Raw genomic sequence first — 60,948 nt, forward strand, 5'->3', positions numbered from 1 at the left:
TCTGCCTGTCTATCTGAATGTCTGTCTCTGTTAGTCTGCCTGTCTCTCTGAATGTCTGTCTCTCTGTATGTCTGTCTCTGTCTGTTAGTCTGCCTGTCTCTCTGAATGTCGGTCTCTGTCTCTCTGTCTCTGTCTGTTAGTCTGCCTGTCTCTCTGAATGTCTGTCTCTGTCTCTCTGAATGTCTGTCTCTCTGTATGTCTGTCTCTGTCTGTTAGTCTGCCTGTCTCTCTGAATGTCGGTCTCTGTCTCTCTGTCTCTGTCTGTTAGTCTGCCTGTCTCTCTGAATGTCGGTCTCCGTCTCTCTGTATGTCTGTCTCTGTCTGTTAGTCTGCCTGTCTCTCTGAATGTCGGTCTCTGTCTCTCTGTCTCTGTCTGTTAGTCTGCCTGTCTCTCTGAATGTCGGTCTCTGTCTCTCTGTCTCTGTCTGTTAGTCTGCCTGTCTCTCTGAATGTCTGTCTCTGTCTCTCTGAATGTCGGTCTCCGTCTCTCTGTATGTCTGTCTCTGTCTGTTAGTCTGCCTGTCTCTCTGAATGTCGGTCTCTGTCTCTGTATGTCTATGTCTATGTCTATGTCTCTGTCTGTCTCCCTGCCCACCTTGCCTGTTCTGCCAGTTTATAAGGTACCCTAAGGCCGCGCCCACAGCTCATCCACACTCTCATTGGCCGGCAGGCTCTGGCTGCTTTGCATACGGTGTCACCATCAAGATCTACGAGGAAGTTGTCAGGTGCGGGAACCGGCGGCCAACGCGGAAGCTGCGACCTGTGGGTGTTTAGGTGGCGCAGACCCCCTTCACGGGTGGGCCATGGCTCGTGGGCTGCGTGGCTCGCTGTCCGTGATTGTTTGCTTATGGATACCTGTGATTATCGGTGATGGAAAAGCCCTCAGAGTCCTCCGGAACCGGGAGACCAACTGCTCCCAGACAGTGAGTACCGTGGGGACGGTGTAAAGGTACAGCTCTTGGCTGAGAGTTGTGGGAGTTCTCTCTCCGGTAGTTATTTGGGGATAGATGCCCAGTAACAGGGTCCCAGTAACTTGGGCTCAGTATCCAGCAATTTGCCTCAGTAGCAAAAAGGCAACCCTGTCTGAAGAAGTAACTGCCCCAGTATCCCTGCCCCCATTACAGCCAAGGATGCCCCCAGTACCCCCACCGCCACTATAGGGCCAAATAGCCCAATAGGTAAGGTAGGGGTAACCACCTCCCAGCAGAAGTGGTAGAGGGTAATACAGTGAGGGTATTAAGACGAGAACAACGACTGATTAAGGTTTGCGTCTTTACAGCAGGAAGAACGGGGAGTATAGACGGGGGCCGAATGGGGGCCGATCTGCCAGCAGATTCTGTTTTTCTTTAAAGTAGTGTCAGAAAGTGAAAGTGGGTCCTTGCTCTATACCGCCTATCCCATGCATGATAAGACTCCCTCGCTGCATTAGCCTCTAACACTCCTGCTGGGAGGCTTTTCTACGCATCTACCACCCACTCAGTAAAGTAACACTTCCTTACGTCACACTTCTAGGTTTAGAACGTTTCTATGAATGTGTTACCAGAAAATCACTAAATACAATCATTTACAGTGATTTACCTGAGTTTTTGGGTGGCCGTTCTGTTTTATTGAAGTAGTTTTAGGTTATATTTAGAAACAAAATGCATGTTTATGAGCTATTAGCCTGTAACGTGTTTGTGATATAATAAGAATACACGTATATGGTTACATGCTTTGTTCCGTGTGTTAGAACGACACGTGGGTGGGGAAAAACTTTGTTTAGACACGTATGACCTTGTATGACCTTGTGTTTGCTAAACATCTCAGGAACTGTTTTTTCTTTTTGTTGCAGGGGATCGCATGTACGATACACGAAAGTAAGTGTCTGATTTTTAGGAACCCACTGCATTCACCAAGTGGTATGGTCCAGGGCAGAGCTGGCCCTAGGCGTTGTGGCGCCCTGTGCGGACTACTCCTCCGGCGCCCCCCCTCACTACCCCCCCTCTCTGCCCCTTCAAACTACCCCTCCCATCTGCCCCTTCAAACTACACCCCTCCTCTGCCCCTTCAAACTACACCCCCCCTCTGCCCCTTCAAACTACACCCCCCCTCTGCCCCTTCAAACTACACCCCCTCTGCCCCTTCAAACTACACCCCCCCTCTGCCTCTTCAAACTACACCCCCCCTCTGCCCCTTCAAACTACACCCCCCCTCTGCCCCTTCAAACTACCCCCCCTTCAAACTACCCCCCCCTTAAACTACCCCCCCCCCCACTTACCTTGTTGCCGGAGTCCTGCGGTGAGAGCGGGAGGCATCCATCTTCTCGCTCTGCCGCAGTGTCGGCATTTCATGTTGAGCGCCAGAATAGAACTTCACGAGCAACCGCTCGGCGCCCCTGCCCGGGACTTAGATTAAAGCATCGGGGGTTTTTTTGTTTTTTTTTAAACTTTATTTAACATGAATGATGTTAAATAAAGTTTAAAAAAAAACCCGATGTTTCAAGTTAAGTCCCGGGCAGGCGCCCCTGCTACCATGGCGCCCTGTTCGGTCGCACAGGTCGCACACCCCTAAGGCCGGCCCTGGGTCCAGGCTGAGATGACAATTCAAAAGCGTGTATTATTTTGACCTATTTTGCTGGGTACTGGGAAGTTCTCAGACAATTTTATGGGCCCTATTGCCTTCAGCAAATAGTATGGTCCAGGCTTAGATGACCATAATGAGATGACCTACTGCATATATGAAGAGCAAATAGTATGTTCCAGGCTAAGATGACAAACCAAGATCTAGTATTTTTATGACTTAGTTTGCTCCGTTCTGAAACGTTTTTTCCGGATAGTTCTATATGATCCAGTGCCTTCACAAGTGGTATGGTCCAAGGTGACGTGGTGCATCGACAGCTAGTATTATTCATAGCCAGCTTGCTGGGTTCTGATAGGTTCTTCCCAGGGAATTCTATATGATCTACTGTTTTCACCAAGTAGTATGGTCCAAGCTGAGATGACAATTCAAAAGCTTGTATTATTCCGACCTAGTTTGCTGGGTTCTGATATGATCTTTCCGGGCAATTTTACCGGACCCATTGCCTAAACCAAGTGGTATGGTCCAGGCTAAATGGTGCATCAAGAGCTAGTATTATTCTGACCTAATTTCCTGGGTTCTGAGACTTTTTTCTCAGGCAATTCCACCGGACCTCACAACTTGGCTGCCGGCTGTGTGTTGGAAGTGTGTGTCCTCGTCCGCTCAAACCATGTATCGTCTACAGGTAGCTGCATGGACTTCAGTTGGCTACGGCCTTATGATTGGACCCCGTCTGCTCCTTCAAGCCTGGAGGTGAAGCCAGTGTTGGGTATGAACGACCGTGGACAAAGCGTACCGGTTCTGGAGATTAATTGGACATTATCAGCCGACTGTGAGTAACAAGTAGCTGTCCCTGGGCCCGTGCGTGTAAAGGTTAAAGCTGCTGTTCCACCGACTCTGCTGAATTCAATGCCTTAAAAATAAATGCAGAGTTGGAAAAAAGGGAATTTTTTAGGGAATGTTCAATTGCCATGTGACACGAAAGTAGGCCCTGATAGGCTGTTATCTTGAAAAATTAAATGTTCATCAATGTTTGAGAATTAATGGGGGGGGGATGTAAAAAATGTTATATTTGAATGTACTCTAGACAGTATATTTTTATAATAACCATTAAATCTCTTGGGAGATGTTTCTATCATAATGCAGTCAGATAAAGAGCTGTTAAATAACAAGTAATTATGGAGCAGCCAAAATTAATATTAATGTATATTTTATGAAAAATGATATAATTATCTAAAATTCATATACTTGAGAGGAATATATTTGGGAAGCGACAGCCGATTTGTTTAATGAACGTTTGGCTCTGTTAGAGATCTGACGCTCTTACGGTTCTGCTGATTAAAATAATATTTACTTTGTCGCAAGAGCGGAAGGCAAGAGAAGCGTTATCTGCATGCGCGCTGAGTTAAAGGGACACTCTGTCCAATGCATACGGTAGCTGCATGGTCCCTTTAAATTGTCCCACCTATGCATCCCCCCCCCCCCCCCCGGGCCTATTTTCCATGCAGGAGAGATATTAACCACCGATCAGCTCCATCGCTGACTTGGCTATGCCTATCAAAGGGAGCGCTTTCCTTCCACTGATTGGCTGCTTGAAGCAGCCAATCATTGGTGTAAGATATACGGATGCAGAGAGGTCTCTAAACAATGCATATGAACGTGCTTACAAAGTATCGCTTGTTTAGAGCGCTCCCTGAGACCCCTCAACTGTCTCTTTAGAAGGAACCCAGGTCTTGTATTTTAATGTGTCTAGTGAATGTATTTTGACCTGGAGACCTGATTGGCCGATGCAGCTCCTCAAGAGGAACATCCTAAAGAGATGTTATTTTGGTTACATTTACCATTTATTCCCGATTGGCCGTAACGTCCGGACAAGGCTCTCTCTCTCTCAGAGAGGTTTTATTTTGTTACCTGACTTTGTTCCTATCGCGTTCTAAAGATTAATGGATCGTGAAATGCGCCGCCACGAACGTTCGGGGTCTTGTCTTTTACAGCCAGCATACGGAATCTCCAGGGCGTCGAGGTCTCGGTCATACAGATCAGCACCAGCCAACAAACCTGTGTCCAGTTTCACTTCTTAGAACAATTCCCCAAACAAGTCAACTTTGAGAATAAGCCGGTAAGCAAAACGCGATGGGGAAGGGAAGCACGTGGGGGGCTAGACGGGATTGGGAAATGATACGATGCCGGCCATGGGGGAGGTTGATGGGGCTGTAGAGAAGACACCCAAGGAATTAGGGAGACGCAGCAGAGGACTATAATGACCGGGTCGAGGTTGGAGTAGTATTGGGGAGCGTGGAGAGGGGGTTCTGTGCTTTAGAAGTTGGTGGCAGATTTGGGAGCGTTTATAGGTCTTCTGGAAAGCAGTGAGTTGGGTTCTAGAGTCGGAAAGACTTTTGTTGGGGGCAGGGAGAAGCATCTAAGGGGTGTGGGGGGGATACGCCGGCAGAGCATGGGTTGCACCAGATTTGCTCGACGCGTTTGAGGAGCACTGAGGGTCACGGCTGTCAGTGGGGTTATTTGCAGCCATGAAACCCGCTCGTCTCTCTCCCGTCCAGTGGCGATTCTCCTTCAAAGACTTTGAGGTGGAACACAGCCAGACGTACCTCGTGTCGGTTCAGAACCTTCCCAGACTGAGCAACGCCAACAGCTTAGCGAAGGCCGTCACCATTCCAAGTAAGCGTCACAAAACTTAAACATCCAAGGACCCCCTCCTTTGCCTTGTGTTACGTTTGTGTAAATACGATCAGTGATGGCATTGGTGCTCAGGAACATAGAACCTGACAGCAGATCGGCCCCATCCGGCCCCCGTCTAGTCGCCTGTTTCTCCTGCTGTAAAGACTCAAACCTTAATCAGTCGTTGGTCTCGTCTTAGATTCAGGAGCCGTATGTCTAACCCATGCATGTTTAATACCCTCACTGTATTAACCTCTACATCCTCTACTAGGAGGCATTTCCACGTATCTACCACCCTCCTAATAAAATAAAACAAAACCTCCTTACGTTTCGAATAAGCCTCTGAACAACACCCCACATTGTGACTCTGTTCTCTCTCTAGGCTGCAGTAACCAGACTCTGATGACCGATTCCTGTTGTCAACATGGTAAGTCTTACGGTAACCTCACTGTATTTTTTCTTCACAACGTTTGTAGAGGAAAACATCTCTGGGGGTTATATTACTGTATACAGCGCTGGGGGGGTTATTACTGTATACAGCGCTGGGGGGGTTATTACTGTATACAGCGCTGGGGGGTTATTACTGTATACAGCGCTGGGGGGGTTAATACTGTATACAGCGCTGGGGGTTATATTACTGTATACAGCGCTGGGGGGTTATATTACTGTATACAGCGCTGGGGGTTATATTACTGTATACAGCGCTGGGGGGTTATATTACTGTATACAGCGCTGGGGGTTATATTACTGTATACAGCGCTGGGGGTTATATTACTGTATACAGCGCTGGGGGTTATATTACTGTATACAGCGCTGGGGGTTATATTACTGTATACAGTGCTGGGGGGTTATATTACTGTATACAGCACTGGGGGTTATATTACTGTATACAGCGCTGGGGGGTTATATTACTATATACAGCGCTGGGGGGTTATATTACTGTATACAGCGCTGGGGGTTTATTACTGTATACAGCGCTGGGGGTTATTACTGTATACAGCGCTGGGGGTTATATTACTGTATACAGTGCTGGGGGTTATATTACAGTATACAGCGCTGGGGGTTATATTACTGTATACAGCACTGGGGGTTATATTACTGTATACAGCGCTGGGGGTTATATTACTGTATACAGCGCTGGGGGGTTATATTACTGTATACAGGGCTGGGGGTTATATTACTGTATACAGCGCTGGGGGTTATATTACTGTATACAGCGCTGGGGGTTATATTACTGTATACAGCACTGGGGGGTTATATTACTATATACAGCGCTGGGGGTTATATTACTGCATACAGCGCTGGGGGATATTACTGTATACAGCGCTGGGGGGTTATATTACTGTATACAGCACTGGGGGGTTATATTACTGTATACAGTGCTGGGGGTTATATTACTGCATACAGCGCTGGGGGATATTACTGTATACAGCGCTGGGGGGTTATATTACTGTATACAGCACTGGGGGGTTATATTACTGTATACAGTGCTGGGGGTTATATTACTGTATACAGCACTGGGGGGTTATATTACTGTATACAGCGCTGAGGGTTATGCTTGGGGACAAAAATATGTTTTCAGGCTGATCCTGGGGTCAGGACATTACAGCGGCTGCTCCTATAACTTTATTTAGTGGATCAAATTATATATATATATATTATAAATTCTAATACATCTAATGGGAGAAGAAATGGGTTATTCGGAAGAAACCATTCCATGGCAAATGTTCTCTCTTTTTATATTTATATATTCTAGGGTATTGTTGGAAGCCGAATATCAGCATAGAAAGAATTGGTGACGAATTACTGGTCAGTTTTGATCCGTGGGACGAGGCCGACTTCTATCGCATACAAGTAAAGAATATCAAAATCTCGAGGCTTAACAGAAATATGGAGATAAAACCGGTATGTAGCGAATTATTGACGTTTCATGGTTTTAGCTTCACCAGAATCCACTAATTGCAGTAAAACCATTTGTATGGATCTTTGGCCGATTTAAAAAAATATATATATATATTTCAGAAATCCAGCGCAGACGGGGTTAATGTTGTAAATGACTATTTATCACTCCCATCACTCCTGGGTTCCAATGGCCCTTTATCACTCCCATCACTCCTGGGTTCCAATGGCCCTTTATCACTCCCATCACTCCTATGCTCCAATGGCCCTTTATCACTCCCATCACTCCTATGCTCCAATGGCACGTTGTGTTCGCTGATCCAAGTTTAAGTTTAATTGATGGTCAGAAAACCCTTTTGTAATTACGTTACAGCTAGAAATGCCCTCGCTTTCCATGAAAACAGCTGAGTGACCCCAAACTTTTGAACCTTAGTGTATGTGGCAGGATGGGGCAGCTAATTAATGTCATGTTCTCCGGTCCTTACAGGTAAATAACGCTCTGCGGCTGAACGCGTCGTGTTTTGTCACCGGGATCAGCCCTCTCTGCTGGTTTCGTGTTCAGGTGAGATGTCCCGCAGACCGTGTACAGATTAAAGTGACCGCTCGGTAGGGGGTCCCGGTATACGAGAGACACTCGAGTCTCGATAGACAGCTGCTGCTCGGCTGTCTCCTGCATAGGCATCGAGAACACGAATGTCAGCTGCTATCATGCCGGGTCCGATGCCGTGACTTTTTGACACTCATTCCTGACGCTAAATATTAACATTTCTCTGGTTTCTCGTCATTTCCAGCTTTGGGCTGTCACACCGTTCTGTTCCTCCGACTGCATCAGAAAGGATTTCGCGTTAGATTGTCCACCAGCCCTGGAGACCACCACTCCACCGCCCGGTGAGTCAGTGATCCATACTCAGTACCAAGTCACACACACATATATATATATATATATATATATATATATACTCCCCCTACATTGGCACAGAAGGACAGACCTTAAAGCGGATCTGCCTCCGATTTGCGTTTTATTAGCACATCATTTTTGTTAATAAATAATTATTCTGGAACTAGTCTTGGCGTAATGAGATATTTAAAGTTGCTCCTAAATCTCAGAATTCTGAGAACTTATTTATTTTTTAAAAAAATCTATATTTTATAGTTCAGAATATTTAATGAAAAAAAGGAAATAGTGCAATATAAAATGAGCTATATATATATATATATATATATAATTTCTGTTCTGTGGAGCTGCATGATTATTCCTCCCCAATAAGACACTTTTCCTATTTGATGCAAGCCGTCATGCTGTTTTTAACTCTATGTATTGGTATTTTTAGGTGAAAATTCCAAGTTAACCCTTTTCTGTTGTTTTTCTTTTTGTCCACAGGGCCGACAAGACGCGCGCGCATATGGGCCTCTGTAGCAGCCGCCATTATTCTGGCTTTCATTGCGCCTGCCCTGTTATGCTGCGTACGCCGTAAGTGTCAGCGCATATTCAGGTGTTTTGGCCGCGGTACTCTAACGTACTGAGACATGGCCATTTTTTTGTCTTTTATCATCCTGAGGGCCACGTCGGGGCCCCCAGTTTGTGGACTATTCCTTTAGAGCTAACATAGGACAACCAGGGCCGGCCGAAGACTTAACGCCGCCTGGGGCGAAGTTTAAAATGCCGCCCCCCCCCGCCGACGCCGGGGGGGGGGCAGCATTATCTAACCCCCCCCCCCCACACCGGTACTTACCCTTAAACAGTCCTGCGGCGAGTCTCCCTGTGCTGCCACGGTGCCGGCTTGTAATGCTGAGCGCCGGAAATTCACGTCACTTCCGGCGCTCTGCATTACAAGCTGGCACCGAGACCGAACAGGGAAACTCGCCGCAGAGGAGAGAGAGAGGGGCGCCGAGCGGGTAAGCGAAAACCACTCGGTGCCCCTCTCTCTCTCCTCCGCTTCAAAAAAAACCCCCCAAAAAAACCGCTTGGGGCGGCAAAGTGCCGCCCCTTCTGAAGTGCCGCCTGGGGCAATTGCCCCAGTCGGCTCCATTGTAGGGCCGGCCCTGAGGACAACAGTTCCCATGATCCCCTGCTAGACCATGCTGAGCCAAATGCCTTCTGGGGTTCATAGGAGTTGTAGTACGTTATGAACTCGTCCCTATGCAAAGTGAATGTTTCACATGGAAAAGGTCTATACAGCAGGAAACTAATGCCATAGCAACTACTAAAATATATATATATATACATACTTACTGTATACTATATTATACAATGAAAATATTTAATAATGTAGGAGTTACCTATGCATGATGGAGGCAAAGCTTACAGAAGTTGTGTGTTCAGTATATATATATATATATATGTGTGTGTTTGTGTGTATATATATCTATATATATTATATATTAAATATATAATATATTAATATATATATATACCGTATATAACGTCTAATATGAATTAAGCAGCTTTCAAATATGCATTTAACGTATCTGTTATTCTCTTTCCCCTATAGGACAAGAACCTGACAAAAGTAAGTTTATGATTTACAAAAACATCGTCACTGAAATCAATCTGTTTGGCGTTTTTAAGAATTGAATCCTATCGGCTTGCTCCTTCACGGAGGTTCCCCAGCATTCCGCCTTAGAACGTGGGAAGTTGAGGACTGAACCTGGTTGCAGTCCCTCGGTGTGGTTAACCCTCTGATGAAGGGGTCCTGGGGTACATGGGGGGGGGCTTGAGAGAGTGAAAGACGTGGTGTGACGGTTCCTTTAAGATGCAAGGTTCCATAGAATTGTTCACCAGCATTAGATGTATCATATGTTCAAAAATAAGCTATACAGCAATACAATGCATTAATCTATACATAGTTGGGTTTTTTTTTAATAATATTACATACCGGCCATGAACTTCGTAGAATTTGACGGCAGATAAGAACCGTTCGGCTCATCTAGTCATTAAGCCGGGATGAAGAAACCCTTCTGTTTTGTGCTCCAGTTATAAAAATGATGCGGGGACCTGATGCATGCTGGGATACTTTGGGTTCTAAAATGAAGAAATGGGAAACGTAAGGATCGTTTCTGCTCGTTTTTTATTTTTTTTTATCGCTTGTTCTCATGTAACTGCCCTTACTGTCAGGGAGGAAAGCAATGAGGCGCAAGGTTTGGGGTCGGGAAGGCTGGGAGTTCATCTGATTGTTTCTCTTATGTTTGCAGGTGACAACGAGAAAGAAACCGCCGCCATCTTGCCCGTAGTGAAGAAAGTGTGGCTGGTGTACTCTGCGGATAGTAGTCTCTACGTGAACGTGGTGATCAAGCTGGCAGACTTTCTGAAGGTCGCTTGGGGCATGGAGGTCATCCTGGACCAGCAGCACCTCAGCGACATCGGGGTGGCCGGGGCTTTGACCTGGCTAAGCCGTCAGAAGGCAGACATTGAGAAAACGAAGGGCACGATCCTCGTTCTTTGCTCGCGAGGAGCGCAGGAGAAATGGAGAGCCATGCAAACGAGGGAAAAGCCACGAGTGACACTAAGACAGGACAGAGAGAACCTCCTGGGAGACCTCTTTACGGCTGCCCTCTCCCTTATCGTCCCTGATTTCCAGAAAGGTTTGCACTACGAGCGATACGTCGTGGCGTATTTCGATCAGCTGAGTAATTCCGGCGACGTCCCTTCGTTATTTAATATTTGCCCCCTGTATAACTTAACGCAAGACCTTCAAGACGTGTTCTTTCGAATCCAGAGGCAGGAGAGGCATCAACCGTCGGTAGAATTTTCGGCGCCCCAAGAACTGGCCCCTGGCTACGAAAGCCTGAAAAAAGCTGTGTCGAGGTGCAAGACCTGGCAAGAAAAACACTTGGATTGGTTTGAGAACGAGTGCTCGATGAAACCCGCAGAAGATCGGCGGGATGAGTATGAAGAAGAGACTGAAGAAAGTCTTACTCGGAGGGTGAATCCCGTCATCAGCTATTGTGAAGGTCCCGTTACCATGGTAATCCCTAAAATCAACGAACCTCACCGTTCCGAAACGGTAAAACCCATGATTGTTGATGGACCTCTAAGCGTCCAGGTGCAGACTGTCCTATGTAGGGATGGGGCGTCCTTACAAACGGTGCATCCTTTGTCGGATCCGTGGGACGCGCTTATACAGCAACAGCGACCGCTCTTTGAGGAGAGAGGCCTCGTAGGCGACCGGAACGGATTCATCATCCGGGATCCGACCCCTTACTTACAACAAGACTTTTCCGAGGAGGCTCTGGAGGAGGCGTCCGTACGGCTTTTTGAGACGTTCCAGCGGAACTCTGTAGACCTCGTCGAGATGTCCTTCCGGAACGAACCGTCCGTAGAGGTGCCAAATAAACCGCTAGAGCACTCTGACGAAGGATACTTGTCGTGGAACTCAGCCGAGAAGACGGGAGCCTCACAGAAGGCGCCACTCATGCTGGCCCAACAGAACTAAAGGGAAATGGGTCGACGGCCTGAGCCGTTCCATATATTAATATTAAACTGTTAATATTATTATCTGTTTCATGGAAATCTGTACCGAATCTATGTGTAATATTTGAATGATTTCTTTAATTACCGGTAATACTAATTACCGTATTGGCTCGGATATAGGCCGCCCCCGTATATAGGCCGCACCCTAAAAGTTTGGTGCTTTTTTAAAGAAAAAGTTTTTTTCTTTAAAAAAAGCACCAAAAAAACATGCCGCCACTCTGTCTCCCCCCCCCCCCGAGATATGCTGCCACTCTGCCCCCCCCCGACTTACCAGAGGAGACTCCCGGGTGTCTTGCGGGGCTGGCGGGGGACATCTACGCAATACGCGTATACAACTTCCGGTGCCGGCACATCAGCTGAGTGCCGGCACCGGAAGTTGTGTACGCGTATTGCGTAGATGTCCCCCGCCAGCCCCGCAAGACACCCGGGAGTCTCCTCTGGTAAGTCTTGGGGGCAGAGGTAAAGCTTAGACAACCTCCCGTGCCAGCACAACCCCCCACCCCCCGACCCCCTAGAAAGTGCTGGCAGGGGAGGCTGTCTGAGCGTATCGGGGAGAAGGATGCAGGTCCCCTGCACCGCTGTGGGGGATCTGTATCCTAACCCTGCCCGGCGCCCGGGACTGCATGCGTCGGGCGCTAGACCCCGAATATAGGCCGAACCCCCACTTTAAAGACTTAAAGTGGGGCCTATATTCGAGCCAATACGGTATGTAATATACCTTACATATAGTTGCTGTAACACTCAATATGATTTTATACATCTTAGGTACGATAGAATTTCTTAAATATCAAGTTTATAGAGAAGATTAAAAAAAAATACCTACAAGCAAAGGGGGTACATTTACTAAACTTGTCAATATCAATTTGGTTTGTAACTGATGCATTGACAATTAATTTTCTTAAAAAAGCCCAAACAATTGTTTCTATTTAAGTTTGTATATATCATAATTTGATAATATAATAATGTGATTTGTTTTCTTTAATTATTGATAAATCAAACAACATGCGGATTAAAATGTATTATTATATATATTATTATTTATCAAGTATTCCAAATGGATAAACATTTAGAAAATTGGGTTTTCAGTGGTATCTGGCGTATAAGTCTCTAGAATAACGACAGATTCTCTCCCGGCAAAGACTTCCAAAGGCAAAAAAGAGATCAAGTTTTTATTTGATTTCAACCAAAAGAGCCACATTTTCACAGAATGTCCAAAAAGAAAGCAAAAAACAGGTTCTGGGGTGGAAAACAGGTTTTTAAGTCATTTTACAGTATATCACATACACATGCACTTGCATTAACACAGAATTGAAATAGTTGCAATAGAGTGTTGTGCCCTCACTCCTTCAGACGCAAGTTATTACAAAATAAGGGTTGTGCGCCGTGGATTTTAAAACCTGAAGTACAGCCCTTGGTTGGTGTAAACCTGGTTAATAAGCTGCAAGCCGATTGGCCCCGACATTCACTGGTAGTGCATTGAATTGTCCAGGTGGACAGCCCTTTAACGGAAGAACGTCCTTGGTGGAAAAGTCAATTGACGAACCCGCTAAATCCTTGATCACAAGAAACAGTAAGTTCAAGCTTTGTGACGTATATTACCGTACCAACCAACCAACCGCTTACTCCAGAACTGTTCTAATGAAAGTTCTCACTGCTGATTTCCATCTAAATTCCTGATCTAGGAACGTCCTTGGAAGTTCGGTAAATAATAATACAGCCCTTAGTCTGCCTGGTTCTACGCATAATGAGTTAAATACCATCAAAAAAAGCAATAGAATGGAAAGAACTGATCTAGAATCTGTCTCGGCTCCTTAAGATGGACTATCGGAACAACGAGGTCACCGTCCCCACCGGCAGAGGTTACCAGGTAGATATCTTGAGTCCCAATGGTTCTGTCTTGGCTTTTAAGTACCAAATCAGACATCTGACCTTAGCCTGGATCTAAGACTGTGCTAACTGGCCGGGTTCTAGAGCTACAATTGGAAGTCTAGTCTAGAACGGGTACGAAAGCACTAAGAGCGGACAGTAGTGGAATCGCAGGTTGTGATCTGTTATAAAGTATCCTTTTGTGAAAGTCTCGAATAAAAAACATTAGCACCAAAGACACAGATATCGATTCCTACGCCGCGCTTTGGAATGTGAACGGATTGACTCCGACCCGAGGCTGAGGTAGACGGTAGGTTAAAAAAATCTCCGCTGCGACTTTACGGAGAAGTAAAAAAAAAAAAAAACTACATGATTCCACCATTAACCCCTTAAGGACAATAGGCAGTCCCTAAAACCATTGAAAACAATGCATTTTGCTTTGTCATTAAGGGGTTAAAACGGAAGGGTTTATTTTATTCTCTCTTTTTTTTTTATTTATTTTTTTTGAGTTCTGAGAATCTTGAATACTTTTCATTAAAAATGCATTTGAGTGAAATCCTTTTATTTATTTTTTTACTTTTCTTGACCTACTTTATTCGTTTACTAAACCGAAAAACTATTCTATGCATTATTTTTTTTTAAAAATCTTACGTCCAGGTCTGAATCCAATCAGAGGTCAATTTGTCCATTAATATCTTAAGGGAAATGTTTTAATGAGCGTTCACTAAGATTTTTTGTTAAAAACATTAAAAATCATGGTTTACTGAGAGTTTCAGGGGTTTTTAGCCTGATATCTGGGTCTCCGGGGGGGGGGGGGCAGATTCTACTGCATTTTAATTGATATCTGAGTATCACAATTGGTACTTTTCTTTACAGCTGAAAGCCCTGCTTGAATACAGATGACTTCAGTTAGAATATCTTTATCTCGTGACAAGTTAAAGGTTTTTAGAACCACCATTAATGAGTCACTACAGTATAGTCTTACTCTTTATGATGGGACATTAAAGAGTTAATATTTAGTGTTGGCTCATTTAGAACTTTAATGAATTATTATTATTATTTCTCACAGCCAAGCTGCTTCGATTTAATAAACAGGGACATATAATAAAAATTATATAATAAGGTCCTGATAATGTTAAAAAAATTATCAGAGAATTAATGCAGAAAAAAAATAACCAAAAAGAAACTGGGACTTATCAGTACAAATGTACGTCGCTACGGTGTATGATGGCGCTATATAAAACAATAAATAATGATAGAAGTCAGTAAGACTCGTGATTCGCTGGTGGCTGATCCCTGACAGTCTGTTCATTTGCTAAACATAGGAGCTTGAATAAGTTGTGATACTTTTTAGTAAGGATGTATGGAATCCAGTAAGCTTTTAAGACCTCAGAGGTCCTTTCCTTGGATGTGTATGACGCCTTTCTATAGTTGACAGTTCCCGTTCTGATTGGCTGGCCCATCGGTCTCCGTTAGTACGGAATATTCCGTGGTGCGTTCCAGCATCTGGCTGACTCCTGGGTTGATGAAGCCGATGACACGGAGTGTCTGGGAATGGTTTCTGTATTGTTAGACAGTAATTAAATTGTGATTAAACAGCAGAAGGTTGCGTATTTTACACACACACACACACACACACATATATATATATATATATATATAATAAATAATATATAATTAGGGTTACTGATAATGTCTGAAGTCTAGAAGTTATCAATAATTTAGAGAAATAAAGTTCATTGTATCGATGGCCCCCTTCTCTCGAAGCGCTGGTATGAGAATATCCTACAATTAATTCCACTACACTCGCAGCTCTTGGTTGTTGGCGCTGCCAGCTTCCCACGCACACTCTGCCCAAAGAATCACTCGCACGTTTATCCCGAGCCAGTGGCAGCGCCAGCTTCCCACAAACACCCGACTCTTTGTGAAAGGTCCTCTATCGCCTGTGGGTCTGTGCCAAGGACACACGCAATGTCCATCCATTAATAACTAACTATACTGGACACGTACACTCGGAACATCTATGCCCAGAGTCCATCCATCCCATACTACTAGATAGAGCCCCTCGTCTGGGTTTATTCATTAAATAAATTAGGTTGGTTGATACAGTGATTATTGCCCCCCTGTGATATTATACTTACTTTGCCCCCCCGATAAAGTATTCCGCAGTTAGAATCCTCGGGAGACTTGCCATAATGATCCGTTGTCCTCTGTGGTGAATTTTGATGACCTGACCCTGCTTAAACCGTAGCCTAGAATGTTTATTTTTTTTTATATATATATATATATTGGGAACCTTCATGGAGATCCATCATCTGCTCAAAGTTTTATACTGGCATCTTGGACGTCCTATCTCGAGGTATTGCAGTTATAAACTATCTTTAAAGATGGAAATAAACAATTACATTGTTACTCTGGGTCGAGGAACCCAACATCTCGTCTCATCTGCTACAGACACAGGCAAAGGTAAATAAGTAGCTATGTTGACTGTCCACTGAAGCTTCAAGCCTTTGTTTTTGGATCTTGTGGAATATCCTTCTGGAGTTATGTCCATATCAATGATCTGGTGTAGAACAGGGCTTGACAAAGCCACGGCTCCTGCATTTTGAGATCTGGCTACTAAACTTTTTGTCTGGGGTTTGTCCTTCTGGCTCCGAAGATTCACGTAAATGTGTCCAGCCCTGGTGTAGAAGGATGTGAACAGGTTTCATGCAACCACATATTTAAACAAGACCAAAACATGTCAAAAGGGATGAGAAGGGAGTAGGCAAACTTAGTTTTGAGATGTCACAGCAAGGGTGTTGACATAGGCATGGGGCCCCATGTCATTCTCGGACACGCAATGGCTAAACTGCCCAGGGGGTCGGTCAGCGTGGCCAGGACGTGGCACTCGAAGGAGGCAGCAAAGTTCCAACACTTCTAGCCATCGACAGATTAAGAAAAATACATTCTTCAACATGAAGACCGATATTGGTTGAAGGGCTGGACCCAACATCAAGAAGCAGCGCACGGCTAGGAGTGGACCATCTACCAGAGATCCAGAAAGAAGTCGGAGGAAGAGGCGACAGCAGCCAACGGGGACTCCAGAGTCCAGTTCAGACAACCACAGCACAGGGGAAACCAAAGCCACAAAGTATACGGCGAGCAGTAGGTAGCGGAAAAGCGGGGTGAGGGGAAGATTTCCTTCCAGCATGGACTCCAGTAGGGCGTAACTGTCAAGTAGATCCAGACAGGAAGCCAAGAAGCAGCCGGTGGCCCTCTGCTGCAGCCATCCTCGGGGGTCCACGCTGAGTGAGCGCACAAGTGCCCAAAGCAGAGGCACCGAAAGCGAGACGGTGAGTCTAAACCCTGTGCTACCCAAAGGTACTTCTGCTTCGATCTGATCGACAATGGAAGTACAAAGTATCAGAGCCACTTTTGGGGTGAAGGCAATGGAGTAAATAAGCCAGGCCAGGTGGCTGTACGCAAACTGCCCTTTCTTATGGAGCTGCACGAGACCATATCCGGTGGAATTAATGGGCCCTTGGCTGGATGTCTGACCTTTGCTGTTCTTGAAATAAAAGATTCCCCAGCCAGCTACCACGACCAGGTCGGTGGCTATCCAGGAACACCAGTAAAGGTCAGTGCCGGCAATCAAGTACAGGTCCAGCAAAGCCCCCTGCGCCACCAGGAGAGTCACGGACAAGGCTTTATAGCAGACCCGGAGCGCGGAAGGCGGCCCTCTTTTCTGTAGCCTCCCCGAGCCCCCGTGAGTAAACTCTCCGGCCGTCATCCCCAGGGCTGAAGATGAGGATGTGGCTGGGGATGGGGGGCAAGAGGGAGCCACGGGTATTGGAGAGAGTGGAGGGGGCAGGATGGCGGAAGGGTTATACAAGGATGAAGGAAAATGGGAGGCAAAATGCCAATCAATGTTATGACCAACAGGGACGCGCTTAAATGGAGGCGACTGCTAGAACTGGGTAACTACTGGGGTAAGGCAATGAAAAATGTCAACACAGTCAGTATGAGATAGAGCCCTTGGGGCGGTGGGAAAGAGGTCAACAAACATGAACTGGTATTAATAGTTATTATTATAACAACAAGGGGTAATGACAGTGTATTTAAGGTATGGAAATGCAGAAGTATATAGGTAGTAAGAGAGGCGATAGGGGTAAATTTACAGGTGTGATGTAGGATAATGGAGGGAACCAAACCCAAATGAATGGCAAGCTAAGTACATAGGGGTCGGACGAGTGATTGGGGTGGACAGGTGTAGGGAATGAAAGGGGATAATATCTGAGAGGGCTCCGAACTTACATGGATAACATGCAAGAAGTCACGGTCCGGCAGGTAATTTGGAAGGATGGGTAATGTCTCGGGGGTGACAAGTAAGGTTTCAGAGCCTATGAGTGGGGTAAAAACAGACAACGGCCCTGATAAGGGCAGGAGTACAGAATGTATGAGGGGTATGCACTGACCTGGGGTTCAGATGACGTCAGGGGGTCCATGGAGGTGTGACAGCCCTGAAGATGGACCGATGGAGGAGCAGGTGTGACAGCCCTGGAGATGGAGAAGGACTGATGGAGGAGGAGGTGTGACAGCCCTGGAGATGGAGAAGGACCGATGAAGGAGGAGGTGTGACAGCCCTGGAGATGGAGAAGGACTGATGGAGGAGGAGGTGTGACAGCCCTGGAGATGGAGAAGGACTGATGGAGGAGGAGGTGTGACAGCCCTGGAGATGGAGAAGGACCGATGGAGGAGGAGGTGTGACAGCCCGGCTGACAACTGGAAACATAGGCGACATCCAAGAGGGACTGACAGCCCTTGGGGGGGGGGGGTAGGTGTCCGGGGTCCAGGGGCAGCTCTCAGTCCCCGGGTCCTCTCTCTGCTCTGCCTGATGATGGGGGCTGCTGCTGCGGCCAGATGGGCTGAGAGCACCGCCTGTAAGAGATGGAGAGAGAAGGGGGGGGGGAGAAATGGGAGGGCATCAGCAATAGAGGTGGGAGAGAGGAGGATGTGGCTTAGGCATCTGGAGCTCAGTGTACTGTACCCTATATCCAGCATGCATTCAGCAAACAGCCCATGCATGTTAATGTATATCCATGTTAATTTATATATAGGCACACAAGGTATATACATGTGAATCCATAGACTCAGTGACCCCACACATTAATTAACATAAGAGAAAAGGACATATGCATGTGAATTTATGAGCAAAGACACAGGATCATATACATGTTAATTCATATACAGGCACACTGGTTAACGAACACGCTAATTCATACGCACATCCCTATGCAGCGCCGTAGTATTTATAACAGGTTAATATATATATATATATATATATATATATTTTGTGATCCTGCACCCACACAGGGTACCGAACAGCACGGTCCTCTAGGGTATTAACGCCACATCTCAGTTAGGTAATCAACCATGAAGATATTTACAGGATTACAAAGTACACAAATTCCCTACAAACAAAAAAAGCCCTGCTCGTCTGAGCGCTTACTAACATATAACTCCCTCACTACTTAGGGTCTAAACTAAAACAAACCATAATCCCACCAACCTTTTTGATCGTCTCTTTTGTGCATAGCCAGCCCTGCTGCTTCCAAACAAACTCTCTCTTTCCCTCTGTCCAACAGGTCAGGCTTTATTGCAGTCGGTGCAGCTAATTACCTGCAGCTGACCGGTGCATTGGAGTCAGCTTAACCTCCCGGCCTGGATCCTGTGTCAGACCAGGTGGAGCACCCCGCACCTTGTTACAATATATATATATATATACATATATGTATATATATATATATATATATATATATATATATATATGTATATATATATATATATGTATATATATATATATGCCATTGCCCATACAGGTCAGACTGGGTAATATGCAAGCATTAGATATACAGTTGCTTAACAGGCATTATAGCTCATGTGTATAATGTATATGCTGGGGACGGGTTTATATATGAGTACATAGGTTATATAGGTGACAGGTTATATATACAATAACAAATAAGCACTTAAGATATTGTATATAGCCTGCAGGACTGTATATACAGGATATATATATATATATAACAGGTGATATGGTAACAGAAATATTTCCTGTACGGCGACAAGATTGCCACCTTCACAGGATTATGAACAGAGAAAATTGAGTCTTTAGATGAAGGTGATCGCTTGCATTGGCCAACATAGAAAAAAGATGGAGATGCATACGTTTTTGGGACCTCAGAGGTCTCTTCTTCAACATTTTCTGTCTCACAAATGCTGTTTCTTGCAGACACACCAATATTTTGTTGAAAACCATGAAAAATACGTTTTTATTTTCCAAAAGGCATTTTAATGAGAACTTCCAGTGTGCAACTTTTAAAACATGCGCAGGAGAGCCTCTCCACGATCCTCTCTAAGTTTGCTGATTCCTTTATCAAGCTGAAAGAAACGCCGAGCATTGCTGGTCCTAAAAATACATTTTAGTTTAATGAAATTTTAATTAAAAGGACTTTTTCTGGATCAATCCTTTCAAACTACATTGGTCTACGTAAAGAAACCGGAGGAGAGCTGGGATATTTTAGAGATCGGTGAGGCAGGAGAGAAAGTATTCTTGGACCTGAAGCTTGCGATTTAATTTCCCCCCAAAATAATAATCCTAAAAGGAAAAGTAATAAAGAATAAAGCAGACTTCTCTCTTTTATCTCTCCCCTGTTGTTAAATTGCTGATGGTTGTTGATTGGCTCTGGCAGCCTTCATAAGGATGGATAACTGAGAAGTGACAGAACTTCCTCAAAGACATCTCGAGACAAACTTTGAAACGAAATACCCCCAAAATAATCACACTGATCGACAATCAAAAGCACAAATTATCGGTGGATTTAATGAATTAATGTTGTCATGATAGAGAGCGTGACAATTCCTCTTCATACATCTCCTTATATGCTGCGTCAGCGAAAAACATATCAGCGTAACGTTTAACGAGAGCGTCCATCCAGCCGGCCGCAAAACTTATTCCCCAAGATCAGCCAATTGAGGAAAGGAGGCCCTTTCTAGGCATGAGAGACTGAACATTTTTGTACTGATTTAGACATACAGCAGTCATTTGGAGTCAACGCATTATTCCGAAAAATAAGAATCAGATCTATTTTAGTAAAAGTAAACTTTTTTTGTTGATACATTTTCTTTACAATTTTTTTTAATATATGCATGTGAGTGTTTGCTTCAAAGCACGTTCCAAAAAGAATATACATGAGTAGAGCACAAATAAAATAATATCCCCTCTTGATGTATAGAATATACAGAAAAGAGTCCCAGTTAAGTCCTGATTAGAAGTCCTCTTGTACAGTTGTAGAACACCTGAGACGATGTTGCGTTAATCACTTGACGGCACCTGTTTTCGACATCAAGCTCTCCCTTTAAGGCGCAGATTCCGATCTTTTTCTCCCCAAGCTGGTTTTCTTTTAGGATTCTATATAAACTACGAATTACGGTTTCACTAGTACCTACAGCACCAAAATCTCTAGTTTACGTAAATAGGAAGTATTGGCTTCCTTATGTGTTTTTATTAATACCAACGTTCTATTTGTTTGGTTTTTTTTTGCAGCAATCACTATAAACGACTTTAATCTCATTCTTTCATTAAGTAGCATTCTGGTTCAATCCCTGAAATGAGACCGTACGTAAAACGGTTAGATATGCGTACGCTGGCACATGGCTAGGAGATATTCATCCCCTGCGGAACTAAAAAAGATAAAACTTAAAACTAACATTTTTTTATTTAAAAACATTCACCCTACTACTTCCTTGAGTTTTGAACTCAAAACGCAATCATCTTGCTTTGATTCGCCATTAACTTAAATCTGCTCCCTACTGCAGGTTTATCTGAAGGATTCTCCTGCGCTTCGTGACACGCAATTACTCCCTAAGTCTTGGGAGTCGAAGACCCCACTCTTTCGTCCTCAGACACCCAACCCTCTTTCATGAGGACCAAGTCCACAGCTTGCCCCACGTCGTGCACCACGTGTGTCGCCTCCACCAAGCTGGGGTCCAGACGGAAGTCTCGGTGTCCGTGGAAAACAGTCTGCGTCACACTCTCTTGAGTGTCCGGTGACACATCTCCCTGCCCGTTGTATACCCCTGTGCACACCAGGACTGACTGACAGCTCTCTGGCTGACTGTCCCTCGAATTCTCTTGTTGGCTTTGTAGGTAGCGATTATAGAGATTGGCTCCATAGATATCAGCCATTGGATTATCCCTGTGGGACACAACATATGTGATAAATAACGGTATATTTCATTGGTGGGCACTAAAATATGTAATTGAGTAAAAGGGTCCATGGGTGCATAAGCCATGGAACAACTTACCCTATGGCGTAGATTGTCTGGATGGGGGTATCCCAGCCGCGTTCTTTAGCCTGACTCAGAATTAGGTGCTCGGCAAAGCTATACGTCACTGTACTGGGTTTACCGATCAGGGCTTCATACCGGAGCTCTTGGCCAGTCAGTTTGTGATACAAAGTCTCCAAGCAGACTAGAAACGTGCCGTGACCGAACCTGATAAAGAAAAGTTATTACGTCAATGATGGATTCTGTGGTGAGTAACAAATAAACAGCCCACAGAGGGGTATAATTGGAAGGGTTATAAAGAGGTTCCTGCCCTAAGGCAAACAGAGCTTTGGGGAAGTTGATGGGGTTGATATCGGTTCTAATAAGGGTAGCTTTTAGGACCAACCTTGGAGCCTTGGCTTCAGCCATCCAGACAAGATCCATATTGCAAGCCAAGATGGGGATGTGTGGATGAGGAACCTGCGAGAGCCACTCCGAGGGCCTTCCTGAGCTCAGCAAAACATCCAGGATCAGCTGCAGGCTGGTTTCCCACCGCACCGGCTCGCCAACCAGGACCACCGCTACAATACAATGGAGGGGAAAAACACAATGAGCGAAAGTCTCGGGTTCTGGATGATTCTCCAGCTCCAAGATCATTATTATGATTATTATTATTCATATTTATTAAAATGCAAGAGAGACTTCCTAAACTCAAGTGGATGACACATAAACTGTACAGTTTTTTTACCATGGGGTAAAAGCTCAAAACTTAGTACATCTCCATATAAAATAATCAAATAATCTCACTGGTAAAAGTCAGTCTACAAATCCCTTTATATAAAAACAGTTTCAAAACACAACAATTCCAGGAGATAGAGCCTGGACACCAGCTCTTACCTTCAATGGTAGGAAAGTCAGAGCAAATCGGGGGCTGCGAGAGACAAAGAATTAGGTAAAAACCCATATTATATTAAAATGTTTGGTGTTCTGTCTTAGAATGTTTATTTTCTGTATTCTGTAGAGCGTTCATTTCCATAATTGTGTTAGAATGTTTGCTTTCTGATTATGGTATGTGTGTTTTTTTCCTGTACTGTTGTAGAACTTTAATTTCCATAATTACCTTACAATGTTTGTTTACTCTATTGCCTTAGCATATTCTTTTCTTGGATTGTGCTTCAATGTTTTTTCCCCTTAGAATGTCCATTTCCTGCTATGCTAGAAAGTTTGTACTCCTGAGGAGAAACAGGTATATACAAAGTAAAACCTTTATTAGACAATACGATTTAAATACATATAAAAAAATATATATAATAAAAAAGCCAAGTCCAACCGTACCAACCCCAACGTACGTTTCTCTGCAATGAGCTTCGTCAGGGGGCGTGGCTAACAGATGCTCAGATATATAAATAGGTATACCAGTTATGCTGTTAGCCACGCCCCCTCTGACGAAGCTCACTGCAGCGAAACGTACGTTGGGGTTGGTACGGTTGGACTCGGCACCATTTATCACCAGGCTTTTTTGCTGTTTTCAACCTTGTTTCTAGGTTTGGTTATTTACTTTTGAGCACTGATGTACCATTGCTGTTTGTTATTTCATTTCTTCCTTCTTACTTTATTGCTGTGGTCATCTTTGTGTTTCTTATTTGTGCCTTTATATACATACCTAGTTCCTGTAGTCCTGTGCCCTGGTTAATATGTACCTTCCTATATGTGTTTTGGTGCCGAGATGCTTTTTTATTATATATATTTTTTTATATGTATTTAAATCGTATTGTCTAATAAAGATTTACTTTGTATATACCTGTTTCTCCTTACGTGCTCTCCTTACATTAGGTTATATATGTACAGTGCACGTATCTCTACCATTTTTGGTAGTTTGTTTGTTTTTGGTGATTAAAGTTTGTACTCCTGCATAATGTTAGAATGCGCGAGATCTACTTACTGGATTCTTAGGCCTGCGGCTATGATCCACCATGTCTAGCAACGGAAACGCTGTTCTCAGATCATCGATGGTGACTATGTTATTGAAACCCAGACTGTGAGGAGCCAAGAATGTAAGTGAAGGTCAAAACACACGAGAACAACGCCAACTTCCCACAACAAGGACAGGGAAACCTAGGCACCCGATGTCCAACATCAAGGCCATGGAACGTTTCACTCCTACTGTTCCAAATAAAGATGGCTGATCAACACAGCTCATTCTGGTGGGATGCCTTGGTGGTAATAGACCCAAGATTCTGCCACGCCATCTGAAATCACATCTACGGCAGACACCACAGGCTTGCGTGAAAGGATACTCTCTGGCTATCTCTTCCACTGGCCCTTGACCGGAAAAGAGGACACACTTGTTATGGAACTGATGGAACATCCGCAGCGGACTGTGAGACAGGATAATCTGATCAGCGCAAATCTATGGAGACAAGCCACAAAGATCCAGTGTAACATATCATAGCTTACCAGTGTATATGAGCCGCGGTACCATTGACGGTGATCTAAGGGACCATCAATGGGTGGAGATTATTCAATAAATATCTGGACGGAAGAGCTCACTCTTCGTTTGATAAGTGAAATAAGTCACAGCTCCCAAGGACTTGGCGTTTACGCTCAGCCAGGTCATATTCTGACTTGTCCAGCGCTAACTCCAAGGTAGGAACGTGCAGCTAAAGAATTTGCTGTTGAGTCCTTATACGGCTCAGACAGAAGGTCTCGGAAGGCCTGTCTCGGAAAGCAAGGTATGTAATAATGGAAAATTGGATCGAGAAAGACTAACAGGGTGGGAATCCTGTCCACGTTATAGAACACAGAAGCAATGTATGGAACACTGTGTTAACATAGTCATTACCTCTACACCCAGCACTGAACTCAGCTCTGTTGCCCGAGCCTGACGAACACAATTTCCGGCGTTGGTCACGAACACCACGGGCACCGCCAGCTTCCCGTCTTGGCCCAGCAGTCTCCTGAACGAGTCCGCTGCTCCCGGAATGGGATTTCTGCCCCTTACTAGGACTCCGTCGATGTCGAACAGCAGACCAAACCTCGGCGGAGACTGCAGGGTAAAAAAAATAAAAATCCCTAGCCTTTTTTTACATTAATGGTCCAATTCAATGTTTCAGGACACAAAAGGATAGACTCGATTCAATGGATAGATACACAACTACCGGATTAACGGTACGCAGGAGTATTTTTGTACGCAGAACCCTAATTCAGAAGAATGTACACCCCGACGTTCTACGGTGTTTTTAAACTCCATGTGTTCTTCTTCCAAGGTGCTCTCCAAGGATTAACGTGTGTAATTTAGTAGGTGTTTATGGCTTGTCATGTGTGGACCACTGGTTGACGGTTAGGGTGAAGATCTTCAAGGACAAGGCGGTCCCCAGAAACTACCACAGTTTGAGGGCCACTGAAGTTAAGGGCCGGCATTGTATGCCAAGATAAATCTGAGCAGTGTATGAGTGTACGCTATGATCGAGGGGGTAACTCACCTGGCGGGCAGATACTGCCAAGCCTCTGTGCCCTCTGGGCAGCGTTCCCAGAGAAAGGCTTCGTTCCCAGGTTGAGTAGCTCCTCCGGACCATGCCGAACATCCTATGGTACAAGGGAGCCATCTTGTGGCATGGCACGGACCTTCGCACCCTGTCCGGCGCACAAGCTGAAGTACGCTCTCCGTACTAAACCCAGAACTGCATCCCGTGCAACTTGGTAGGGTGTTATATAAAACCTGCTGATACCATTGTCCAGATCCTAGCCACACCCATACACATATATAATATATATATAATATATATTACCTTTACCCCAGCAGTGCAGCCTCTATTAATTCTGGAAATGCCCTTTGCCCTGGCTAATGCCCCACTACATACAGCCTGGTACTGTTTTTTCCCCTAGAAACGCCCCAACATATACAGCCTGGTACTGTTCCTTCCCCTAATAATACCCCACCCTATACAGCCTGGTACTGCCCCTTCCCCTAATAATACCCCACCATATACAGCCTGGTACTGCCCCTTCCCCTAATAATACCCCACCATATACAGCCTGGTACTGCCCCTTCCCCTGGCACTGCCCTTTACCCACCCAATGCCCTCTATATAGTGCCCTTTTTCCTCTACATACAGTCCTTGTCACGTGTCTGACCTATGGCATGTCTCTGTTGCTGTCCTGAGGGTGTCGCTCTCCCCCGCCCTGCTCCCGGTCACCCTCACTGAGCAGCCCGAGACCCGGAACACAGATGTCACTCCTTCAGCCAATTAAGTGCGAACTACGCAAAGAAGTACAATAAACTACACCTCCCAGCATGCAGCGTCGAACGGCCTGAGAAGCGATTGTGTTCAAGAGCATGCCGGGATATGTAGTCCACGCAGGGTTCAAGACGCTGGGGTGAGATAAGAGCAACCCTGCCATAAATAGGCAGGATGTGCGAGGTGTGAGACTTTCGCCCCGTTGGAGGGGCAGAGCTTTACCCTGTGTAGAAATTACGCAATGATTATAAATAGATCAACCCATTAGCGCCTACCTTTTATTAAAATAAGATTTATGAAGGCTTAATAGAAACAGTAAATTATTAATAATTTGCAGTATTTGCAGAAAAATTGCACCCAATAAAACAGCATGTGTGTTATAGAAAAAAAATAGCAGCTATAATCATAAATAAAAATTAACGTTAATTGAAATTATTATTAGTTTATAATATATATATATATATACAGTACTGAGCAAAAGTTTTAGGCACCTGAAAAAAATGCTTGCTAAAATAGACATGTTAATAGTTTATTTTTGTCATTTAACAAAATGCAAAGCAAGAGATCTGAAGAAAAATCTAAATCAGATCAATATTTGGTGCGGACGCCCTTTGCCTTCAAATGCTGAGGTCAGGGCTCTGTGGGGGCCGCACATTCACTTCCAGGACTTGCTCTTCTTTACGCTGAAAATAGTTCTTAACGGCTCTGGCTGTATGTTTGCGTCACTGTTGCCGGCAAACACTCATTCTTGTACCGCTCTCCGGCCCTTCGGCGAACAAACTGCCGTCTGCTACAGCTGAATATTTCATTTTGACTCATCAGTCCGGAGCCCTCCTGCCATGTTTCTGCAATCGGTTCCTGTGTTTTTGCGAACAGTTGAGTCGCTTTTCCTTATTTCCGTGTCAGAGGTACAGCTTTTCGGCCACAAGTCTTCCATAAAGACCACTTCTGACCAGACTTCTCCAGACAGTAGATGGCTGTACCAGGGTCCCACTGTTTACTGCCAATGCTGAGCTGGTGGGACTGCTGGACATCTTCCGATTGCGAAGGGAAGTAAGCGTCATCTTCCATCTTCTCCTTAACTGACCACAGAGTCTACGATCCAAAACATTGCCCGTTTCTTTTTGCCTTCTTCAAAAGAACACCGGAAAAAACCCTGTCTGCCTCGAAATTTCAGCCTGGCAGAGACCGTGCTGAGGCGGCGTAGCTACCTTGTGTGTTGTTGCTGTGCTCGGTCTTCCCATTAAACCGTCTTCTGCAACCTCTCCTTGTTAGTGAGTTTGGGTGTTCCTCACAAAGCTGTTTCTGTTGCAGTTAATGATTACGTTTCTACCTACATATTAAATTGATGAATGTACTTATAATAATAGAACATATACGACTCCTCGCCAAACTGTTACCCAACAATATGACCATAATGACCGCTGACGTAAAACTCAGTGGTAAACCTCGTATATTAGCCTACATAATGTATACATAAGCCCAGCGTTATGTTTCTGGTGGAGCCAATGTTTGTTTCACATGCCTCCCAACAGTCCCATTTAACCCGAGACAGTCCTGATTTGCAGGCACCGTCCTACTGTCCTGCTTTTGCGGGTATTAAGTATCATGAGCCTGTTGTGGAGATCCTCTGACCGGCCCTGGGATCAGTAATAATCAATCATTTGAAATGAAGATGGACAAACTGGATGTTGCGGCCAAGCCACACTAAGTGTTCCTGCCAAGCACAGTTTTTTATTCTCTCAACCATGGCTCTCATCCTCCCATCTCCTTTTTAGCAGGATCCACCACCTCTGTCGGTTCATCTGATCAGATGTTACCAGAGCCACTTTGGAGTCAGGAATCTACTTAAATATGTTATTTCCCATAAATAAAACATTATTTCTTTAGATTTAATTAGAAAAAAAACAAACACACACATACAATGCAGATTGGGGTAAAATAATCTATTATCATCATTTCATAGAATCTTGTATTGCTCTAAATAATAAAATCCCTACAATTTTCTACAAAATTATACAATGTACAGGATTACATTTTTTCAGCGAATGAAAAAGTGCATTTATGATCCCTGCCCCAAAAAGACCTTGCAATCTAACTAATAATGAAAGTGCTTATGGTGAAAATGGAAACCAGATCCCCAGGCCCTGCGTTAAACACAACAGACAATTACATGATACATGGATCAGAAAACTGGAGAAGATAAAATGAAAACACAATAGATGACATTAAAAAAACATATAATAATATAGTTTTTAACGGTAAAAATCAGTACTGCTAGGCACGGGCCAGACTGGACGAGGAGGTCCTGCCACTTTAAGGCCAGTGGCCATCTGATGATGTGAGCACGGCTGATGGCTGGATACGTTTTTAATGCCACATGCCGTCGGCCACACGCTGCAGCACCAGATCTGCAACTGACGTGGCAGATCATGTGACTATGGGGTGTCAAGGGCAAGCAGCCCGCCAGGCATTTGCCCAGTGTGCCAGATGGCCAGTCAAGTTTTACACAAATTAATTTAAAATTGATTCTGGGAAGGATTTGCGCATTGAACAGTTATAAAATTCAAAACTAGTTCAAAATAAGTGGAACGGCATCATTAAACGATGATTTCAAGTTTGCGGCTCCAAAATCTACAGCTTTGCCTCTTAAATTCATGGCACATTCTCCCCTAGCACCAAGTTTATACATCTAAAAAGATTAACGCATTTTTATTTTTAACTGGATTGTTGGCAACATATTAATATTTTGTTCCATATTTTAGTAAAATATCTTAGATATTCAAACTAAGAATTATTTAAATCGCTATAATTAATAATAATAAAAAATCATTAGATAAAAAAAGAACATGCACATATATTTTAATTTTTATAATTTAGGATGAAAGATTTTTTTTATAATTTCTAAGATAACTGTAATTTATTAATGGTTAATAAAATAATACAAATTCTGAAAAGAAACAGGAAAATAAAAAAGTGCCTTTAATCTATAATGTTTTTCAAATTTACATTTGATTTTATGTTGTTTTTTTTATAGGATGCTGCTTTTATGACTACAATGGGACTGCAACTGAGGTGGGGACACAGGTGTCCATGCAAAATGGACTTAAAAATAAAAAAAAACAATTTTTAGGGCTAAGCTATTTCCTAGTTTCTCGGATATATCTTAAAAGAGCTGAGGAACAGGGCCCTGGGTTTTGGACACGTCATTAACATTTACAACACATACTACATTAACACTTACTAAAAACACAATGAAATGCTAGGAGGGTTAAAACAGAATAACAAGTGACTAAGAGCAGAAATGTTAATAACGGGTGAGTGGCTCCTCGTGGGCGGGGCCTGGGTTTTCCCAGTTTTGGCATTCTAGTTTGGCATATAGACTCATACATCCCTCTCACTCATATACTCTTAGTCTGAGGTAGTTGCTTCTCTTTAACTTCTTATCTTTAAAATCTCAAACGCTTATCCTAATTTCTTCCCGGCATCTCGTTCATTAAATACAGTTGACATAAAAGGTGCAATAGCATTTAAAAATGAAGATTTATGTTTTTTATAGTTTTTTACATGAGGTTTTCAGAGTACGGCTGACCACTACTGGCTCATTTGAACAAAAACAGACTGAGGGTTCCAAGGGGTTCCTTAGTATCAAAGGAACAATAATAGATAAACATTTTTAAAGGAATTGCTCTTTAACATCCCCCCAGTCTAAGCTTCGCTCCTCTAGCGTGTCCCAGATGAATGTTGGGATGGTTTAAAGTGAGGAACCACTGAGAGGACACAAAAGCTATAGTGTGTTCATACAAGCAGCCAATGTTCACGTGGTCAGTCTTTTCATGTTACTTCTTTGGTTTCCATGTGGCTAGAAAGGGGAGAGCAGCGCACTGCAGCAGTCAATGGGTTAAGGACAATTGTTTTATCTGTTCTTTCTAATTTTATCACCCAATGCATCCTTTCTTCTTAAGCATTTCACAACATTCTAGAACTCTAAATCCCCATGTCTACCGCGTTCCCCTAATTCCCTCTTTCCTGGTGTTTCCTTCCTTTGGGGCATCTATTCACTAAGTAGTGAGTTCATCCCAAGGCGATTTTACTGGAGTAACAAACATACTGCTAAAATTCACTGAGGTTTACCTTGGTGACATTTGATGACTTAACTTGGTGAGTTCTTCGTTTTTTTTCCTCTTCATTCTGGACAAAGATTAGTGATTAGCTTCCAAAATAGCATTAGTCCCTTTCTAACATAATGTCTCCTCTGGTCATCCCCCCCCACCCCAATTCCAACTCAACGTTCCTTCTCATTAGACGTCATTCTCTCCCCATGCACTCGTCCCAGTCACACGTGTTCACCCTTTTGACGACCCTTATTCAATATTCTGTGAAGTTGTTTTTTTTAGGTTTCGTCTTCCAGCAGCTTCACATGATGCCGAATAAGGGCCAATGTGGTCCTGGGGTCCTTCTGCAACATCTACAGCTGTTTCCACCATGTCTCCTTGGCCAGATTGTCTACAAAAGCGTCCCACTTCTTCTGCCAGACTTCTTTAGCTCTGTCTTTGCCATCTTGTGACAAAACGCTGTAACTGAACAAACACAAGAAAAAGTAGCGTTCTCGGCGGAATCGAGCTTACTAGAAATTCCAAGAATCCACATTCTCACAGGAACTATGGGTAATAGACAAAGGCTTCACGTTTCAGGATATGTGTGGGGTTGACGCTGACATTAATAAATGTCAGCGTCAACCCCACACGTAATTAAGCCCCGAGTTTGGGAGTTGGCCCAGAAACGTTCAGTCTTAAACATCTAGTAAATGTTGGTGTCATAGGTGCATCACTCATTTAAAGTGCAGAGTGAGTGCTTTCTCACGTATTATTTTGTCTATTCAGCATGAAATCCAGATTAGTCAGTCCTGAGTAAGTAAATTAGAGATGTGTTTAGCTCCTGCAAGGCTCTTACTTGATGGAATTGATCGCCAACTGCTTTAAGGTCCTCAGATCCGCCTTCAAGCCCCCAATTCCCACGAACACCTCGTAAAAATCGTAGGATACACCTTGCGCCCCAAAGATGGACGGGTCATCTGAGCTCACCACCAGTGGATGCCCGTCAGCCAGCAATGCGGCTGCCGGATGATTTCGGAGGTCAGACACCAGTAGGAGCACCTGCGGAAGAGGCAATGGGTCAAAATGTGAAATTGAGACACCTCCCAAAATATAAGGTCTTCTTCAGAAGTCAAATATTCCTCAATGTAATGAGGTAAAGGCGACCAATCGGCTTTGCGTTTTGAGGTGGGTGTGGCTACCAACGGCAGCTTCAATTACCTGATTGGACACAGGACAGATTTCCAGCGGAACGTTCATTTTCAAAGACAGTTCGCGGGCCATGGGGTGTTTGACGAGGGCGTATCCATGCCCTATCCTAGAGGTATTCAACAGCAGGGCGTCCAACACATTCTCATCTACTTCCATCCCTTGCCAATCTACAGGGGAGATAAATACCCAGGGGAGAGGTACGAGGGGTGGGTAAAGTGTCTGTCCATGCTGGTCCTTGTATCTATACACCTTGACACTTTTTAATAAAATACTCAATATTTAAATGACTTACTAGTCTCTCCAGCATGGAAGAAGTACGGAAGGTTGACCCCCATCGAACTGGGTATCTTGAGGGCATCTTGCAACTGATACAGTGAATTTCCAGCATCCTCTTGACCAACCTGATAACAAAAAACACTAGTTCTAGAATATTTTTGTTACATCAAGAGATTTCCAGATCATATATTTGATGCATTCATTCAGTATCGCCCCTGCACTGAGAATAAACTTGTTTCTAATATACACTTTGAGTTGACCCACTTTCTTTTAACCTCAAAGAAGGCCACGATTTGACCTTGATGAACTGGTATACCACAGTAGGGTCAGATCCGTTATGATAGGGGGCGCCCTGGCACCTTAAGGCCAGCGGCATACGCAGCCATACATTACGTCTTCATGCTCCCATATGACTGCTCGGGTGACTATGGGACGCTGGTTGATGGACAGTTCGGGCCACGTATGCTTTTTAGAGAGGCCGCTGTCTTGTTACTGAGGTGGCTACCGGTTTCTATAGTGCATTCTAAAAACAAATTGGTATGTTTGTTCTGGGCTGTCAACATTCCAACGTCCTTCAGACACTTACAAGGTCAAAGCCGGCCATGACATCAGGAAATTCCTCCATCAGCTTCATAGCAACATACACGGCGTCCTTCACCTTGGAGACATCCTCGTGCCTAGAAGTATCCACAAGCGTCCACACGTTAGGGTAACGTAGAACATAGCGTGCGAAGAATGCTCGGACGTTATACAGCCTAGTGATAACAGTAGTGAGCAATTATGGCGCACTACTGGTAACACTACTGTATGGTAGCCATGTGAGACCCAACAGATTGCAGTGATTACTGGGCCATGTGCATTCCAACAATAGAGCCACGTGATGATAGAGATCCCCATCTCATGGATCCACAATGGCCATTCAGCCACGACAGAGCCACGTGACTCCAGGGCTCAGGGATTAGGGTCATAAATTGCCAATACACATGGAAAGTAATACCCCATGATGGTCATGCGCAATCCCAACAGTTATGTGCTACCTGTGGACAGTGAAGATGATTTTTAAGCCCAGGAAATCCGGATGAGCTTCCATAAACTTCTTGGTCACATCTCTGTAAGTGGCCACCAGCCAAGAACGGTCATGGATGGCCCCATCCAACTCGTAGACCTGGGGGTTATTTTGAAAGAAGTTAGTGATTTCTACCTTCACAAGGGCCGGTGACAGAACCAGAAAGGAGGAGCGGAGATACTAACCGGGGGGAGCATGGCTCTCATCTCTATATACTGAATGTTGTCTTGGTACAGCTCACCGAGAGCCTCGTAGATGTATGACTTAAAGACAGGGGCGTAGCAGATAAGTCCTGCGGCAGTGATGAAAGCCCCCTCGAATCTACGCCAGATTATATCCTGCGTGGGGTAGGTCAGCTCTGGGTTCTCTGTTAGAAGCGTTAGGTTCTGGATTAGTCTGAAATGCAAAGAAAAGTGGGGTTTGGTGGCAAAAGGGGTAAAAGAAAATCAGCGAAATGTATAATTTCATAACAATTGTAGAGTCATGAAGAAGGGACCTAAAAGGGTTTTAGGAGTTTATGCGATTCTATTTCCTCTGGGACCGATAGAGCCGTATCTAATTGCGCAGAACATCTACGGTGCTCCTAATCTAAAATCTTATTAAGGAAATAAATCAGGTTATGTTTACAAAGAGTAAACTCGGGCACACGACTCAGTTCATGGCCACTGCTTTTAATCCCAGTGACATTCGGTCACTGCAAGTTAACCCCGTCGGTGAAACATTAAACATATAATAGTGGGGAAAAAAGGGGTCACAATGGGATATACAATGGGGTCCGATCCATGATAGCTTTAATATACTTCTTTCCAGATACATATTCCTCATTTCCATTCACATTAAGCCTCTTTTTGCCACCGACCCGTTATCGAAGTCTGTCACGTCTCCCAGCTTCTTCCTATAGGTTTCGAGAAGGAGCCACTCTGAGCAGCCGCGGGGTAGGTTTCCGACCGGGGCGGGTTTGGAGAACAGAAACCGTACATCCCCTCCATCAGTAAAGCAAATGTAGCAGTCCGGGAGGTAGGATGCATTCTTTACCAGCCAATCCACATCAAGGATCGCAAAGTCATGCAAATGAAGAGCGGCCCCTACAGGCGGGAGGAAGTATTACAACGGACCACGCATTTCACAGCTAACTCCGATAATACTTTTCAGAGTTTCACTGTAACTGGTTTGTTAATGGAGCAATTATATGTGACCAAAGACATCCCGAAATATTTTAAGTGTAGCCGCCATGTGTGTTCCTCACTCATCTACACTGGCTTCCCATTGACGTCAAGAATTCCATTTCTAATCCTACAGAATGCTTCAAGATTCTACGGATTGTATTCTCAACAATTTCGTAGAAGCCACTGCCTTCACGGTCTTGCCTGTCTCTTTCCTTCTCGATTGTCTCCTCCACTTCTCTCCCATCTACTCAATCTTAAACCCACCTCTTCGAGCCATCCCATGAGACCTTCAACTCGTAGAACTCAACCTACCAAGAGAGCCACCATCACCAATCCTTAATTTATTTTTATTGATCATTGGGGGCCTTTTTGTTTTAATACCTCCCATTTTGTAAGGGTTGTCCTTTGTTAAAATCCACCATTATTCTAGATTTTAAGGTCCATGTCTATGCCACCAGCAATCTCCCAGCATCCAAGACACTTTGTCTCCCACCCATCTATCTTTCGGCCTTTTTAGAGATGACACCAGACATAAGGTGGTGGAGAAATCTAATAAAACGCGCAACTCTTCATTATTTAGAACTTTGCCCACGACTCGTTCTAAGTTTTAAACTCAGACAGCTGTACCTCTTACCTTTGGGCATTTCCCTTAAGATCTTGAAAACCTTGCTCTGTTGGATGAGTCCCCTAGCCCTGAAGAAGTGCATTCTGGGAGGGAATACCCCGGTACGTTCAGCCTCCCTTATCTCCGCTTCCTTTATACTCATCAGGTTTTTGTTGGCCTCCATCTCCCGCTCTCCCAGAAGAATATTGCCTCCGGACCTTTGGTTATTCTCCTTGGCCAACAGCTCATCCCTTTTGAGGCTAACCGGAAGGCAGTGGGATATCTTGACCGCAGAGAGAAAGATCAGCCAAAGGGAGAGGCTCGCCATCTTAACACTGAAAGAGAAACCCTGGTTAGCCGCTGACTGGGATGTTTCTCATCATCACGTAGAAACTTCCAGTTCCTTATACCGAAATAATGTCAAGTTTATGGGAATAAATCCAGTTATTTGAATTGACATTGCTACTGAGAATGGGGGACACAGTTTTCTAGGGCACCGCTCACTTCCTGTTTGCGTCGAAAAGTGAGGAGGTGCTCTTAGCAGCATGTGCTGCAAAAACAGGAGCAAAAATCTAACTTTGAAATCCTGTTTTTCTGTCTTAATGACCTCCATCTGGTGATATTCTGCGTTGGGAAGATGAGTGCCGACCCCCGTATCATCTGAACAGCGAGAGCGTGCGTGTGTAGTGGAAATTCAGACGTAGGGAAAATAAAATTGAGTGTGTTCTGTTTATAAAGGTTCTCCCCCCCGGGCTGGGTTTCTGCTTTTAATTCGATGTCGATCAAGTAGAGTGTAAACTCTTTCTGACCCCAGTAAATAATCGTTAGAGCTCGGCTATAAGAGCGTGACAGTATTATAATCCGGAAGGGAATTGAAATTCAGATTATAGATTAGAATACAAAGCAAACAGAGCCGGCTCAGGCACAAGGCAACCCACGTACTTATATATCGATGTAACGTAAGGACGTTTTTCTTTAACGAGAGAGTGGTAGATGAGTGCAACAGCCTCCCAGCAGAAGTGGTAGAGGCTAATACAGTGAAGGAATTTCCATATTACAAATCAAAATTTAAAAATTTCTAAAATACGTCATATAGATACCGATCTGGGTAATTTATACAGATTCAGCAATTCATTTTTTTTTATATATTTTTGCTAGCTAAAACAACGTCACTGTAATAATAAAGTTGGTGCTATTGGAGGGGCCAATATTGGCGGCACATAAGGCTCTCTAACAAATGAAAATCTATTTCAGTAAAGGGATTATACACTTTTCTGCAGATTTGGCAAGAGCGAAAGAGGAACTTTTTTTCCCCGCTGATTTAACACATATATATATATACGGAAGGGCTGCGTCATGCAGATTTATAGGAATTAACGTTACATATAATGACAAATTATTAAATGATTGTTAGATACCAAAAGAGAAGTTTTAAACCCGTTAGGTTTAAAAGAATTATTAAGCAATAAGCGAATTATAAATCCCTTTTTAATTTTTTTTTTTAATGTATGTTGGCGGCACCTTTCTAAGAAACAAATTAAAATAGAATCTGCCGGCAGGTCGGCCCCATTCGGCCCCCTTCTAGTCTGTCCGTTCTTCCTGCTGTAAAGACTTAAACTGTAATCAGTCGTCGGGAGCCGTATGCTTATCCCACGAATGTTTACATGCCCTCGCTGTAGTTCTAGACGGGTTTTAAGCGCAGGCAAAGTCTACGTCTTTGGACTACAATGCACATCATCCAACCTGTAGCTAGCTGTGAGTTAAGTGGGGGTGTTTGCAGCCTTAAAAATGTGGGTAAGGGGTACAAGTGAGGTTTTGTAACAAAAAAACCCAAACTGCTACAACCCGGGGTATGTTACGGGGAGATGCGGGATTACAAAGACCACCGAGCAGAGTGAGGGGCTAATCTGTGGCTTTACTTAATGCTTAAGGACAGGGGAGGGGGGGTAGAGATTCATGCAGAACATAGAGGGTCACAGACCTGTTTTTATCCCAATCTCAGCTGTTGTTTCCCCTGGAGTCTGATCCTTTGTGATCCTCCCTCTCAGCCGCCAGCTACCAAACAGCTGAGCAACAATCGAAATCCCTTTAAAAAAAAATAAAAAATAAAAGAAAAAAATTACACCAAAACAACTACCATCTGTCACCCTTCCCCCTTTACCCACGTCACTGTAACTACCATCCTCGGCCAATCAGACGCAGCCCAGGCCCCGCCTACAAACCGTACACTTATCAGTGCAGGGAAGCTTGTTACATTGTAACTCTGCTCGCCTGTGATCACGGTGTTCATTCATCCGAAGAAATCGTAACGCTGCCGGCTACAATAGAGATAACGTAAAAAATGATATTAAAAAAATTACAATTAAAAATGGTATTATTTTGTTATTATGAAACTTTATTTTTAAAGCATATTCCACGGCGCTGTACAATTTAAACACGGGGTGGTCAACAAATACCGTACCTCACAAATGGACAGTTACACATCGGGCAACAACAGGAGCTGAGCACTCGGCCCGTGAGCTTGCAATCTAGCCTTATGGTATTTTCACACAAAGTTCCTGGTAAGAATGGTGGGGACGCCTCTGGCTGGCAGTGCCACACACTCAGCCGATGTGCCACTCCGGCAGCAGATTGGGGTGCGTTGTGTGGTCAGTACATATGAGCATAAAAACATAGTGTGCGGTTGCGTCACCAGGCGGGCGTTAGCGTTAAGGTGCCGGGGACCAAACAAACTGCACTTTCCAGAATTCCTCACAAATGGGTCATGTGACAAGCTGGCAGCTCATCCAATTGGGAATATTTATTTAACCCCGCCCCTGAGGTACCGATTGATTCATTTGTGCTCACAAACCGAGGTCTCTGACATGCACACCCAACTGGAAGTAATTCGTGAACATTAGGGAAATTTAGAATCATCTTTGAGAACATAAAATTCTTGGTTCAGTGGGGTCCTTATTGTTTGGCCCCATATACCAGTCGGTAGGCTAAACTGAAATGGTTAATCTGATATTTATTCTGATGAGCAGGCACTTAAAAAAAATGTTTTGCGTACAAAAACCAATCTGTATTATTTTGAGGAATTTTAGAAGTCAGTTATGAAGCAGTGGGGCAATTAACGGTTGGGAGTAAAGCTGACGGCGACGGTTAATTCCTATCGCGCTTACCGGTAGTTTCAATGTGCTTTTTTTTGTTGAGTTTGCATTAAAAAGGAAAAAAAACTTTTTTGCTTTTGACTTTGACCTCTATAGGGCTGCAGTTGCTCTGTGCAGCCTCTAGGGGTCAGTTTTTACCCACTAAAAAGAACCAGAGAATTTTCCGGCAGATCAGACCCAGTCGTCTATACCTTGTCTGATAGAACCGTTATCAGCCGTCGGTCTCGTCTTAGATTCAGGAGCCGTATGTCTCTCCCAGGCGTGTTTAAATCCCCTCGCTGTAATAGCCTCTTACGTTACGTCCACGGCTGGGCTTTTTGCAATGTGTGCTGTCATCGAGAGGGTTAAATTAACCCCTTCAGTAGGTTGTACTTGAAGATGCCTTTTGTAAGTGGGTGAGTGCCCCCCCCCCATTCTATGCAGCAGCTGGTTTGATCCAGAACGTTTAACAATGGGGGGACCTGGAGAGGAGGCGGACTGCAGCTGGCCGGGTATTCACTAACACACAGCAGCGAAACCGGGTCACTGAGTGCGCAACGGGGGCTTTTAGGGCAGTAGAGCCCTGCGATACCCTCATACCCAGCCAACATCCCGAGCTCCTAGAAAAGGGGGCATCGGGGGAGGAAAGAGGGGCAGCGGGGGAGGAAAGAGGGGCAGCGGGGGCCGGGTCCCAAAGAGGGAAATTCTCCACAACACTCAACTTAACCACGAGGTTCTAAACGGATTGACAGTTTTGTATCCCAATAATGGGTCATGTGACCCAAAAGCGAGCACCGATAGGCAGTCACCATAGAAACGGAAAATGCTTCTGAAAAGTTTCAGTGTTGTTTCTTAGGTGGTTCAACTTTTAAATAAGAGATCTGATACGGTTTATCTGCAGCCACCCAATACATATATGCATATAACTGCGAGGTCCCTTTACATTTCTATATTGTCCCTTTTATAAATGCATGGGGGGGTTGCTGAAACCCCCCCCATATGCATTTGCCCCTCTCCCCACCCGGCAGCTGATGTGTTTGGCTGCATGCGACATACTTACCTTTAAACAACCAATTAATGGCAAGAGGTGTCAGACCACGGAGGAGGAGGCAGCTGTAGCAGCAGGGCTGCAGCTTCTAGTTCAGTAAACTGCACCTTCAACACGCTAGAGAGTGCAATGAATGCGTTGCCTTTAACGATCGGCCTGATGCATGTTGCGTGTTTGTTGCGCTGTGGCTCTGTGCGGACGTCTGCATGGTTACAATGTACAGAGCGCGTGCCTGCTCCTGACTCCCGGGAGTACGGCATCTCAGAGCATCCTCGGGTGATTATGAGTCAGGTCCTGACAGCGTGAGACACAAAGACGCCGGCTGTATGGCTTCCTGTTACGTATTGATCTGCATAGCGCCATCATATTCCGCAGCGCTGTACAAAGGGTAAACAGGACTTAACATATCACAATTTATACCTGCCGCCTTGTTACCCCACAAATGGCTGCCTCACCCCAACATATTTATGATAAAGGCTTTACCTCTAGCGACAGTCTTTAAAAATCTTCATCATCCATATCCCTATCCCACGCATGTTTAAATTCCATCACTGTATCAGCCTCTACCACTTCTGCTGGGAGGCCGTTCCACTTATCCACCACCCTCTCAGTGTCCCGTAAAGCGAGGGGACCAAGCTGATTGAGATGCTTTAGGCTGTCCTATGTTCTGTATGCCTATGGGCTCTAGACGAATGAACAGGCCCTTATAATAATGACATTAAACAGTCCATGGGGATCTATTGACTAAACGGTGAGTTTTCAGGTTTGCGCTTCAGCTCCTTCACTTCACTATACGTTACGACGGTCCGACCACCAGTCCGCATCTCCTGCTTGGCCGGCCCTGTATAATGTATAGTAAAACAGTCTCCATGTGCATTAAATGATACATTACACAGGGCCAGCACAGCCCTTCATGCTGGAGACACCTGCATTCAAGCAGGGATACCAAGCATAGCATACTAGGAGCAAAAGCACCACCTGGGAGGCTTTTATATGATCACAGCGGGGCAGAAAAGAAAGGAGTCAGCCTCACGCCACGTGACCCCGAGAATCGGCCCCATTTACCCCGAGACTGGGGCAGAAACCCTGAGAGTTCCCTGAAGCCTTAGAGTGGGTATGAAAGGGTTATTCTTTGGAGCGCATTCCTTCTTCTCCAGGGTGGGGTGAAAGTATTTGGGTGAAGTCAGAATTCTGCCCGGAGCGGGGCCGGACCAGGTCGCTTCCTAGAACTGGCTGCGCAACATCAGCACCTAGGTGGAAAGACCATACCAGCCAAGTAGCTCAAGTTTATGAGAGCCAGTCCCTCTTTTTGAACAAAAATCCCCACGCCCCTTTCCGCTTCCCTGTTTTCAAGATGTTGGTGTATCACCGTGTTCTGTCCCGTAGGGTAACTCAATGTCACGGAGATTAAAGTGTTAATGAGCCGGTGAGAACCTGATTGTGAGTCACCCTCTGTATCCTTAAAGCATGGGGGGGGGCGGTGATGTCACGGCAGGGGTGTGAGATCATTCCCTTGATCTTCACACTATAGATTAGGTGTCAGTTAACCATTTAAAGGTATAGTATGGGGGGTATTTTGGGATCTTCAATATTCAGGAGCCATATGCCTACCCCATGCATGTTTAAATCCCCTCACTGTATTAGCCTCTACCACTTCTACTGGGAGACTATTTCACTTATCTACCACCCTCTCAGAAAAAGTAAAGCTTCCTTACATAACATTCCTGCAGGTCACAGTGGGGTATGTTTGCCCACTCAGTGGGGTATGTTTGCCCACTCAGTGGGGTATGTTTTCCCAGTCAGCAGGGTACGTTTGCCCATTCAGTGTTGCAGTCTTGCTCCCCCCTGGGGGTAAAGGCGGCAGCAGGGTCCCCTCAGGGGGTGTTGAGTTGCTGAAGCCCCTCCCTCTCCCCGCCTCCTGCTGCCCCTCCCCCTCTCCATCTGCTCCCTCCCCGGCCGGTGCTCACATTGTACGCTGTGACCGGTGTTGGGGTGCTGCCCTCGGGATGCCCCCGGACGGTGCCCTGGGGGAGCTCCGCTCCTGTTGGCAGGTCCCGGCCATTGCCCATTTCTGCTCCTTGTTCCGCACGGCTTTCCAGCTGCCCGACTTCGAGATAGAGGTAAGAGGGGTAACTGCAAGGGGCGAGTTTGGGCTTCTGCCCCGGATGGGGTATTATCGGTAAAGGGTGAGCGGGTGACCGTGTGACCGGCTTCCTGCCCTTAGCGTGTCAGATTTGGGGCTAGGCGTAGTGTTATTTGTGCTCCAATCACATGAATTCGGTTTGTTTGCCCCCCACAGGGGGTAGAAGTTAGCTGAGAGTGATGGGGGTTTTAGTTTAAGGCTCCAATATCCTGAAAGTTTTAGGGGCTTCCTTTCTCATGGGGGGGGGGGCATTATTTGTCTGGATTACCCCTGCCTTGTTTGCCCCATTGTTCAGTACTCCCATGAGTAAGGGATAAACAACCCCTCCTATACCAGCTGCTGTGGCCCATAAACAGGGCTGAGGATAGTGGGAGTTGTAGTTGGAGCCTGGCACCTATACCCTGCCTCCTTGGTGAAGTGAATTATTGTTTGTTCTGGATGCCCAGCAGCTCAGTGTATTCTTTTGTACTGCACCACTACATATGTTGTTTTTTTTGTTTTTTTTTGTTTTAACCATTTACATGCCTGTAGCTGTAGACCAATCAGATTATCCCCTTATAACTATAAAGTGTGTTAAATTCCCTCTAAACTCAGCCAACAGATTTGGGGATTTCTTGAAATGATTAAAACATCATCTCCTGCTCTAAAAAACAAAAAAAGTGTGAACTTCTCACGTATTTATTTACCATGCGATTAGGAATAAGGAGTGAAATTTAACTCCAAAACGTAAAACATCACAAATAGAGAAATTATATATATATATTTTTGAGTATTGATGGAATGAGCTAAACGAAGAGTATTTTTATATGTTTTTTCTATAAAGTCCTTATGATTCTAAATTGTATTGGCGAAGAAACTTCAAAATTTACTATTTAACCAAGATGCTCTGAAAATCCAATAAAAAACAAAAAAGGGGGCGTTTTTAATTTTACTTATTTTTGGTATTTTTTCAATTTAGTTTTGTATTTTTATATAATTTTATTTGTGTGTGTATATATATATATTTAAATTTATTTTTATATCTTTTTGTTATATAATTTTTATATTATATATATATATATATTTTTTATATTAAGGTTCAGCGTAAGCTATATGTGTCCAATGCACCCTTTCAGCCCCAGGTTGATTAAACGTTAATTAAAATGTGCCTTTCGTAGAAACTTTGGGTGCGTTTGGAAGTTTTTGCCCACTTAAGCATGTTTTTTGGGCTGATCCGTAACAGAGTTGCACCCTCGGCAAAGCAATGGTTAATGTTAAAGGTTGTCCTGCTGCAGCTTATTAAGGGTGGGCAATTGCCTCTATGCAGGAGGAGGTAGCTGCTGCTTGGGGGGGCTTTAACTGTTATAAATACAAACTCGTGTGGGGATGGTTAGGGTTAAACGGTGGTCCTGTCAAGCTCTTTGGGGTTAAAAGCGTCAGGAAGGAGTTAATGAAAATACCCCTCTGCCTCCCTGGGCTGTCTATTGGGATGCAATCTGCTGGATGTAATAGAAAGGATTGGTTGTAGGTCCTGGAGATAGTTGGTGGAGGGGAGAGGGTGGTGGGGGGGGGTCTTTGGAGCTGGGGAAGCCCCTGTTTTTGTTTTGTTCTTGGGACTTCAGGGGCTGCATGCAGCTAGCAGGGGCACAATGTGACAGTGGGGGTTGTGCTGGAGGCAGATCTGGACTAACCCTTTCATGCCCATGCACTCTTGAGGGTGGGCTATTTATAGAATGGCTGTGGCCCATGGCTGATCGTAGGCATATAGTTAGTGTAGCTGCGCGCTCGCCTGTTGCCCGTTATGTATCCGATCCGTCGCTGCCAATGTTTGAATCGTGCGGACCCCCTGCGTTGGGTAGTTGCCTATGGATCCCATACGACAAAAATGGATATTGCCATATTGGTCCTGGGCACGGTAGCCCAAGCAAGGACTACCGGGCAGACTAGATGGGGCCGAGTGGGTCTGATCTGCCGGCAGCTTGTATGTTTCGAGTCCTCAGAAGTCCCTTCTTCAGGTGTAATCCCATACAGATTCCATACAGTAGCTCATACTGATAGATGACAGAGGTCTTGGTGGTCAGACTCGGCCAGCTTCTTGTGTCACTTAAGGCCCGGAACCCTAGACACATAATTGATTAGTTTTTACAATATGTTAAATCAAAGATTTTTAGGTTTTTAAAAGAAAAGAAAAAAATGCCTACAGACTAAGTTTCCAAAGGGTACATATTCTTCTTTTCACCAGGGCTGCAGGCTCCCCTGGCTTTTAAAGGGTTAAAGGTCCAGCAGGGAAGCAGTCGTAGTGGCTGGCAAGGGGTTAAATGCAGAAGGCTGTTGGGGGGGGTTCCTTTGCCCCCCCCCCTTCTGATTAGGGTATGCATTGTGCTGGGCAGTGCATGGCGGTGTGAATAATGTAGCAGTTTGTCACTTCACAGGACAATGCGAGTCAGCGTTTGAAGTGTTAATTCAGGTCCGAAGTCAGATCGCTTAGAAAGAGAGGTCCCCAGCCATGTTTTGCAGAATATTAACCCATTAACCCGCCCCCCGACTGATTTCAAATAAATGGACCATTGCTGATTTAAGGAAGCATTTCCTTAACGACTGGATCCTTTCTGTGCTCCTGACGGTGCATTTCCTACGTGCACACGTCTTGGACAGGTGACCTGCTGTGCCGGATGGCTGGATTTGCCCCTCCCGGACTGGACTGACTGGTTCCGGCTGTTCCCCGGTAGATGAACCCGGGGTAATGCACGGCGGCTGCTGTAAGCTCCTATGGTTTACCAGCTTAAAAGCCGTCTGAGCGTGATGGGAGTTGTATCTATCTATGGCACTTCTATACAACGGAGGTAAATGGGGCCAGCAGCAATCTAGAACCTACACTCTACCGGTGTCCAGCTGGTGGGTTCTGGGCGATTATGGTCCTCGGGGATGCCCAAGACCCGCTGTTTTTTTTTAATCTAATTATTAGATGGATGACGTGAATATTTAATTTTGAATTAAAATTTTAAATTAATTTTCCCCCAACACTGATGGAGGCAAAAAACAAAAACAAAACAGGTTCTAGAGCCTGGAAGCGGCCGGAATGCCAAGTTCTATGTAAAAAAACCCCCAAAAAACTCTTAAAGCACCTTTTTGATGAAATGTCCTTTTTTTTTTTTTTGTTCATTTAAAAGCCCGGCTCGTGGGGTTCGATCGGAACGTTCAATTGGATTTTTAAGTCAAAGTTGTTGGTTTCAGAGACTCTCCACGTCCCGTGCCGTTGGCGCTTAAAGGGTTAAAAGAAAAATTCTCGGAAGAACTGGAATTGGTTTCTTGTCTCGTTGCCCCTCTGGCAGCCAAGTGGTTAATCTGTGTTGTGTCCTGATAGCCCCTCGGGCAGCAGCTCGGTGACCTGAAGCACGTGGCGCCGTGTTATGATCCGAATGGGAATTTTGTTTTTCTCTTTTTCCCATTCGTTTGAAGTAAAACCTCCCACCGCCCCCCCCCCTCTCCCACCCCCTTTGGTGACGTAGCCAGGGGCCACACCGGGCAGATGTTTGGGGCTATCTAAGTGTACTTTGGACTGGTTACACATGACCTCGGGCATCTGTTTCGGAATCATAGAATTTGCCGGCCCCCATTCGGCCCCCCCGTTATAAAGACTCAGACCTTAATCAGTCGTCGGCCTCGTCTTAGATTCAGGAGCCGTATGCCTATAGCATGCGCGTTTAAGTTCCCTCGCTGTATTAGCCTCTACCACCTCTGCCGGGAGGCGGTTCCAGCCTCTGTCTTATCTGCTGGCAGCGACGGAGTTAACGTTTCGGCAGCGCAGCTCCTCTGGGGTCCGCGTGTCGGTGAGAGGATTCGCAGGGTCTGCGGCTGCTTTCCAAGTCCCTCCTCGGCCCTGTAATCAGCCCTCCAGCTGCCGCTCCTCGGTGTGCGCTCAGCATCCTGCACCTGGGTACCTCCCTGTTGGCCCCGTGTAACAAACAGAGCGTGCAAAACAGGCCGGGGCATTTAAAGAGCCCATCGCTCACCGGGGTACGGCATCGCCTGCCAGTGGGGTGTGTGGGGGGCAGCTGCCGTGCTCCCCTATGGCACAGAAAGAGTAAACTATCCAAAGATTGGGGGCTGGTGGCTCTTGGGGGGGGGGTTTATCTCTCTCCGTGGGAAGCTGCAACATGCATGCGCGGAGGAAGCCATTACTCTTGGTTGCATCTGTGCTTCGTTTGTAGCTATTAAACCACAGGGGAATTGGGTGAACGATTCTAAGATGAGGCGCACCTCTAGGGGGGTAAATCACGCATCAGCGGGGTGGGGGTGGGGCAAATACCCAGTGCGTTTATTATCGGCACTTTTTATTTATAATATATTTTCCAACACGTTATCGACATTTTGGTTTCGATTTTGAAGCCAAATTGCCCGATTCATGCGTAAATCCCCTCATTTTATTAGCCTCTACCACGTCTGCTGGGAGGCTGTTCCGCTTATCTACCACCCTCTCAGTAAGGTAATATGGTGTGTGTTTGTGGCTCGCTAAATGCTGTATGACCCAAAAAGCTGACCGTTGGCGCAGGGAGTCGCGTAGAAACTGTCCTCATTCTAAATAAATCGATTTGTTTCGGTAAATATTTCAGAGTGTTTTGTACCTTTTTTTTTTTTTTTAGGTCTGTAATTTTTGTTGTAATTGGTTAATATAATCACTAATCTCGTAATTGAGACATTTCCTATCAAGAGTAAAACTTCTTATCACAGGCGCCTCTGATAAGGATAAGAATGATGGGTGGAATGTGTGAATGAATTAACAGACAGATCAATGGAATCAAACTCTTGACTGTATCGTTAATTGATACTTTCCAGAACCTCCTGCTTTTCTGAGGCCGATAAAGAGTTTTTTGGGGCTGGGGAGATTAGGAATTGCAAACTTTGTTTGTTTTTTCTTATTTTAATTAGTTTAATTATGTTTTATGTAGCAGCTACAGCGCTTCTCACAGTCTGTGCGTTCAAAGAGGGTGGCAGAACTATAACTGATAAAGACGAAGGGATACATTAGGTTTATAGGCCCCCCTCCCCGTGCGCATGAGTTTACAATCTCATCTTATTATAGGCAGCGTATTGCCTTAAAAGAAGTGCACATGGTGCGTGTGAATGTGCGTGTGAATGTGTATGTATGAATGTGTGTTTGTAGCAGCAACTTAAAAGGCGCACATGGTTGTAAATGTGGGGCATCAGGCAGCCTTGGCTTCGTTCCCATTTTTGCGCGGGTTGTGGGGGCAATAATCGGGACATATCCTGATGTGGGGGGGGGGTTATGGGAGGTGCAGGTGTTGTTTCTCTGCCCTCTTTCTCTACAACCCCCCCCCCCCCATCCCCAGGCAATTTGGTGGTGATATACAGCCCTACTTTTTTCAAACTACCCTTGCTGGCATTTGACCAACTTGCCCCCCCCCCCTACCCATGGCATCCATATAGTGTGTATGGGATTTAACCCTTTCTGTATCAGGGTGGGGGGGGTTGTTGCAGTACTTGGAGGAGGACCTTTAAATGTTTTCATCATTAAATTAGTAGATCTGGATAATCCGATCTGTCCATTCGATTTAATTGCGTGGAAGCCATTGATTGATTTTAGATTGTAAGCTTCTTGGTCCATATCTTCTGTTACGTCCTGTTTGCCTATTGTACAGCGATGCGGAGCGTGATGCCGCTATATAAACCTATGATTCATGATAGTGGTTTTTTTTTTTTTGTTTTTTTTTTTTTTTAAATAAGCTTATTCTTGAAGAAAACTTGATAGGGAAACTGCTACAAAAATTGCCCACGATTCTTGCTGTCGGCACGGAAGGGGTTAACTGTAGGCCGTGTGGGGAAAAAGTGCTGCGAGGAGGTCAAAAGTTCAGCAGGACCTCAGCATGGTGCGGTGTAAGTGCCAGGGCCCGTGGGGGGGGGGAGCGGCACATGGTCCCATACAGATCCCCAACGTGATGGCTCCTGGATAACACGAAAACTTTTTGCCTTTATTTTTATTTTGTTGCATGTTTTTATTTATTTAGTTTTTTGCCCCCCCCCCCACTAAAATAAATAAATAAATAAAACGCTATCTGATACATAATAAGGAAATACGTTATGTCAATATTTTCGGAATCTTTGTAACATTTCCGTTCCCCTTCTGATTGGCTGCTTATTTTAACGGCTAATGAATCATTGTTTTATGACGGGTGCAGAAAATGGGAAATAGGCGAAGCGGCTATGATGTCATATTTTAAATGCTGTATAGTGTGTAAATATTACACAATGGAAGCATTTTTTAAGGTATATTGAGTCATTTTTGTTCTAGGTGCTTTTAAACATTGTATGATGTTCACGAGTATGATAGCGGCCCCCAGACTTCTCCATGGGCCCTTTAATGCTCTGTTAGGAGTCATTATGCAGAGTTTTAACCCTTGTTCCGCTGGTGTCCACGCCGACAGCCTCCGCAAGCCATGTTAAGGGCTCCGGTCCCCACAGACGTCTCTTGTGTTGGATCTGATGGCCTACCTGGGAGCTCTGAGGGTTTGTCCCCGGAGTCTCCGGGTCACCTTCCCCCACATTCACTTCCCCGGCTACTTAATACCGCCTGGCCTTAGCCATGTCACACACACACACAAACATACAACTAACCCTGGCCCTTGTGGGGGGCTAGCCCCACCCACAGGATCAGCTAGCCCCAGTTAGCGTGCCAGGTGACCTTCCCCGGCATTGACACATGATTGCACGTGAATGAAACCATTGGCCCCCGATATTACATTTAACTTATATAGCGGCTAGCGGATTCCGTAGCATTGTTAGAATAAGGGGCGACACAAGATTACCAATAATTTAGGGAGTTCTGCTCTTGGGAGCTTACAATCTATATAAGAGCGTTTCCTAAATGGAGAAGTCATCAGGAGCGGATGTCGTCTCAGCCGTCTTCATAATACCCACGTGTGCATCATGGGGAGCCTTTAGAGCTTAGGACTCAACAACCCCTAAGGTGGCAGGATGCCTCGCTGGATTGACTGATAGACCTAGATCTCCAATTCACTAAAAAAAAAAAATAGGATTTTGAGTAATTTAGGTACAAACACATACACCGTACACTTACACACACAGACAGCCACTCCAGCACTCAAACCTTAATCAGTCGTTGGTCTCGTCTTAGATTCAGGAGCCATATGCCTACCCCATGCATGTTTAAATCCCCTCACTGTATTACCCTCTACCACTTCTACTGGGAGGCTGTTCCACTTGTCTACCACCCTCTCAGTAAAGTAAAACTTCAGAACATTCCATCCAAGCCTCTGACCCTCTAGCTTTAGATCACGGCCTCTTGTTCTAACATTTCTCCTCCTTTTGGTGTACATGGGTGGCTGTGACTATTAATGATGCCACAATAGGCTCTCATTTACATGTCAGTGAACCGATTCCGCGGCTCCCGCCTCAACCATGGGCATTGTTGTGACTTTTATTAAACGTGTTTTTGAAATGCAAATGCGCTCGTTTCTTGTGTTTTTAACTTAAAGCGAAGCCCCAAGGTGTGAGACGGTGCCGGTGTTTGCAAACAAGAATGTGTTTCTGAGTGTAATTTGTGATAATGCGGGTTTAGGAGACCCCGGGGGCGCTGGGATGCTTAAAATGTTTCTCTTGGCTCTTAAAGGGATAGTAACAGCCAGCATTTTATCCCCCCCCCCCCCCCCCATGCAATGGTCGGGGGTTGACGGGGATGAAATTAGTATAAAAAAAAATGGAATGTTTTTTTTTGCTGGTATTAGAAAAGATCTTCATTGAAATCAATGGGGGTCCCATTTAGACCCCCTTATTCCAACGGACTGACTGGTGGTCCCACGGATCACGTGCTTTGAGATGTGGTCCCTTTAAATGGTTGTAAACAATTTAATTGGGGAAATTGATCGTCAGAAATCACTAAAAGTAGCCATTTTTTCTTTAATGCCCCCAAAATATTTTAGAAAACAAACGTCGGGTTTGGAAGCCAGTCGGTCGCCGACCTGCAGCCAGAGATCCAATATTTACTAAGATCAAAGGAGGGGATCGTAACCAGATTAGGAGCCGAAACGACCCCTCTCTCCTGTAGTAGCAGTGAGGGAAACCTCACTTTCTCCATTGATTGGCCGGGACACTTGCTGATGTCATCACCCCGCGACTGTCTTATCACAGCTTTAAAGTAGACGCAACTTCTTTTCTGAGAATTGCAACAATTAATTTAGAATGACCTTCGGGTTCTATGAACAAATGTAACGTTACTCTCAAAGTTTAATGTCCCCACGTGATATTTAAGGCGTTCGGCGGAGGTGTGAGTGATGAGAAGACCATGTTTTTGGTCCACAGTGGTGAGAGTTGTATTTTTTTCTAATCTTGGTGTCACGTGACATTCTGAAGATTGCTGCTGGGGGGGGGGGGGGGGTGTTTGAATGCTGTCAGGTTAATGATCAGATACCCCAGGACCTCCGGGGGCATTTCGTTCAGGTTAAGGGCCTTGGTGACCACATCTGGCCGGTAGGCTCCCGGTATTCAGGAGCACATCTGGTCAGTCTCTTCTTGGGCAGCCTAACCTAAGGTCGTGGTTCTTCCTCCTTAAAGAGGCGCTAAACTTAAATCTATCTATATATATATATATGTGTGTATGTTATATATATCATTTTATAGCCCGTTAATGTAATACCAAGAACCCGACCAAGTTCTGACAGCAACTGTGCAGCTTTACAGCAGCCTACAGAGGTTTATTAGAGGTTTATTTATTTATTTGTTTATTTTATCTTTTTTTTGTGCTGTTAAAAATTAAAAAAAAAAATATATAGATATATATTTACTAAACATTAAGGTATATGTTTGTAAATGGGGTAAAAATTAGCGTATCTGCGCATGAAAGAGTACGTAGGTTACATGGAAAGCAGATGTGTTGGGTGCCCTAACGAAGGTAGGTTTAACCCTTTCTGCGGTGTATCTGTGGCCTCTGGAGGCCGGGGATCTTTGAAGCCCAGGTGAGGGCATATCGTGTTATCTCCAAACAGGTGCGCCACCCGACCCGCTTGAGGTTAAGACATTGCCCCCTTTTTCGACAGCCCCTATCTCTAAAGATCTGCCCCATCTCTATTTCCTGCAACGCGTTAAAGCAAACAGATGTGCTCGGCACTGTACGCGGGATCTAAAATGATTATCGATCATTATCCGTTATAAGGGGCCGATAACCAAACAAGCTTTTTCCTGCTAGAAGTTACAGCTGAGCATCTCAGAATTCCGAGTGTCAGTCTTGTAGGCACTCTAAAATTCTTGTGTAATGTACATTTTTCTTTGACTTTTTAATGATGTCGGACCCCGCGTTGTTCCTGCAGCAGTGTCGGGGGACCCTCATCCATCCGTGTGCCCCTCTCCCCCCGTGTACGTTTTGGTGTGAGCCCCCTTTTTTTTCTCTAGGTTAACATGAAGGATAGAGGGGGAGGAGGGAGACCTCCGTCCCTTGTCGACGCTCCCTTTGTGTCTCTCTCTCCGCAGGGCTGCCTGAGCCGTCTCCAGAGCTCCACAGGGCCCACGGCTGGTGTTAAAGGGGCTTTTCTTTTATCGGCCTGCCTTTCATGGCGTGTTTGTTTAATTTTGCTGCGCGATGGGCTTCGGGGGGGCTGCATGTGCATGCATAATGGGAGTGGGACCCTCGCGCTGCCTCCTTCCTCCCCTGCTGCCACCCTGTCTGTCCAAAGTCACAGCCGCAGAAGTAAAACTCTGAATAGCTGCAATGACAGCTGGGATATTTAACACTTTGTATGCCGGAAAGAGAGAGAGCGGCGCGCTGTGAAGATACAGATACCATGCATTTGCTCATCTTTAGATTGTAAGCTCCCCCGGCACTATATACAGTAATATAAGCCCCCCGACGCTGTGTACAGTAATATAAACACCAATAAACCAATTTGCAGATCTGGAGCCGCCGTTGCTGTCAGGCATGTGATATTTTGGGTGACTTTCCTACTCAGACACCACACTGAGCTGACGCTTTATGGCGATGATAATGAAGTCTGTTCCTCCATAGACTTTCATTAGTCAGAGTGGCTGTGTGATTTAGACTGAGCCATTCTGTCAATTCCCACAGCAGGCAGTATGATAAGGAGTCGGGGTGTTTAGTAGATCGGGGGTCAGATAACAGAGCGAGAATCATACAAGCGGCTGATATGCGGCTGCCTAAAAACTTTATATTATGGGGCAAAAACATTTTTTTTTTGAAAACTGTAATCTAATTTTTAAAGAAAATGATTAGGTTTCCCCTTTTTGTATGATCTTTTCGTGTTAAATCAGACCCGGGAGCCAAGGTGTGTATGTGGGGGCCAAGAGGGCCGTACCCAGGAGATACTGTTACAGGGAGATGTGGTGCTTCGGAGGGTAATAAGACGGCAGCGAGGCGTAATAACTCACCCCCTTCCGACACCTGCTTTTACTGCTCATCAAACCAGATCCCATTTCCCCCCCCCCCCCGCGTTATCCCGTGTGATCATACCTGCTCGATGAAAGCGTTCACCCATGCGACTTGTCTGGCGTCTGGGAATTTGCATGCACTTAACCCCTTCCTTCCTGGGTTGGCTGTTAGCAACGGGCGCGTCACCCCCGATCACTTTAACCAAAAGATGTCCTCTAGTTCTCCGAACCTCACTTAAATTATACACCCTCCGTACCAAAATCTGCTGAAATTGGCCCAAAATGTGTTAGAGGCGCACCGAGCATGACCCTGGTTATCGGTATAGCGTTTGTATATTAGTGGCACTTCGGTATATGGGTTATCATCGCCATGAGCGAATGTCCATGTTGCCGATTTCATTCTGGGCACAAAACCTTTTTGGAAAAAATCCATCATTTTCTGCCATTTTTATATTTTTTTCGTTTCACCTTAAAAATCGTCGCTCGTCAAAGTTCTACCGAGAAGTTCCTCAACAGGACTCGTAAAACGCGGCGTTCTCGTCATAGCAACCGGATGAATGTTGGGCTGCTGCTTGGACCATTTCATTGGTTGCTATGGTGATTCCACCAGAATCGCCATTATATACATGACCCCCGATGGGTTTCCAGCGTTTTAACCCATCGTTGACGTCTGATGTCACTGACTTCTTGTTATCGTCATAACACGTAACTTGTGATGATGATCGCGTACATATATGTCGTACCGCACATGCCTTTTGTATGTCGTTTCCTGGATACAGCGAGATTCCTCTTTGACCCGATTTATTATGTTTTATTCCAAATAACTCTTGCCGCGTTTGCTAATCGGCTCTTCCCGTTCCGCGCAGGAGTTGGAGGACGCCTTGTACCGAGATGACGTGGAGTTTCTCAGCGAGCTGTTGGCCAGTCTGCTCCAGGGCTGTTACCAGCGACGGGACATCACGTAAGTACCGCGGGCCGCGTTACGTTAACGGGGAGGGTTACGTGGTGATAGCGTGCGCGGATGGGGTTTAAAGGGAATTCAGGGTTTGTATCGCCCTGTAAAACGCGCGCACACACGCTTACACGGCAGCTTTTTTCTTTTACTTCTAAAGTATACTGCATTCTTTAGTGGGGCTCGCTATATTAGCCTCTACCACGTCTACTGGAAGGCTGTTCCGCTTATCTACCACCTTCAATAAGTCTCGCTCATCACATCCTTTTAGTTTATTAAGCGTATTCTGTGTCATCTCACACCTCTCACCTCTCACCTTTTTATTTTTAATCCAAGGTCCCAGACGTTCCAGGTTTACTTGGAGGACATCATCAGCTACCGCTGGGAGTTGGAGGAAGGCAAAGCCAACCCCCTGAAGGGCACCAGCTTCCACGCGCTGCCGCTGAGCACGCGGCTCGAGATTCTGCATCGACTTTGTGACTATCGGCTGGATGCGGATGATGTGTTTGACCTGCTCAAGGTAGGTGCGCCTGGCAAGATTCAGGAGCCATATGTCTTTTCCACGCATTTTTAAATCCCCTCGCTGTATTAACCTCTACCGCTTCTGCTGGGAGACTGTTCCCCTTATCTACTGCCCTCACACAGCCTGGGGAATTGCAACTAGCTTTCCGAATCGGCATTTATAGTGAAACCGAGTTATTTTTGCACACTGGATATTGGGACTCGTTGCGTCATATGCTTCTGGCCTGTCGCCTCCTCAGGGCCTGGACGCGGACAGCCTGCGCGTGGAGCCCCTGGGTGAAGACTCCGTCGGGAATCTTTATTGGTATTTCTATGGGACCCGACTGTACAAAGAGGAGCCTTCCTGGGAAAAGAGGCAGCGAGCCCTGCAAGAGTAAGTGCTACCCCCCCCCCCCCCCAACCCGGCAAGATCGGACAGAAATAAATCATGGGAGACTACAACTCCCATCATGCACTGCCTAGTCGCACATTTTTCCTGCTATAAAGGCTGAAACCTAAATCAGTCGTTGGCCTCGTCTTAGATTCAGGAGCCGTATGTCTATCCCATGCATGTTTACATTTCCTCACTGTATTAGCCTCTGCCACCTCTGCCGGGAGTCTGCTAAGGCTGCTGGCCTTAAAGTGACAGGGCAGCTTTGACATCCCCATTCTGGCCCGGATGGGAGTTAAAACTCTTACAGCGTATCGAGGAATCTGTTTAATTTTTCTCTATATCGCTCGCCGCTCGTAGCTTATTAAATGAATTTCCTTATTTCAGAGCAGCCAAAATCGCAGAAACACCTGTAAGAAAAAGGGGGCGTCCACCCAAAAAAAAGAAATTGGTGGAGGAAGTGCCAGCCAGGTACCATTATTATAATACTATATATTTTTTTTGTTATAATTTTTTTTAATTATATAATTTTATTATTTTTACTATTATTTTTTTCGTGTGTGTGTGTATATGTATGTGTGTGTGTATATATATATATATATATATATATATATTTTTTTTTTTTTATTATATAAAAAATATTTTTTTATGTAATAAAAAATAGTAAAAATATATAATATATATGAAAAAATAAAAATAAATATTTTATTTTTACTGTTTTTTTTGTTTTTGTCTTTTTTTTCCTTCAAGCTTACACCATAACTCATTAATTCTCCAAGGAAACCTCTATTTCGTTTGGGCCGTTGGGATTTCAGGCCGTTTCTTCTAATTAACCTTTTTTTTTTTTTTGCTTCTGTTTGTATCTTTTACCTGGCATGTGTTCTGTGTATCATATTACCGCTGCTCTCCCCGGACCTTCAAAGTGCTTTTTGGTGCAGTAACGTTTTTTAGAAACGAGTAACGTGTTAAGTGTTCTAATTTCCTGACGGAATATGTTTGTGTTGGAGCGTGTCCGGTCAGCGTGATTTATGGCGTTTCATTCATTGTGTGATCTCTTGCAGCGAGAAGAAGGTAGAGGTCGTTCAGCCGGCTCTGGAAGAACCACCGAGCAACAATGGTAATAACCGACCCCTTCCTAAATGTGACCGTCTTCAATATGCGTCGGTCTGCTAGACTTCCAGCCGTTAAAGTTCTAATTTCCCGTTCTGGATACCCATGCAGCTTCACCAGCAATCAACCATTCACTTACCTTGAGGAGAAGCTGCAGCTCCAGAGCTGCACCTCTCTGGCTTGTTGTTTTTTTTTGTTCCACTGTTGGCTTGAAGCCTTTGAGTTGGGAAAGAGACAAATGCATAGGAGGGGGGTAAATGATAATTTAAAGGGACCACTCAGTCATCATACTCCCTGGCGTATGTCGGATTGCATCGTTATGACATCAAATCTTACATCACATGGTACAGCTGATGTGGTTCAAGTTGTAAAAATGGATTCTAAACGTCTGTTGCTTTGGTCTTTGGCCCCCCTCAGCCTCGTCTCCTGGTCAGGGCTCGTGGTCCCTCCTGTGCCAGACGGAGGAGGAATGGACGAAGGTCACCGAAAGCTTCAGGGAAAAGTCGTCTCCGAAAGAACGTCACCTGTACAAGATTCTAAGCGAGGAATTCCTGCCCGAGATCTGCAACATGATCTCTCAGAAGGTGAGAAGACGCCTTTGCCTTGTTTTACTCGAATTGGAGAAAATTTATAATAAAAAAATAAATAAAAAATAATAAACCTTTTGCTGTTTGGTTCTTGTTTTTAGGAGATGAGGATCCAGGAAGAACAGGTTCAGTTTGCGTCCAAGAGTCTAGCTGACCGTGGAGGCCACAGGACTTCCAGACAGGTGAGGAGCTTCTCGTGGGGTGCTGTCCAATTTCTTAAGTCATGGCGCGATGTGGTGTTAGAACGCCTCCTGCTGGTAAAAAGTAGGCACATCCGTGAGACGGGGGGGGGACTCTGGCTTTTTCGGAGTGGAACTTAAAATTCTGCCACTGTGTCCTCTCCAGGGGCAGAAATCAGACAGAAGTTTAGAGGAACAAGAAGAGGAGAGGCAGCTGCTGCTGGTGGTTCAGAGGAAGGAGCAGGAGCTCCTTCAGAAAGAGGAGAGGAAGAGAGCCCTGGAGGAGAAGGTGAAGTCCGTGGAAGGTAAGTGTGGACAGGTCCTCTGTCTTCATACCCTGATGGAGAATCACACCGTGATGTCATCGTCCTGCTTTCACCATGTCTGAGTGCCCCAAATATAAAATCCCAACTATCTGCCTAAACATGGACACCTCGATGAACATCCTTACCATACTCGGGGGGTCCTAAGGCATTTCAATAAAGCCACATTTGTTTGGCCACAGTGGTGGTTGGTGGGACAATCTATGGGGGGGGGGGGGGGTTAAAGTAACACTGTTAGGGTCACCTGACACGGACCCAATATCCAAGCACGTGTCCGATGGTCTATAGAAAAAAATATTTAACGGACGGTTCAAGTCACCCAACCGATAAAACAAATCATTTATATTAGAACCACCATCTAATGCGGAACAGCAGGGTCATCCCGTGATACTTTGTCTCCATGGATACATGAAACGCTAGAAAATGGTAGATATCTGGTAAAAATAACATAAGTCGATAAAATGTAAAGCAGTTGGCTCTATGAATGTTTTACTTTATTGCCTCGAATATATATTTATATCATGTTACTTTTTTATTTTTTTATTATCTTTGATACTCCTTTGGAAATCCAATAAGGGGTTAACCCTCTGTGCTGCCTCATTGCAGAGCGTGCGCGCCGGAGGAAACTAAGAGAGGAACGCGCCCTGGCTTTTGTCGCAGGGAAAAGATCTGCCCCCGGAGCTGACCCACCTGGAGCCCAGCTCCCCCGTCCAAATGGACTACAAGAACAGGGACCTGTAAGTGTCCGGCGTGGGGAAGTAAAATCTAAACTATATCTAAATGCTATCTGGTAATATAACTTTTATATTCGGATAAAATTAGGGCTTTAAATCTAAATAAAGCAAATGACTAGCGTGGAATGCGTTGGCGCATTGATAACTATAAAGTGAATACTGGTTAAAATCTGAACAGTGAATAAAGGGTGTCTTTAAAGGGATGGTTTAAGGGTCTTACGGTATCGGGTGTGCAGCCCTAATCACGCTCTCGTTTTTCTTTTTCCTCCCCGTTCCTCTCCCGCTCTCCCCCCCTCATCCATTTTTCTTGATTTTCCCCTGCTTCCTCCTCCACTTATTAGCTTTGAGCTGGACGATCATTACACGGCTATGTACAAAGGTAAGTGACCTCTCGCTAGCAACTCCCCCCCCCCCCCCATGTGCTGACATAATTTCAACAATACATCTCGTTGACCAATTCAAGCTACAAAAAACCCAATTTTCTCCCTTGCCTCAACGCCGCCCCCTGCTGTCCGCTTTGGGGAAATATTGAGTCTTTGCTGCTTCATTCGCAGTCCTGGACGCCGTGAAAGCCCACAAGGATTCGTGGCCGTTCCTGGAACCTGTGGATGAGTCGTACGCCCCGGATTATTACAACATAATCACGGTAAGAGGAGAATTCTCCCCCGCCTTATGACCTCGTGATGACCAAAATCCCCCTTTTATTAAATCCCCTTTATTTTGAATATTTTAATTGCTTTTTTTTTGTAGGAAAGTTACCATTTGTAGGATTTATTTATTTTTTTTTTTGCTTGAAGACACTTTTTGGGTTCTTTTTTTCATCACTTGGGGTAACTTTTTAAACTTTCTCCCCAGTGCCCGATGGACCTCTCCAGGGTGGAGCAGAGACTTTGCTCGGGGTACTACCTCACCAAGGAACAGTTCGTCAACGACGTGAAAACGATATTCAAGAACTGTGCCAGATACAACGGGCAGGACAGCGGTACGTCCCGAGAGGAGCGCCACGGCCAGTCGGCGAATGATAAAATTATTTAAAAAAACAACAATCCACTTTAAAATACACCGGCACAGATTAGGTTAAAATTTCGTCTTCCATTAAAAATGTTGTAAAATGAAAAATTTAATGATTTCTCCCTTTTACATTTTTAATGCAAATTCTTAAAAATACTTTATTTTGCTGGGAGGGGGGGAATTTAAACGGTGTTTAAGTGTATGATAGACCCTCCCTCTAGGAGCATCCCATTAGCCTCTATGGAGTGGATTTTTTTTGGGGGGGGGGCCGTGGCTCTGATTTTTTTTGTAATTCCGGCATTTTTCTTGCAGAATACACCCGCATGGCCGAAAACGTAGAGCGCTGCTTTAACAAAGCTCTGCTGAAGCACCTCCCCGAGGACGACGCCGATTCGGATGGAGAGACTTGGATTCGGGCCGACAACAAGGAAAAACCCCAGAAGAGACGCAGCCAGGCAAGCCGCTCTAAGGCGAGGGGCTGGAGGAAGAGCAGAGAAGAAGGCGGCAAGAAGAAGCAGTCCCCCGACGGGGGGAGACACCAGCCGCCTTCTCCTAGGCGGACAGATAACGACGATAATCTGGGTCCGCGCATGTTGAACTTGAACAAAGGGCAGCCGTATCCTCACCCTCTGCAGTATGGAGGCATGCCAAGGCAGTCGCTTCACCCTGGAGGCATGGTCAGTTATATCGGGGATATCGGGCAGCTAAATGACACATTGATACATGATTGAATCAAAATAGTCATTTGCGTAGAATTAACATTATTTATATTTTTTTTCAGCCTTCGGCCTCCAGCATGCACGCCCCCCTGAGAGGCTCCGACACCGGCTTAGGGTACAGACCCTTAAGATTTCCCGAGCCGCGTCCTGGGGATCCTATTCTCCAAACGCAGACCTACGGCGTGCAGGTAACCCTACCTCTGAGGAGCTGACAAGGAATTTGTCCCAAGTGATTTAGGGCTGAGCAACTTTAATCAACTAGACTTTTTAAAACTATGCAAACTCTCTCATTGCAGGCTGTCCCTCGTATGGCCGACGTGTGCGTCCCTAGACTGCCGGGCAACACTCCGATGGATTATAGAGCTTCCCAAGGACCCCACAATGGTCCTGTGTCTCCCAGGACCAGAGCTGCTTTGCAGGAAGGCAATATGCAACCCCAAGCGCCATATCCAATGGGATACATGCCACAGGCACCACCCCCTATCCCAAATACTAGAGTACCCCCTCCCGGCCACGTCTATCCTCCCTATAGATATGGCCCCCCACCTGCTGCATGGAATCCCAACAACCCTCATGGCCCGGGTCAAAGGACAGGAACTCACCCCTTCCCACCCCCTGTGGACCCTCGTATGGTTAGACCAACTGGACCCAACTATAACGGTAGGCTCGCCTTCGGCTGTCCGGGAAATTCTATGATGGACAGTCCAGAAATGATGGCTATGCAGAGACTTTCTTCCCTTGCGTGCCCTCCAAGCTCAGGCTATCCCTCCCATCCAGCCCCCCCAACAATACAAACATTTGGAGAACCACAACGCACCCATGGCCTACCCACCTACGGACAATCCCAATCCCCAAACGCCTTACCCAACTGCAGAAAAACTAAGTGCCTACCCACCCACATCGAAGCCAAGCACACCCATGCCTTACTCGCCATCGGAGAGACCTGTCGCGCCCATGTCTTACCCGCTCACTGTGGAGCCTGGTCTTACTGTCCCGTACCCACCCGTGGAGAAGCCCGGAGCTTCTGTGCCCTGTCCCTCCACAGAGATACCCAACGCTGCCATGCCCTATGCACCAGAGGAGAAACCTGTTGCGCCAACGCCACACCTTGCCAATAGACAGTGCGAACAAAACAATGGATCAGGTGTACAAGCAACCGCTGCGTCGTCGGAAGAAAAAGATAGAGACTTAGATGGTAACGTTGCATCTTCAGCTCCTTCATCATCTCCGGCGGCCTCGTCACCGACCCCAGTCCTACCATCGCCTCATCCTCAGCAAGTTAATGGGGAAAACCAAAAACCCTGCTCCCCGCAGGACCCACCTCAACAATCTGACCATTCAGCACCTGGTGTTTTCCAAGAGGGCGAGAAGCCATCGTGGTGCGCGGGCGCCGGAGCAAACAGTGATCCAGCATCTTTCGTTGGCCCCGCGAATGGTGTCGATGGCAGAGCTGGGCCGGAAGGGAAAGCAGAAGGGGCTCAATTGAAGGAGTCCATGGAAAGTACATTAAAATCAGAGTCTCGGTCTGTGCCTCCACCAGAGATGCTACACCCACAGCCAATTGCAGCAGGCCCAGAGACCAGGGGCCACTACAGCTCCTTGGTGGCAGGTGGCACCCCCAAACCAGCGTATGGTATGCAGCATCACCCAGGTGGAGAGAGGCCTCCAGGGCCCCATCCACTAGGATTTCCTCCTCAAAGATTTGGAAATGGGCACCCGCAATCCCCCCATGGTATTTATCCTAGGTACCAGCACCAAGGGGCACCTTCTGGGTATCCGCAGCCAATGCAGCATTCCTACCAGAGTTACCAGCGACCTCCCTACTACCCCCAGGAATACCCCCGTTGGCAGGGTAATGTGCACCAGCCTCCTCCACAGAGGGGCGGCTACACAGGCGCACTTGGAGTCCAAGGAATTGCGGAGCTGAGAAGTATCCTCATGTCCCCGCTGCTAGAGGGTGAACCCAAGGCCGTTCCGGGTGAAAGCAGGTCACAGACCGATGAGGAGTCAGAAGGAGCCTCGGACAGAACCGAGAGCCCCAAACAGTTCCTGGATCTGGACAGCCATAAGAGACAGAGCGGGAGTTTTGCGTATGGGAGCCCTCAAATGTGGGGGAATCCCAATTTCCGTCCGCACGGAAATATGATGTCACAGCAGCCTTACCCACCCCAGCAACACTACCAACCTCACGGCTACCAGCATTCTCCTCTGCGCCCTCCACACCACTCGGCTCCTGGACAGCCCAATGGCCACGCTCCGCTACGGTCCGGCTACCAGCTTCCAGAACACGGCAGGGGCCATTTCCAAGCTGTAATGATGGAGCAAAGTGGGGGCATGCCATCGTTTCCAGACACGTACAGACCCCAAGAGTGAGTATGTAGCAGCGGGACGATGTATATATGTACCAAAAGTCCGTATTACTAGCGTAGGCTGCTATTATGGGTAAAAAAAAAAAGATTATTACAGTTAAGGTTATAATACTTTTATAGGGTTCTGCTCCCTGGAGTGTCTTGGGATTCCATGATAGATACTCGGTACTTTCAGTAAAGTTAAAATAGTTCTCCTACCCTCTCTTGTTGTGTTGATCGCTCTCTATATGAGGGTTGTGGGGAATTTTTAATTTACCCAAAATAGGTTTCTCCAAGTATGTGTGCAGTATAGAAATATAGAAAACCTGGCTGGTATAAGGGCCAAGTTTGGACTGGACTTTTTAATAGCGGGTAAATCTGTTTTCTTCTTATCTCAGAATGTCCCACCACCTGCAGACTCCATCCTTCCACAAAAGCAGGGCCTTTGGTCAGGGTGATATGATGCAGAATCCCCAGGCAGTGCCACTGGACAAGGTAATGCCGATTCAACATTAGGCGTTATTAAAATTATGGAAAAGGGTGGACCTTCCCGTGAAGAGGCCTAGGTGCTCAGGTGCTCAGGTCATCCCACTGCTTGGTCAGTAGGCTTCAGGAAGGTCTCCTTTAATAGTAGTCAAAGTGTGGGGGGGTTACCGCTAATACGTACAGGGCATCTTGTTCTAATCCACGTTCTGCCGCCCTCTTCTTTCTTTGCAGACTTAACTTGTGAAGGATATTCAGGAGCGAAAGTTAAATGAAAGCTGGTGGTGCAGGAGAACCTTCATCGCCAACAGAGCAAGACCTCCCTGCCCCAGCAGGGCACGTGCCTTCAAACATTGCCTTCCCTTTAGCGCCTGTGCTACAATATCACTCCGGGATCCTGATAATGGGCTCTGCGCTCCGTCCCACCGGGGATCAGAATGTGGAATTAAGTTGTCAGCCCTCG

The 60,948-nt window shown here is 45.4% G+C and overlaps 3 protein-coding genes and 1 pseudogene across 3 annotated transcripts; 1 reads left to right on the plus strand and 3 right to left on the minus strand.

The window, feature by feature from the left end:
* Positions 1-16,240: 16,240 nt before the first annotated feature.
* On the minus strand, positions 16,241-19,147 carry LOC149275477 (transmembrane protein 121B-like). The gene is made up of 3 exons (XM_089504689.1): positions 19,129-19,147; positions 17,764-17,879; positions 16,241-17,416 (listed from the first exon to the last, which is right to left on the minus strand). The coding sequence occupies exons 1-3, from the start codon at positions 19,145-19,147 to the stop codon at positions 16,241-16,243; spliced, it is 1,311 nt and encodes a 436-aa protein (XP_089360815.1).
* Positions 19,148-21,373: 2,226 nt separating this feature from the next.
* On the minus strand, positions 21,374-25,352 carry LOC149275478 (haloacid dehalogenase-like hydrolase domain-containing 5). The gene is made up of 8 exons (XM_089504691.1): positions 25,260-25,352; positions 24,620-24,823; positions 24,075-24,187; positions 23,720-23,813; positions 22,675-22,708; positions 22,184-22,358; positions 21,817-22,005; positions 21,374-21,707 (listed from the first exon to the last, which is right to left on the minus strand). Exons 1-8 carry the CDS (start codon positions 25,350-25,352, stop codon positions 21,374-21,376), a joined length of 1,236 nt encoding a protein of 411 aa, XP_089360817.1.
* Positions 25,353-30,483: 5,131 nt separating this feature from the next.
* Positions 30,484-34,761, minus strand: LOC149275479 (adenosine deaminase 2-like). Its single transcript, XM_089504673.1, has 9 exons — positions 34,464-34,761; positions 33,523-33,748; positions 32,849-33,059; positions 32,635-32,762; positions 32,184-32,274; positions 31,614-31,722; positions 31,331-31,488; positions 30,969-31,171; positions 30,484-30,595 (listed from the first exon to the last, which is right to left on the minus strand). Exons 1-9 carry the CDS (start codon positions 34,759-34,761, stop codon positions 30,484-30,486), a joined length of 1,536 nt encoding a protein of 511 aa, XP_089360799.1.
* Positions 34,762-40,618: 5,857 nt separating this feature from the next.
* On the plus strand, positions 40,619-60,027 carry LOC149275480 (chromatin remodeling regulator CECR2-like; annotated as a pseudogene).
* The last annotated feature ends 921 nt before the right edge of the window (positions 60,028-60,948 follow it).

Source organism: Sceloporus occidentalis, unplaced genomic scaffold (assembly GCF_023333645.1).
Source record: "Sceloporus occidentalis isolate IW3139 unplaced genomic scaffold, rSceOcc1.0.p SCAF_284, whole genome shotgun sequence".
NCBI lineage: Eukaryota > Metazoa > Chordata > Lepidosauria > Squamata > Phrynosomatidae > Sceloporus > Sceloporus occidentalis.

Excerpts from the sequence above, each read along its gene's own strand:
- LOC149275478 (XM_089504691.1), bottom strand. The coding sequence starts at position 25,352 with ATGGTCCGGAGGAGCTACTCAACCTGGGAACGAAGCCTTTCTCTGGGA. Across the intron at positions 24,824-25,259 it reads TGGCAGTATCTGCCCGCCAG|TCTCCGCCGAGGTTTGGTCT; the intron begins GTGAGTTACCCC and ends TTTACCCTGCAG. Across the intron at positions 22,709-23,719 it reads GCCGCAGGCCTAAGAATCCA|CCCCCGATTTGCTCTGACTT; the intron begins GTAAGTAGATCT and ends TGTCTCTCGCAG.
- LOC149275479 (XM_089504673.1), bottom strand. The coding sequence starts at position 34,761 with ATGGCGAGCCTCTCCCTTTGGCTGATCTTTCTCTCTGCGGTCAAGATA. Across the intron at positions 33,749-34,463 it reads CTTAAGGGAAATGCCCAAAG|GGGCCGCTCTTCATTTGCAT; the intron begins GTAAGAGGTACA and ends TCCCGCCTGTAG. Across the intron at positions 31,172-31,330 it reads TCTGTCCTGTGTCCAATCAG|GTGCTCCTACTGGTGTCTGA; the intron begins GTAATTGAAGCT and ends CCTCTTCCGCAG.
- LOC149275477 (XM_089504689.1), bottom strand. Across the intron at positions 17,417-17,763 it reads ACTTCTTGCATGTTATCCAT|CAGTCGCCTCCATTTAAGCG; the intron begins GTAAGTTCGGAG and ends ACCCAGTTCTAG.